The sequence below is a fragment of the Amblyraja radiata genome, chromosome 28, assembly GCF_010909765.2.
Source record: "Amblyraja radiata isolate CabotCenter1 chromosome 28, sAmbRad1.1.pri, whole genome shotgun sequence".
In the NCBI taxonomy this organism is placed as follows: Eukaryota; Metazoa; Chordata; class Chondrichthyes; order Rajiformes; family Rajidae; genus Amblyraja; species Amblyraja radiata.
In genome coordinates, this window is record NC_045983.1 from 5,665,754 (window position 1) to 5,737,842 (window position 72,089).

Here is a 72,089-nt window from a genome sequence, read left to right on the forward strand (position 1 = left end):
TTCCCCATATCCCCTGACTCCGCTATTTTTAAGCCCTATCTAGCTCTCTCTTGAAAGCATCCAGAGAACCTGCCTCCACCCCCCTCTGAGGCAGAGAATTCCACAGACTCACCACTCTCTGTGAGAAAAAGTGTTTCCTCGTCTCCGTTCTAAATGGCTTACTCTTTATTCTTAAACTGTGGCCCCTGGTTCTGGACTCCCCCAACATCGGGAACATGTTTCCTGCCTCTAGCGTGTCCAAGCCCTTAACAATCTTATATGTTTCAATAAGATTACCTCTCATCCTTCTAATCTCCAGAGTGTACAAGCCCAGCTGCTCCATTCTCTCAGCATATGACAGTCCAGCCATCCTGGGAATTAACCTTGTAAACCAACGCTGCACTCCCTCAATAGCAAGAATGTCCTTCCTCAAATTAGGGAACCAAAACTGCACACAATACTCCAGGTGTGGTCTCACCAGGACGTTGTACATGATGAGGTGGGTTTAAGATGGTTGGACAAAGGCCAGAGATGAAAAGACAGAAGGTTTGAGACAAGTGGATTGAAGAGTTGCGAATTGTGAATCTGGAGAAAGGAATGGAGGTGAGAGGGAAGGGGAGGGGAGAAATAGGTGTAAGTCGAGGTGGAGTGCAGGAGAGACAGGGGAGGTGGAGGGGGATGGTCTAGGGGATGAATGCGGAGGGGGGGAATTTTGTAGTCACTTAAAAATGGAGAATTGAATGTTCATACCGTTGGGTTGTCAGCTACCCAAGCAGAATATGAGGCGCATTCACTCCAATTTGTGTGTGGCCTCACTCTGGCAATGGAGGGGGGCCAGGACACAAACGTCAGTGTGGGAATGGGAAGAGGAGTTAAAACGATGAGCAGCCGGGAGATCCAGCAGGTGTTCGGCGAAACGGTCGCAGAGTTAACGCTCTGTCTCGTCGGTGTACAGGAGGCCACATCGGGAACACCGGATGCAGTAGATGAGCTTAGAGGAGGTGCACATGAATCTGATCTGCTGCTGCTTGATCTGCTGAATTAGAATTAGAATGCCTTTGTTGTCGTTCGTTCCCTGCAGTCATAACAGCAACAAGAAACAAAACACACAATTAACACAATTCCACACAAACATCCATCACAGTGAATCTCCAAACACCTCCTCACTGTGATGGAAGGCAAAAGTCTTATCTCTACCCTGTTCTTCTCCCGCGGTCAGGCAGTCAAACTGCTGCGTTGAGGTGATCAGGGCTCTTGGTGTTAACGTGCCAACATGTTAATTTGCAAGTCAAATCTGCAGTAAGAAAGGCAAATTCAATGCTAGCATTTATATCAAGAGAACTGGAATGCAATAACAGGGATGTAATACTGAGGCTCTATAAGGCGCTGGTCAGGCCGCATTTGGAGGTCTGAGCAGATTTGGGCCCCAGATCTGAGGAAGGATGTGATGCCTCTGGAGAAGGTCCAGAGGAGGTTTACAAGAATGATTCCAGGAATGAGTGGGTTTGCATATGATGAGCGTTTGACAGCACTGGGCCTCTACTCGCTGGAGTTTAGAAGGTTGAGAGGGGACCTCATTGAAACTTACAGAATAATGAAAGGCATAGACAGAGTGGATGTGGAAAGGATGTTTCCACTGGTGGGAGAGTCTAGGACCAGAGGTCATAGCCTCAGAATTAAAGGGCGCTCTTTCAGAAAGGAGGTGAGGAGGAACTTCTTTAGTCAGAGGGTGGTTAATCTGTGGAACTCATTGCCATGGAGGGCTGTGGAGGCCAAGTCAGTGGATATTTTTAAGGCAGAGATAGACAGATTCTTGATTAGAACGGGTGACAAGGATTATGGGGAGAAGGCAGGAAAATGGGATTAGGGGGCAGAGATCAGCCATGATTGGCGGAGTAGCCTCGATGGGCGGAATGGCCTGATTCTACTGCTCTAACTTGTGAACCTGTGATCCCCGCACACTAACACTATCCTACACGCACTAGGGACAATTAACATTTATACCAAACCTACTGACCTGTACGTCTTTGGAGTGTGGGAGGGAACCAAAGATCTCGGAGAAAACCCACACAGGTTACAGAGAGAACGTACAAACTCCGTACAGACAGCACCCATAGTCAGGATCGAACTTGGGTCTCTGGCGCTGTGAGATAGCAACTCTACCGCTGCGTTATCGTGCCGCCCGTTTGAAACTTGATGTATACAAGATGATGCCGGAAATGTGGTGACTATCTAATATTCTTACACTCAAATCATTGCACCCTTGTAATTAAGTATGATGGTGCTTATGTATGGTAACATTTTACTGAATTGTACACAAAAGAAAAGAAAATTCTATATCTAGCTACATGTGATAATAAAGTATAATTGAACCATTGATTATGTGGCTGGAGTAATTAAGTTTCTGGTCCAGGGAAGTTGATAGTGAGAGTCTTCCCAACCCTTTTAGTCCACATTGCATTTATCACCAAAGTATAGGCAGGGATTGTCAACAGTGCTAACAAGAGGTAATTAATCATCAAACATAGGGCAGCACAGAGTCGCTGAGACCCGGGTTCGATCCTGACCTCGGGTGCTGTCTGTGTGGAGTTTGCACGTTCTCCCCTGTGACCTCATGGGTTTCCTCCGGGTGCTCCGGTTCCCTCCCACATCCCAAAGACGTGCGTGTTTGTAGGTTAATTGGCCCTCTGTAAATTGCCCCCTAGTGTGTAGGGAGTGGATGAGAAAGCAGGATGACATCGAACCAGTGTGAACGGGTCTATTCACAAAACGTCACCTATCCCATTTCTCCAGAGATGCTGCCTGACCCGCTGAGTTACTCCGGCACTTTGTGTCTATGAACGAGTGCTCGATAGTCGACATTGACCCGATGGGCTGAAGAGCCTGTTTCCATGCTGTATCTTTAGACTATCAATGTTGTTTTGATGGTTACTTGCTGTCAACATCATTCCAGTCTGGGATCAATCATGGTCCAAAGAGCTGAATTCTAGGTTTGATGCATCTGCCTTTATTATCAAAACTGCATTTGAATAAATGTGGCAGCTGGATCCCCTGATATTTGGGAAATAAATCCCTAGTGAGAGCTTCATCTATAATGGAAGAGGGGAACCCCCATTCCATAAACAATGAAGACATCTCCAATGACCTGGTACGGAAAACCTCATCCTGGGCACAGATGCTGCGTAGACTTGGGAGTAGGGGATAGAGTCTTTACAGGAAGCAGGGTGGGAAGAAGTGTATTCTAGATAGCTATGGGAGTCAGTGGGTTTGTAATTGATGTCAGTCGATAGCCTGGCTCCTGTGATGGAGACGGTGAGATCTCCTGTAGAAACGGTTGGGAGATGTCGGAGATGGTCCAAGTGAATTTGAGTGCAAGATGGAAATTGATAAAGTCAGTGAGTTCTGCATGGGTGCAGGAGGCAGCACCGATGCAGTCGTCAATGTAGCGGAGGTAGAGTTCGGGGATAGGGCCAGTGTACGCTTGGAACAGGGATTGTTCGACGTACCCTACAAAGAGGCAGGCACAGCTGGGGTCCATGCACGTGCCCATAGCTACGCCATGGATTTGGAGTAGGAGGAGTCAAATGAGAAGTTGTTGAGGGTAAGGACCAGCTCCGCTAGGCTGGGGAAAGTGTTAGTAGACGGAAATTGGCTGGTTCTGCGATCGAGGAAGAAACGGAGGGCTTTAAGACCTTCCTGGTGGGGGACGGAGGTGCAGAGTGACTGGACATCCATAGTAAAAATGAGGTAGTGGAGGCCTGGAAAACGGAAGTCATTGAAGAGACGAAGAGCATGTGAGATGTCTTGGACATGGGTAGTGAGGGACTGCACCAGGGGGGAATAGGATGGAGTCGATGTATGTGGAAATTAATTCAGTGGGACATGAACAAGCAGAACCAATGGGTCTGTCAGGACAGTTATGTTTGTGGATTTCGGGGAGAAAGTAAATCTACGCCGTGCGGGGCTGGGGAACGATAAGGTTGGAGGCTTTGGAGGGCAGAGAGCCGGCAGTAGTAAAGTCAGAAATGGAATGTGATATAAAAGCCTGGTGCTTGTCTGTGGGATCATGGTCCAAGGATAAGTAGGAGGAGGTGTCTAAGAGTTGTTGACTGGCCTCAGCCCAGTAGAGGTCAGCGCCCCAGACTTCCATGGCACCTCCCTTGTTGGCGGATTTGATCATATTGTCAGGGTTGCTGCAGAGTGAACGGAAGGCTGTACGTTCAGAGGGGTTGAGGTTAGAGTAGATAAGGGGAGTGGAAAAGTTGAGACAGTTCATGGCCCGCCGACAGGTGGAAATAAAAAGGTCTAGAGAGGGTAGAGGGTGGGGGTTGGGGTCAGAGGAGGGCAGGTGAGTAGATGGAGGCCGAGGCGATGTCTGGTGGGGGGATGGTGGGTGTTCAGAGAGGAGGGGGGCATGAGGACTATTGAATGGGTGGGGATTAAGTGGGGCCACCTGGTTAAAGGGGAAAGGGGTAGAAGTAAGGCGTTCAATAAGGTGCCGCATGGTAGACTGGTCTGGAAGGTTAGATCGCATGGGATCCAAGGAGAGATAGCTGAATGGATGGCAAATTGGCTCCATGGAAGGAAGCAGAGGGAGATGGTGGAAGGTTGCTTATCAGACTGGAGTCCTGTGACAGAAGGTGTGCTTCAGGGTTTGGTGATTTGGATGAGAACATACTGGGCAAGATTAGCAAGTTTGCTGATGATACAAAAGTTAGTGGTGCAGATAGTGAAGATGGTTGTGAAAGATTGCAGCAGGATCTGGATCGATCGGCCAGGTGGGCAGAGGAATGGTTGATGGAATTTAATACAGAAAAGTGTGAGGTGTTGTATTTTGGGACATCGAACAAGGGCAGGACCTACACAGTAAATGGTAGGCCTCTGGGTAGTGTTGTCGAGCAGAAGGATCGAGGAGTATAAGTGCATGGTTTCTTGAAGGTCGTCGCTGGTAGATAAGGTGGTCAAAAAGGCTTTTGGCACTTTGGCCTTCATCGGTCAGAGTATTGAGTATAGAAGTTGGGATGTCATGTCGCAGCTGTAAAAGATGTTGGTGAGACCGCATTTAGAATATTGTGTTCATTTCTGGGCACCGTGTTATAGGAAAGATATTGTCAAGCTTGAAAGGGTTCAGAAAAGATTTACGAGGATGTTGCCAGGACTACAGGGTGTGAGCTCTCTAGGAGGATGAGGGGAGATCTTATAGAGGTATACAAAATCATGAGAGGAATAGATCGGGTGGATGCACAGGGTCTCTTGCCTAGAGTAGGGGGATCGAGGACCAGAAGACATAGGTTCCAGGTGAAGGGAAAAAGATTTGTTAGGAATCCGAGGAGTAACCTTTTCACACAAAGGGTGGTGGGTGTCTGGAACAAGCTGCCAGAGGAGGTAGTTAAGGCCGAGACTATCCCATCGTTTAAGAAACAATTAGACAGGTAAATGGATAGGACAGGTTTATGGGGATATAGACCAAGTGCAGGCAAGTGGGACTAGTTTAGCTGGGACATTGTTGGCCGGTGTGGGCTGGCTGGGCCGAAGGGCCTGTTTCCACACTGTAGCACTCAATGTCTCTAACCAGAGGGACCCCTAATGCTGTTCCCTGTAGGAGGGGGGGGGGGGGGGGGGGGGGGGGGAGCAGTAGGACCCAGCAGAGTCAGACCACATGCTGTTGGATTCTGCATCGTGGAGACTGTAGGCCCAGTGCTGAGCCTGGGACTCGGGTAAGGTGACAGCTGCGGCCTGCTGGTGGGCGGTGGAGCGGTGAGGGTCGATGGAGTTGCTGGTGGAGGCCCGCTGGGGGGGCTGGAGTCCGGGTCAGCGGACAAAGCGTGGGTTAGCCCCGGTCAGTGGATGGCCGGGGAGGCGGCGAGGGTTCCCGCCTACTCACCTGCCCTCCTCCGACCCCAGCCCCCACCCTGGTCTTGTCATCACCATCCCCCCTGACCTCCCCCTTTTTGATACGGAACGTCTGCCCTCAGCAGAGGCCTCACCTTTGATCCCCTCCGCCCCCACCTCACGAGTTCTGGGTCCGTCACGACCTAGAGCTTTTCTTCCATCTCCAGGTCGTTCAACCCTTTAACTTCCCCCTTCCCATTCCCAATCTGACCTTTCTTTCCTGGGCCTCCTACGTTGTCAGAGTGAGGCCCAGCGCATATTTGAGGAGCAGCACCTCATATATCGCTTGGGCAGCTTACACTCCAGGCCTTGTCTCTCCATCCCCTGCCCCCTTCCCAGTTCTCCACCAGTCTTACTGTCTCCGACTACATTTTACCTAGCACCCCCCACTCCCTGACATCAGTCTGAAGAAGGGTCTCGTCCCGAATGGCCTACTCCTGCACCTAATTTCTATGTTTCTATTGTTTCTATGAAACGTCTCCCATTCCTTCTCTCCAGAGATGCTGCCTGTCCCGCTGAGTTACACCAGCATTTTGTGTCTACCTTCGATTTAAATCAGTATCTGCAGTTCTTTCCTATTATTGTTCTAAATCTCTCCACATCACCATCTATATATCTCGTTTCCCTTTACCCTGACTCTCAGTCTGAAGAAGGGTCTCGACCTATTCCTTTTCACCAGAGATGCCCCCTGAAACGCTGAGTTACTCCAGCTTTTTGCGTCCATCTTCCAAATAACGAGGAAGATGACTGTGATTGTTGGAGGCATCGGAGTCACTGCAGACAGGACACTATTGTGGAATGAGTCAGCGACTTCCCTTCGTCATGTGTTAGAAGAACAGATGTGTGCTGCTGCTGCTTGTTCTGCTTTTGGCTTTACTCCCAATTCCTAGGACAATAAAGTAACTATGCTGCATAACAACTAATAAAAATAATAAGATCAGTCTGAAGAAGGGTTCTCGACCCGAAACGTCGCCCATTCCTTCTTTCCAAAGATGCTGCCTCACCCGCTGAGTTACTCCAGCATTTTATATCTACAGTAATAACAACATTCAAGTTCAGACTTACATGTGTCAAGAGGCAAGTTAAAAGGCTTACAAGTCCCAACCATTGATCTTCTCAAGTAAGAGAGAGAGTCAAAAGTTAGGCGGCACAGTGGCGCAGTGGTACAGTTGCTGCCGATAGGGCCTGTCCCACTTAGGTGACGTTTTAGGCGACTGCAGGAGACTACGCAGTCACCACATGGTTCGCGGGGTGTCACCTTCATGGTCGTGAGGAGTTCCCGCATTCTGGGAACTAGTCGCGGCCTCTTTATGGTCGCCGAGAATTTTTCAACATGTTGAAAATAAGCAGCGACTAGACTGAAGCCGCCATGGAGAGTAACGAGAATGCTCAAGCCGTGGGTGGGTCGCCAGGAGGTCCTAGTGAGTTGCCAGGAGGTCGAAGGTTCTCGTACGTTCTCGTAGGTTGTAGCTGGTGCTGACCGGTGAATTTCATTGGCTCATTGGGAAAAAAGAGGTAAGTAGTAGTTTTCAGAATTAAGGATAACCGACTGGTAATGTTAAATGTCCGCAAGCGGGGGGAGCGCTGTCTAAAATAATCCACACGGGCTGGTGAAGGAAGGTGTGTGGTGTATGTTTGTGTGTGTGTGTGTGTGTGTGTGTGTGTGTGTGTGTGTGTGTGTGTGTGCGCATGTGCGTGTGCGTGTGTGTGTGTTCCACTCTGACAGTCGCCGTTCCATCTCCCGATTTTTCAGGTGACTGCCGGCAACTTGACAGTCACCAGCAGTCCGCTGAAAAATCGCCTAAGTGGGACAGGCCCATTACAGCTCCAGAGAGCCGGGTTCAATCCTGACTACGGGTGCTATCTGTACGTTCTCCCCGTGACCACGTGGATTTTCTCCAAGATCTTTGGTTTCCTCCCCACAGTCCAAAGACGGACAGGTTTGTAGGTTAATTGGTTTGGTAGAAATGTAAAACTGTTCCTAGTGTGTGTAGGGTAGTGTTAATGTGCGGGGATCATTGTCGGCGCGGACTCGGTGGGCCTAAAGGCCTGTTTCCAAGCTGCATCTGTAACTAATTTTTTTTTTTAAATCGAAGCAAGGGATCTGCAGATGCTGGTTATTCGCTGGAGTTTAAAGAGATGGGAGATCTCATTGAAATATACCGTATAGTGAAAGGCCTGGATAGAGTGGATGTGGAGAGGATGTTTCCACTAGTGGCAGAGCTTAGGACAAGAGGACCATACTCTCAGAATCTCCTGAGAAAGGAGACGAGGAGGAATTTCTGTGTAGTCCAAGTCATTAAGTATTTTTAAAGCAGAGATTGACAGTTTCTTGATTCGTATGGGTGTCAAAGGTTACGGGATGAAGGCGCGACAATGGGGTTGAGAGTGAAAAGTGGTGTCAGCCATGATTGAATGGTGGAGCAGACTAGATGGGCCAAATGGCCTAATTCTGCACCTGTGATCTATGAAAGTACCATTGAAAGATTGAAACTACTAAAACCTGGTACCAAGACTTGTATCCACATTCAGTAGACAGAGATGACAATCAGTTTCCCTCTCCCCTGACTCTCAGTCTGAAGAAGGGTCTTGACCCGAAACATCACCTATCCATTTTCTCCAGAGATGTTGCCTGACCCACTGAGTTACTCCATCTATTCGTGTCTGTCTTCAGTGTAAACTGGCATCCGCAGTTCCATCCCACCTTATCATTCCTCAGCCCCGCCCCGCACGGCCCGATTTTACCTTCACCCCAAAATATACAAACTGAACTGACCTGGCAGACCCATTGTTTCTGCTTGTTCATGTCCCACTGAATTAATTTCCACATACCTCGACTCCATCCTATTCCCCTCTGCTCCAATCCCTCACTACCTATGTCCAAGACATCTCACACGCTCTTCGTCTCTTCAATGACTTACGTTTTCCAGGCCCCCACTACCTCATCTTTACTATGGACGTTCACTCTGCACCTCCATCCACCGCCAGGAAGGTCTTAAAGCCCTCCGTTTCTTCCTCGACCGCAGAAACAGCCAATTTCCATCTACTAACACTCTCCTCCGCCTAGCCGAGCTGGTCCTCACCCGTAACAACTTCTCCTTGGACTCCTCCCATTTCCTCCAGATCCAAGGCGTAGCTACGGCCACGCGCAAGGGCCCCAGCTATGCCTGCCTCTTTGTAGGGTACGTCGTACAAAAAACTTATACATGACTATTCTCAGCGGTACATTTTAGCCCGTTATTCCAAAAATACGAGTGGATAAATCAATCTTTGGTATTAACGGAACAAGCTAGTTGCCATTCTTACAATACGATCGCACTCTTCTACTTAGGTGTGATTATCTTAGAGTCACACGATGGAAACAGGCTCTTCAGCCCTACCCAAGATGCCACTCGCCCACATTTGGCCCATATCCCTCTAAACATTTTCTATCCATGTACCTGTCCAAGCGTCTTTTAAATGTTTTTATTGTACCTGCCTCAATTACCTCTTTAGTTTCGTTTAATTTAGCATATTTTAGTTTAGTTTAGTTTAGTTTAGAGATACAGCATGGAAATCTGTCCTTTGGCCCACCGAGTGCACGCCGACCATCGATCACCTGTTCACAAAAATGCTGGAGAAACTCAGCGGGTGCGGCAGCATCTATGGAGCGAAGGAAATAGGCGACGTTTCGGGCCGAAACCCTTCTTCAGACCTGATCACTTATTCACACCAGTTCAATGCTATTTCACTTTTGATCCACTTCCTACACACTAGGGGCAATTTACAGAGGCCTACTAACCTACATATGCACATGTGACGAGGCATGTCTCTGGCAGCTCGTTCCATACACCCACCACCCTCTGAGTGAAAATGTTGCTATTTAGGTTCCTATTAAATCTTTCTTCTCTCACCTTATACCTATGTCCTCTGGTTCTTGATTCCCCTCAGAGGAAAGGATACTGTGTATTCACCTTGTCTATTCCCCTGTTTGAGAAAGAACTGCAGATGCTGGAAAATTCGAAAGTAGATAAAAATGCTGGAGGAACTCAGCGGGTGAGGCGGCATCTATGGAAAGAAGGAATAGGCGACGTTTCGGGTCGAGACCCTTCTTCAGACTGATTCCTCTCAAGATTTTATATACCTCTATAAAATCATCTCTTAATCTCCTGTACTCCATTCATTCATCATCGTTGAAAACATTCGCGACACAGTGGTGCCGGTTTCCAACGGGAACGGTGACGGACGCACCACACACCCCTGTCCTCCAGTTCCTGCGGACTTCCGCAGCTGGAAGTATAGGATGTTGGTGTGTGTGCTTTATCATCATTCCTTACAATGCCGTGTACGACAGTGATCGCAACGTCTACTGAAGTGTGGGTGGCCGTTGGCTCACAAGAAGCTCACCCGCCCTTTGACAGGTCTTGTTCTTGGTCCTGCTGGGGGTCCACAGCCCCTTCCTCACCTGGCAAACCAGGTGGGGGAGACGGTTTAGTCGCCGACTATCCGACCATGCCTCAACGACCTCCTCCATCAGTTCGTTCCATACACCTACCATCCTTTGTGTGGAAAAAGTTACCCCTCAAATTCCTATTAAATGTTCCCTTCCTGATAGTCGGCGACTAAACCGTCTCCCCCACCTGGTTTGCCAGGTGAGGAAGGGGCTGTGGACCCCCAGCAGGACCAAGAACAAGACCTGTCAAAGGGCGGGTGAGCTTCTTGTGAGCCAACGGCCACCCACACTCATATGTCCTCTGGTTCTCCATTCCCCTACTCTGGGCAATGGGATGAGAGAGTGGTTGTTAATTTAAAAGAAGTAAACTCAGTTAGGCAGAGGCAGGGAACTTAATTACGGAGGGGGGGGGGGGGGCATCTGCCTGTAAACAGAAAGGCCCCTCTACACAAGGATTCTCCCCCTCCACATCCGGGACCTTGGGTGGAGGGTACTGCATCGAGGTGTTCCCTGCAACCTGTTTCTCTCGCGGTTCAGACTCGCCAGCCGCCTGCCACTTTTGCGTGCTGGAAGAGTCTGTGTACCACGTGTACATGGAGTGCGTGAGGCTGCAGCCACTGTTTGAATATCTAAAGGGGCTGCTCCTTGCCTTCTGGCTGCACTTCACACCCACCATCCTCATCTTTGGACACCCTGTGCGTAGGGAAGAGGGCAGGGTTGAAGATGTCCTGGTCGGGTTGCTCCTGGGCCTGGCCAAGCTGGCCATCGGCGCCAGGCAAAAGAGGGCTCTGCCCGAGCCGGCTGCCTGCCCCTTTTCCGGGGTTATGTCCGCGCCCGGGTGGTACTAGAGAGGGACTACGCCCTGTCCACGGGCACCCTGGGGGAGTTCCGGGAGCGCTGGGCACCGCGGAGGGGTGGAATGTATCCTTAATAAGGATGGGGACGAATAGTTGTTGAATAGTATATTTGACATTTTTAAATATTTGTTTGATTTGTACAATGGGGGTGGGTTTTCATTTGAAATATTTAGTGTTGTAAATACTTGAATAAATCTAATTTTGAAAAAAAAACAGAAACTTACTCCAGCACTTGGTGTGTTTTTTAACCAGGGAGTTATTTGTACCAGCGAGTAAGGCTAGGCGGCCTATTCATTATTCATTACCAGGGCGTGTTTAGTAACGCCCATATGTTTAATAAAGATGGTCCTGTCAGGAACAGCCGTCCCCTGACTGAGTTGGCGTTTACACGTCTTGGGGAAGTTCAACTCAATCGACAAACGAGTGGAGTTTCACTTTGGTCCCAAGTTTATTTTGTGTGTCTGAAAGTTTCCTGGCTGCTGAAAGTTGTTTTCTGTCTGTAGTGTGTTTGCCACCAGACATGGCCTCGGTTGGAGCTGCCTGCCTGCCGGCTGTGCGGAGGATCGCTGTGTTCGGGGGCACCCACGGCAATGAGCTGTCGGGGGTATTTTTGGTCAGGCACTGGCTCCGGGACAGGTCGGAGATCCAGAGAGCGACGTGCGAGGTCCACCCTTTCCTCACCAACCCTGCCGCCGTGCAGCGGTGCACCCGCTACGTGGACTGTGATTTGAACCGAGCCTTCACCGCGGAAAACCTGAGGTGAGTCCTAGAACACCGAACTAACTGTAGGTGGGCAGGGAGATCCAGAATAGTGGACACCACGGGGACAGGGAGATCTAGAACTGTGCCTGTGCAGGGAGCACTAGAACAGTGGGTAACAATGGACATGGAGATCTAGAACACTGTGCGTGGTCATGGAGATCTAGAACAGTGAACTGTACATGGCCATTGAGATCTAGAATAGTGAACTGCACTTGGACAGGGAGATCTAGAACAGTGGGCAGCACCGGGGAGATCTAGAATACTGTGCGTGGGCAGGGAGATCTAGAACAGTGAACTGTACATGGCCATTGATATCTAGAACAGTGAACCTGCGTTTGGCCGGAGAGATCTAGTAGAACACTGTGTCTGTGCAGGGAGATCTAGAACAGTGGACAGCATGGGACATGGAGATCTAGAACAGTGGACAGCACGTGAATATCTAGAACACTGCATGGCCATGGAGATCTAGAACAGTGAACTGACTGTATGTGGACCTGGGATCTAGAACGGTGAACTGCACTTGTACCGGGGGCTCTAGAACAGTGGACTGCACATGGGCAGGGAGATCTAGAACACTGTGCATGGGCAGGGAGATCTGAAACTGAACTGTACGTGGCCATGGAGATCTAGAACAGTGAATTAACTGTACATGGGCCTGGGGATCTAGAACAGTGGGCTGCACCTGGACAGAAAGATCTAGAACACTGGACGCACAAGGGACAGGAGATCCAGAACACTGAACAGTACCGGAACAGGAATGTTAGAACTATCCTAGAACATTGAATGGTACAGGAATGGGAGATCTAGCACACTGCATGGTACAGGGACAGGGATTCGAGAACACTCAACAGTACAGGAACGGGTGATCTAGAACAAAGGGTGGTGGGTCTATGGAACAAGCTGACAGAGGAGTTTGTTGAGGCAGGGATTATCCCAACGTGTAAGAAACAGTTAGACAGGTACATGGATAGGACGGGTCTGGGGGGGATATGGACCAAACACGGGCAGGTGGGACCAGTGTAGCTGGGACATGTTGGCCGTTGTGGGCCAGTTTAGCTAAAGGGCCTGTTTCCACGCTGTATGACTATGACTCTACAAGACTGAACAGTACAGGAATATGAGTCCTAGAACACAGGGAGAAGGCAGGTGAATGGGGTTAGGAGGAAGAGATAGATCAGCCATGATTGAATGGCGGTGCAGACTTGATGGGCCGAATGGTCTAATTCTGCTCCTAGAACCTATGAACAGTGAACTGAACAGGAACAGGAGTCCTGGAACAGTGAACAGGCCTTTCGGTCCACATTGCTGATATTAAGACCTATCTTGCCTAATTAACAGATAGTATGTGTTTATCTTAGTTTAGTTTCATGTTTAGTTTATTGTCACGTGTACCGAGGTACAGTGAAAAGCTTTTTTGTTGCACGCTATCCAGTCAGCGGAAAGACTATACATGATTACAATCGAGCCGCCCACAGTGTACAGATACAGGATAAAGAGAATAATGTTTAGTGCAAGATAAAGTCCAGTAAGGTCCGATTACAGAAGTCTGAGGGTCTCCAATGACATTGATGTTAGTAGGTTGGGACCCATCTCTAGTTGTGGTAGGATGGTTCAGTTGCCTGATAACATCTGGGGAGAAACTGTCCCTGAATCTGGTGGTGTGCACTTTACATGCACTTTTGCACCTCTTCCCTGATGGGAGAGGGGAGAAGAGGGAGTGACCGGGGTAGACGGGTCCGTGATTATGCTGCTGGCCTTGCCGAGGCAGCGTCAAGTGTAGAGGGAGTCAATGGAAAGGAGGCTGGTTTGCGTGATGGTCTGGGCTGCGTCCACAATTCCCTGCGATTTCTTGCGGTCTTGGACTGTGCTGTTCCCAAGCCTTCTCCAAGCAGCCGTCTCATCTTAAGACAGGGATGAGAAGTAATTTTATCTCTGGTGTTATACGTCCTTGGACTAACCCATTTTGTAAGCTCAAGGCTGATAACGATACACTTCTGGTCACAGGACAGTCAACAATTGTGAGGGTCAGTTAAGAAAATGAGAGTGAACCCCAAGACGTGATCAGTGATGATTATATTGAACAATGCAACAGGTTAGAGGGGCTGTAGTAACAAGGAACTGCAGGTGTCGGTTTACCAAAGAAAGACACAAAGTGCTGGAGGAACTCAGCAGGTCAGGCAGCATCTCGGGACAACATGGATAGGTGACGTTTGCGGTCGGGACCCTTCTGCACACCTGAGGGGCTGAACGGACTTTTCCAGCTCCTGTTTCAGATGACACGGTAGAGCTGCTGCCTCACAGCGCCAGAGACCCGGGTTCGATCCTGGCCTCGGGTGGTGTCAGTGGGTCAGGCAGCAACTCTGGAAAACATGGGTAGGTGACGTTTCGGGTCTTTCATTCCCGAAATGTCACAGGCCCTGCTTACAGCGGCTAACACAGTGGCGCAGCGGATACAGCGGGTTGCTGCCTCACAGCGCCGGAGACCCCAGTTCGATCCTGACCTCGGGTGCTGCCTGTGTCTGTGTACGGTTTGCACGTTCTCCCTGTGACCATGTGAGTTTCCTCCTGGTGCTCCGGCTTCCTCTCACAATACAAAGACGTGCGGGTTTGTAGGTCAATTGGCCTCTGTAAATTCCCCCTAGTGTGTAGGGAGTGGATGAGAAAGTGGGATAACACAGAACCAGTGAACGGGTGATCGATGGTCAGCCTGAACTCGGAGGGCCGAAGGGCCTATTTCCATTCTGCATATCTAAACTAAACTAAACGTTCTACACAAGAAGTGGATCTTGCCGATGTTTACAGTGAATAAACAGGAGTGCCACAGGAATGGAGTTGTGCTTGAAGCAACTGAATCCCTTCAGGGACACTGGTCTGAATGTTGTCAGCTGCCTGGGATTGTTTCTACAAATGAGGGGAGCCTGGTGATGGTCCATCATGGGTACTGACCTCGCCAGGAGGTGCTGCCTCAAATAGGCAGCCAATATCATTACACCCACCTTGGCTTGTTCTCTTTTCACTCCTATCATCGGGAAGAAGGTACAGGAGTCTGAAAACTGGGACTACTAGGTTGACGAATAACTCCTTGACCACCAGATGGAGTCAAGGAAAGAGCGTTCACGTCGCGGCCCTGTTTCCACCAATGTTTCCACCACCACGCACAAGAAGTGACAAGACAGACACCATTGTATGTCATGGATTGTCTTTGGTCGTACTAAGTCTTTTGGACTGGTATTTTTACTTTAGTTTAGAGATGCAGCGTGGAAACAGGCCTTTCCGCATCGACCAGCGATCCCCGCACATTAACACTATCCTACACACATGAGGGACAATTTTACATTTACACCAAGCCAATTAGCCTACATCTTCAGAGTGTGGCAGGAAACCGAAGATCCCGGACGAAAACCCACACGGTCACAGGGAGAACGTACAAACTCCGTACAGACAGCACCTGCAGTCAGGATCGAACCCGGGTCACTGGCGCTGTGAGGCAGCGACTCAACCGCTGCGCCACCCTGCTGCCCTCTCTGCCTCTGGGTTGGAAGGAACACACAGGAAATGACGGGCTTATTTTCACCTCTTTAGATACCTCTAGAACGTCAGAGTTTGTGGGGAAACCTGATAGAAGAATATAAAGTATAAAATGATGAGAGATCGGCCAAACAGTTGAAACCTTTGTCCCAGGGTGGAAACATCTAACACTAGAGGGCATTGGTTTCAGGCAAGAGGGATATAGTCTCAAGGAGATATGTGGGGCAAGTCTTGTACGGAGTGGGTGGTGGGTGCCTGGAACGCACTGCCTGGTGCCCGGGGTGGTGGTGGAGGCAGATACAATAGTGGCGTTTACGAGACTCTTGGATAGGTGTATGCAAACGGAGGGATGTGGATTACGTGCAAGCAGATGAGAGTTGATCTTGCATCATGCTCGGCGTGGACCTTGTGTTGTTGTACAGTATCATTCTAAGTTCTATGTTCGCTTTTCACACATGGAGATGTATTGAAGAAATAACTCAATCATATTCTGGTGAGATACATGAATACAGTGAACCCTCGTTATAACGGACCATGTGGGGGGGGGGGGGGGGGGGGGGGGGGGGTGGTGTCCGTTATTGTCCGCTATAACCAAGTGTAATATACGGCATTTCATACAGCCATAAGTGATAGGAGTAGAATTAGGCCATTCAGCCCATCGTCTACTCCACCATTCAATCATGGCTGATCTATCTCTCCCTCCTAACCCCATTCTCCTGCCTTCTCCCCATAACCCCTAATCAAGAATCCATCTATCTCTGCCTTAAAAATATCCATTGACTTGGCCTCTACAGCCGTCTGTGGCAATGAATTCCACAGATTCACCACCCTCTGACTAAAGAAATTCCTCCTCATCCCCTTCTTCAAAGAACGAGCTTTAATTCTGATGCTATGACCCCTGGTCCTAGACTCTCCCACTAGTGGAAACATCCTCTCCACATCCAATCTATCCAAGCCTTTCACTATTCTGTACGTTTCAATGAGATCCCCACTCATTCTTCTAAACTCCAGCGAGTACAGGCCCAGTGCCGTTAAAATGCTCATCGTATGTTAACCTATTGCACTATTCGGTAAGTTTCATGTGCAATATCTGGCATTTCATTTGCAGAGACCCAACAATAAAACTTAGGCTGAGTAAGAAGTGCACTGACAGAGGTGCCTTTTCACAGCTGACACATTAAAGCAAAGCTCCAAGGTCGCAATGCAGCAATACAGATGGCAGTGGTGATAGGCTAGGCAATGAAGGGGCCGGGGGGGGGGGGGGCAGTACGGGCCAGGGGTGGCGTCGGCAGCCCGGATTGGCGGTAAACATTGGTAGGTCGGTCCGCTATAACCCAATTTCCGTAATAACGAGGGTTCACTGTACAAAAGCTTGAAAGATCACCAGATTCCACAACACATATCGCCAGATGCAACAACTGTTGGTTCCCACTGCCATCATGCTCTTGAACAAACATCCCATACGCAAAGGACAAATCCCCAATCTGCCTCACTGCTGCTTTCGTCTTCGTTTAGTTTAGAGATACAGCACGTAAACAGGCACTTTGGCCCACCGAGTCCGCACTATCCTACACACACTGGGGACAATTTTACTAATTTACCAAAACCAATGAACCAACAAACGTCTTTGGAGTGTGGGAGGAAACCGAAGCTCCTGGAGAAAACCCAGGCAGGTCACTGGGAGAACGTACAGACAGCACCCGTAGTCAGGATCGAACTTGGGTCTCTGACGCTGTAAGTCAGCCACTCTACTGCTGCGCCACCGTGCTACGGATGAGCCTGTACCCGTGCTGTATGACGGGATAGAAGAATATAATAAGACGGGCGTCAGGGATTATGGGGACAAGGCTGGAGAATGGGGTTAGGAGGGAGAGATAGATCAGTCATAATTGAATGGCGGAGTGGACTTGATGGGCCGAATGGCCTAATTCTGCCCCTATCACTTACGAACTTATGAGTCCATGACCCTGTATCTCTGTGGCTACCCAGTACCCCTGAGTGGGACATGGGGCCTCTGCTCTTTGAGCTGCTGCTGGGTATTGTTTGAGCCCAGTGATGGAATTAGAATGATTAGAGTGAAGATACAGAGGACAGCGTCCTCTAGAGTGGCAGCACAAAGTGCCAGAGTAACTCAGCGGGTCAGGCAGCATCTCTGGAGAGAAGGAATAGGTGACGCTTCGCTTCGAGACCCTTCATCAGACTGAGAGTCAGGGAGGGGAAACCCTGACACCCCCACCCCCCCTCCCCCCCACCCTGACTCTCAGTCTGATGAAGGGTCTCAACCCGAAACGTCATCCATTCCTTCTCTCCAGAGATGCTGCCTGACCCGCTGCGTTACTCCAGCATTTTGTGTTTATACTTTAGGTGCAGTTCCTTCTTACTTACACGTCCTCTGGAGTAATATTGTGACGGGGAACTGAAGTGACGGGCGACAGGAAACCTAGGATTGCCGTGTTGGTATGAACACAGATGCTCGACAAAGGGTCACCGAGTCTGCATTGGGTTTCCCCAGAGTGTGTGATTGATCACACTCTGATCACCCTGTGCAAAAGGACTCACTGGGAGGAAGCGCAAGGGAATCACTGCTCCACCCAAAATGATTATTTGGTTGTCTGGACAGTGAAACGGGGAGAGGTAAAATGACAGACTCCATAGTTGGCTCCATGGTGGTGCTGGCTCGAAGGGCCGAATGGCCTACACCTGCACCTATTGTCTATTGTCTATTTAGAGATACAGCGCGGAACCAGGCCTGAAGAAGGGTTTCGGCCAGAAACGTTGCCTATTTCCTTTGCTCCATAGATGCTGCTGCACCTGCTGAGTTTCTCCAGCACTTTTGTCTACCAGACTCCATAGCTGTGGGGTAGGTGCCACAGAAAGGGAAATGGTCTGTGGCCATTCGTTTACTTTAGTTTATAGATACAATGTAGAAACAGGCCCTTCGGCCCACCGAGTCCGTGCCGACCAGCGATTCCCACACATTAACACTATCCTACACACACTAGGGACAATTTACTTTTATACCGAGCCAATTAACCTACAAACCTGTACGTCTTTGGAGTGTGGGAGGAAACCGAAGATCTCGGAGCAAACCCATGCAGAACGTACAAACTCCGTACAGACAGCACCCGTAGTCAGGATCGAACCCAGGTCTCTGGCGTTGTGAAGCAGCAACTCTACCGCTGAGCCACCGTGCTGCCCATAGCTGTAGGGCAAAGTGCCACAGAAGGGGAAGTGGTCTGTGGAGATGGAAGACTAGGGAATTACAATGGGTATGGTCCTTCATTTTCTCACATTTCTTTTCCAATGAAACACCAATGGTGGTTTCTCTCTCCACTGATGTTGCCTGCAATAAACCCGTGTTTTAACGACCTCTTTATAACGGATTTTGGTTATAGCGGACAGACCAACCGAACTTCACCGACTTTAACAACGAGACCATGCAACAACACTGTATTGCAGGAGAAATGCGACAATGCACATTAGACTTGCTGCAGGTGTAGTGTGTAGTGAGGGTCTTCGTATGTGGGTGGACATACACATTAGCAGAGGGGGCGGCACAGTGGCGCAGCGGTAGAGTTGCTGCCTTACGGCGCCAGAGACCCAGGTTCAATACTGGACTAGGGTAGTGCTAGTATTACGGGGAGGTCGCTGGTCGGTGTGGACTCGATGGGCCAAAGGGCCTGGTTCCGCGCTGCATCTCTAAATAGACAATAGACAATAGGTGCAGGAGTAGGCCATTCGGCCCTTCGAGCCAGCACCGCCATTCAATGTGATCATGGCTGATCATCCCCAATTTGTACCCCGTTCCTGCCTTCTCCCCATATCCCCTGACTCCGCTATCTTTAAGAGCCCTATCTAGCTCTCTCTTAAAAGTATCCAGCGGACCGGCCTCCACCGCCCTCTGAGGCAGAGAATTCCAAAGTAAAGTGAATCAAGTCCATCAATTGCAAAGAGTTGTAGATGTAACCCAGTCCATCACACAGACCGGAATATCCACCACGGACTCCATCTACACTTCATGCTGCCTCGGAAAAGCAGCCGACATAATCACAGACTGATCCCAGGTCATTCCGTGTTCCCACTCCCATCCAGCAGAAGGTACAGATGCTTGAAAGTGCACACCACCAGACTCAGGAACAGGTTCTTCCCCTCTATTATCAGGCTTCTGAATGGTCCTTCCATAAGCTAGGGTACTGTCCCATTCACCTCTACCCCATTACGGACATTGGACTTTGTCTGTGGAACTGGTGCGCTACAATGCTGAGAACTATATTCTGCACTCTGTATCTTCCCCTTTGCTCTACCTAGTTTCATTGTGTTTGGCTTGATTGTATCTGAATTGATTGGATAGCATGCAAAACAAAGATTTCACTTTACTTGGGTACTTGTAACAATATTAAACCTCAGCCTAAAGCTCCCTGTACTAAAGTAAGTAAGTAAATAAGTAAGTAAGTTTTATTTATATAGCACGTTTTAAGTCAACTCGCATTGACACCAAAGTGAAGGCATCAGCTTCTGTTGTAAGACCTGCCAACACTTCCTTGCCCTGGCACATGTGGGTTGAAAATGGAGTGGATTCCACCAGAAGTTGGCTGTTTGTCAGGCAGCTCTGTGTGTCTCTGTCTGTTGGGAGATTGTGTTGAGCTTGCCACCAAATACCTGCGTTCAGTCCAACAAGACCTGCTGGATCTGCACGGTGGCGCAGCAGTAGAGTCGCTGCCTTACGGCGCCAGAGACCCGGGTTCAATCCTGACCACGGGCGCTGTCTGTACGGAATTTGTACATTTTCCCTGGGATTGCGTGGGTTTCCTCCCACACTCCAAAGACGTACAGGTTTGTAAGTTACTTGGCCTTGATAACAATTGTAAATTGTCCTTCATATGTAGGATAGGGTTAGTGTATGGGGGTGACCGCTGGTTGGCACAAACTCGGTGGGCCGAAGGGCCTTTTTCCATGCTGTATCTCGAAAGTCTGAAGTAAAGTAAACTAAACTAAAGTCTAAGATAAAATCTCCCAGTTGCTAACCATTTATGACTGAGGTGAGAAAAAAACGTTTTCACCCAGAGAGTTGTGAATTTGTGGAATTCCCTGCCACAGAGGGCAGTGGAGGCCAAATCACTGGATGGATTTAAGAGAGAGTTAGATAGAGCTCTAGGGGCTAGTGGAATCAAGGGATATGGGGAGAAGGCAGGCACGGGTTATTGATTGGGGACGATCAGCCATGATCACAATGAATGGCGGTGCTGGCTCAAAGGGCCGAATGGCCTCCTCCTGCACCTATTTTCTATGTTTCTATGTTTCCCATTCCCATACTGACCTTTCAGTCCTGGGCCTCCTCCATTGCCGGAGTGAGGCTACACACAAACTGGAGGAACAGCACCTCATATTCCACAACCCAGCAGTATGGACATTGAATTCTCTAATTTTAGGTACCTAATCCACAAACACCCCCTCTCCTTCCCTTCCCTCCACCCCTCGCTTCCCTGTGTCCCACCTGGGCACAAATTTCTCCCAAAATCCCGCCAACTCCTCACACCTATATTCCTTCCTCTTGCTTCACTTCTCATCTCACACTTTTTGTCTTTTCATCTCTGGCCTTTGTCCACCCAATCACCTGTATCCACCTATAACTTGTTTGGCTTTCTCACGCACCTGCCTCTCTTTCAGCCCCCCCCCCTCCGCCCCCATATTGCAATCACTGTGAGGAAGGGTCCCGACCCAAAACGTTATGTCCTCCAGAGATGCTGCCTGAGCCGCTGAGTTACTCCAGCACTTTGTGTCCTTTTTATAATAATAATAATAATGGATGGGATTTATATAGCGCCTTTCTAATACTCAAGGCGCTTTACATCGCATTATTCATTCACTCCTCAGTCACACTCGGTGGTGGTAAGCTACTTCTGTAGCCACAGCTGCCCTGGGGCAGACTGACGGAAGCGTGGCTGCCAATCTGCACCTACTGCCCCTCCGACCACCACCAATCACTCACACACATTCACACACAGGCAAAGGTGGGTGAAGTGTCTTGCCCAAGGACACAACGACAGTATGCACTCCAAGCGGGATTCGAACCGGCTACCTTCCGGTCGCCAGCCGAACACTTAGCCCATTGTGCCATCTGTCGTCCCATTTTATGGGAAAGAGGTGTTTAATTGAGAGGTAGAAACAAGGAACTGCAGATGCTGGTTTACAGAAGACAACACAAAGTGCTGGAGTAACTCAGCCGGTCAGGCAGCATCTCAAGAGAACATGGATATGCATCGTTTCGGGTCAGGACCCTTTTATAGACTGATTTCAGGGTTTTATTTGTCAAGGCTGAGCAGACGAGCAAATCATCAATAATTCTGATGTAAGCAAAACGCGTGTATTGAGTATTTAAAGCATCACAGTCGGCGAAGGTAAGATTCTGAATATGAGGATGAAATTGTTAAATATTAATCTTGCTGATCAACTTTTTTGTTCCTGCCGCCAAAGTCCTGGAAGGGGCTGGAATTTGTTTGGTGTGGGAGCTGAACCACATTTATGAAAGGGACGCGTGCAGGAAGGAACTGCAGATGCTGGTTTAAACTAAAGATAGACTCAAAATACTGGTGTAACTCAGCGGGACAGGCAGCGTCTCTGGAGAGAAGGAATGGGTGACGTTTCGGGTCGAGACTGTTTTTCAGACTAGTCGCGGGCAAGGGAAATGAGAGATATAGACGATGATGTCGGGAGTTAAAGAACAATGAATAAAAGATGTACAAAAAAGTTACGATGATAAAGGAAACAGGCCATTGTTAGCTGTTTGTCGGGATATAGGATAACATTCTCAGGGTACTGGATGCCATCATGAGGCCTGTCCCACTTGGGCGATTTTTCAGCAGACTGCCGGTGACTGCCAAGTTCGCAGCACTCGCTGAAAAACCGGGAACTGGAATGGCGATTGTCAGAGTGGAACACACACACACACACACACACGCACACGCACATGCACACACACACAGCAAAGGCGGGGGGCCAGGGAAAGCGGGGGAGCGCTGTCTGAAATTCACACGGTGCAAAGCCAAGGTGATACAGACACACACCGCGATGAACAGGAAGGTTAAGACGGCCAGCACAGTGTACATTAAGTCCTTTAAAAGTGGGAGGTAGGGGGGTAGGGGAGAAGGGGGGAGAAGGAGTGGAGACACTTTTAAGAAGCCAGCCAACTTTGAATAAGCCAGAGATGGGGGGCGGTGGGGGCGCTGCAAGCCGGCGCCCTGTCAGCAGCGTGTCCGTTTTTTTCAACTTTTTTTGTTTTTTTAGTACGTTTTAAAGTGTGTTTTTTGTGTTTCTTTGTGTGTTTTGTGTGGGGGGGTGAGGGGGAAACCGCTTCGGTCGCCTCCTCCATGGAGAGGCGACTTTTTCCAGGTCGCCTCCCCCGTGGCCTAACAGCAAGGATCGGCGCGACCTTTCCCGGAGACGCGCCCGGGGCTTCAGCGGCGGGCGCAGTGTGGACTCTCAGCGTGGAGCGGGCGAGCCCTCGCTGGGGCTCGCTGGAGGGGAGCGCTCCGTTTTGCTGGCCCGCGGCAGCCGGCAGCCTGAAGCCGCGGTCTACAGAGCTCCAGCTGGCGCGGCGTCTACAGCCCGAGATCTCACGTTGGGGACCCGGGGAGTAGAAGAAGCTTCCACCGTCGGCCCGCGTCCAACTTCTACCGTGGACCCGGCGTGGACTTACCATCACCCCTGGAGGGGGAGCTTCGACCGCCCTCTCTGCAGTCTGCGGTGCTTCTGGCTGCGGCGCGGCGGGGACTTTAAATCTTCGACCGCCGGCCTGCGGCCTACACCACCCTGAAGCCGCGGTCTCCGGTGGGGAAGAGCCGACTATGGACTGGCTCTGGACTCTGGTCCCGACCACGGGGGGAAATGGAGGAGGACTGGACAATTTTTGTGCCTTCCACCACAGTGATGAATGCTGTGGTGGATGTTTGTGTTAAATTTTTATTGTGTATTGTGTGTTCTTTCTCATTGTATCGCTGCTGACATATTCATTTCACTTGCACTTTATGTGCAATGTGACGAATAAACCCGTATTGTATTGTAGATACACAGCTGTGAAGTTCGGCGGACATTTAACATTACCAGTCGGTTATCCTTGGTTCTGAAAACTCGTGCTTACATTTTTTTTCCGCAATGAGCCAATGAAAATGCCCTGTCAGCAAAGGCGATTAACTAAAACTACCTACGACTACCTCGACTACCCATAACTACATGGCGACCCCACTACAACTACACCTACGGCTACAGGATTATCGATTTTCTGCATGGTGACCAATTCTTGGTCGCAGAAAATGTTTCAACATGTTGAAAAATTTGTGGCCACTATACTGGGGCGGCGACTAGTTCCCAGAATGCGGGAACTCCTCGCGACCATGAAGGAAACTCACAAGAGACCACCAGCGAACATGTGACGACCATGTGGCGATCATGAGGCGAGCGCAGAGTCACCTGCACTCGCCTAAAAAGTCGCCTAAGTGGGACAGGCCCATTAGACTTCAGAGATACAGAGTGGAAACAGCGATCACACCGTATCACTATCATTATCCTACACACACACACTCGGGACAATTTGCAATTTAACCAAGCCAATAACCTACAAACCCATACGTCTTTGGAGCGTGGGACGAAACCGCATCACCCGGAGAAAACCAACGCCGGTCAGAGGGGGAACGTACAAACTCCGTATATCCAGCACCAATAGTCAGGATCGCATCCGGGTCTCTGGCGCCGTGAGGCAGCAACTCTACCGCCGTGCCACCGTGCTGCTACATTTTAATCTCGGATGAAGATGGAACTATCTGACAATACTTTTAAGGACAGGAGGAGTTTGTGCGGCACGGTGGCGCAGCGGTAGAGTTGCTGCCTTACAGCGAATGCAGCGCCGGAGACCCGGGTTTGATCCTGACTGCGGGTGTTGTATGTACAGAGTTTGTACGTTCTCGCCGTGACCGCGTGGGTTTTTTCTCCGAGACCTTCGGTTCCCTCCCACACTCCAAAGACGCACAGGTATGTAGGTAAATTGGCTTGGTAAATGTTAAAAAAATGTTCCCTGTCTGAGTAGGATAGTGTTGATGTGTGGGGATCGCTGGTCGGTGCGGACTCAGTGGGCCGAAGGGCCTGTTTCCGCGCTGTATCTCTAAACTAAAAAAACGAAGTTGCTAATTGCATTACAAGCCACTGATGAAAGGAGGGGTAAGAAGATAGCTTTAAAAGTAATTGAAAAAGTGCTCAGCTGAAGAGTACTGTCAGTTGGTAGAGGCATTAAGTGGACTCCTTTGGGAGTTGCAGTTGCGTTTCATTGACATTAGTGCCCTGGACCTGAGGCCTTTGCTGATGGTATCGCGATAGCAAGAACAGAAGAGACAGTGCATGCAATTAAAGATTCATCACAGGATAGAGATCTAAAGTGCAGCATCTAGCTCATTTAATGGTCCAATTTCAAGTCAAGAATATTTAATTGTCATATTTCATTAAACAGAACAATGAAACTCTTCCTTACTGCAGCACGACAGATATGTATGGAAACAGATATAGCTTAGTACTCTGTAAACAATATAATAAATAACAATGGGACGACAGATGGCACAATAGGCTAAGTGTTCGGCTGGCAATCGGAAGGTAGCTGGTTCGAATCCCGCTTGGAGTGCATACTGTCGTTGTGTCCTTGGGCAAGACACTTCACCCACCTTTGCCTGTGTGTGTCCTTGGGCAAGACACTTCACCCACCTTTGCCTGTCTGTATGGAAGTAATTGTGTGAAGCACTTTGGGGTCAATGCAAGTTGACTAAAAATGTGCTATATAAATAAAGACATTATTATTATTATAATATCAGTCTGAAGAAGGGTTTCGGCCCGAAACGTCGCCTATTTCCTTCGCTCCATAGATGCTGCTGCACCCGCTGAGTTTCCCCAGCAATTTTGTGTACCTATAATAAATAACAACATCGTTTGGTGTATATATTTCTCTTCATTTCTCCCTCTCCCTCCCCTCCCCCTCAACCTCCTCCTCAACCTCCCCCTCCCTCTCCCTCTCCATCTCCCCCTCCATCTCCCCCGCCCTCTCTCCCGCCCTCTCTCCCGCCCTCTCACCCTCCCTCTCTCCTTCTCCCCCAATATAATATAGATGAGAGATATTATAGATATATATCCACATATAATATACACACACCTGCGTGGGTTTTCCCCGGGTGCTCCGGTTTCCTCCCACACTCCAAAGACGTGCAGGTGTGTAGGTTAGTTGGCTTGGTAAAATTGCAAATTGTCCCTAGTGTGTGTAGGATAGCAGTAGTGTGCGGGGATCGCTGGTCGGTGCGGACATGGCGGGCCGAAGGGCCTGTTTCCACGCTGCATCTCTAAACCGAACTGAACTAATAACGGAACAAGTCTTTGCTACAACATGTTGTTAACCCAGCCCTTAATTCTTAACGGCAAACTCCTGAATGAAGCAGAAGGGGCCTGAGCTTACAAACTTACAAACGTAATTCCATTCCTCTGGTCACACCGGCATCCCTAACATGGAGCGCAGCTGTTTCATATTGACTTACTGAGCCTGGGATCCCAGCCACTCCTTGCAGACCGCGGCACTTGATCCGGGTAGACGTGGAAACTGGGAATTGCAAAAGCCGCCCCTCGGGTCAAGTTGCCACAAGGCACAAGAGTGTGCATTTGACCAGAATAGATATATAGGTCACCAATGGTGAGTTCGGCAGCGCAATGGAGAGACACGGGGAACTGCAGGTGCCGGTTTGCAGAAAAATAGACACAAAGAGCTGGAGTAACTCGGTGGGTCAGGCAGCATCTCTGGAGAACGTGGACAGGTGATGTTTCGGTTCAGGATCTTTCTTAAGACTGATAGATAGGTGATGATTTATGTCAGGACCCTTCTTCAGACTAAAGAAAGGTCCCATCCCATGAATAGGCAACGTTTCGATCTCAGTTTAGTTTAGAGATACAGCGTGGAAACAGGTCCTTCGGCCCGCCAGGTCCGCGCCAACCATTGATCACTCATTCATTAGTTCTATGTTATCCCACTTTCACATCTGCTCCCTACACACCAAGGGCGATTTACAGAGGGCCAGTTAATCTACAGACCCTCAGGTCTTTGGGATGTGGGATGAAACCGGAGCACCAGGAGGAAACCCACGCAGTCACAGGAAGAACGTACAAACTCCGTACAGACAGCACCTGAAGACAGGATCAAACCCGGGTGTCTGGCGTGTGAGGCAGGGACTCTACCGCTGTGCCACCATGCTGCACTTCAGTCTTCTTCAGCATCCGTGTTCTCCAGAGATGCTGCCTGACCCACTGAGTCCCTCCAGCACTTTGTGTCTTTTTCTTTTGTCAGTTCAGCAGCGCTGGATTTGTTAACGATGCAAGCTACCTAAATTCCAGCACGGCCTTCGAGAAAAAATAATAATGTCTGTTTTTACTAATAGTGGTAGTTTGCAAACGTCACCCGGCATATTTGTTTCTGGAGCAGGATAAACTGCTGAGACATTTGCATTTGCATCTTGCCCTTGAATTGACTGGGTGGAGTGTTTCACCATGGTAATTATTGGGTTTATTCAGCACAAGTTCCCCTGCAGTTCACCAAGTTAACAGGGAAAGATACAAAGTGCTGGACTAACCCAGCGGGTCAGGCAGCATCGCTGGAGAACATGGATAGGTGACTTTTCCGGTCGAGACCCTTCATCAGACATTTTGTAGTGGGGGGAGGTGGGTGGGGAGAAAGATAGGTGGAAGGGGCAGGAGAGATGGGGCAGGACAAAGCGTGACAGGTAATAGGTGAACACATCGAGGGGGTGGTGGGTTGTTGAGAGGTAGATGGTTGTACAAAGGCCAGAGATGCTAAAACAGAGGGTTTAGTTTGGTTTTAGTATAGAGATTCAGCAAGGAAAAGGCCCTTCAGCCCACTGGGTCCGTGCTGACCAGCGATCCCTGTGCACTAATACTATCCTACACACACTCGGACAACTAAAGGGCCTGTCCCACTTTCACGACCTAATTCACGACCTCTGCCGTGTTTGCCATTGCCAGTCACATCTGTGGAGTCTTTTAAGTTCCTGGGAACCATCATCTCCAAGGACGTTAAGTGGGGGGCTACCATCGACAACACAGTCAAAAAGGCACAACAGAGGATGTACTTCCTGCGGCAGCTGAGGAAGCACAATCTGCCACAGGCAATGATGGTCCAATTCTACACGGCCATCGTAGAGTCTGTTCTCACCTTCTCCATCATGGTCTGGTTTGGCTCAGCCACCAAGCACGACACCTGGAGGCTGCAGCGAATCGTCCGATCAGCTGAGAAGGTTATTGTCTTCCCTCCATTGATGAACTGTACACTGCAAGGGCCAGGAAGCGAGCGGGCAAGATCATCTCTGACCCCTCTCACCCTGGCCACAAACTCTTTGAATCACTTCCCTCTGGAAGGTGACTCCGGATTGTCAAAGCTGCCACAGCCAGACATAAAAACAGTTTTTTTTCCACAAGTAGTTGCTCTACTCAACAGCCAAAAATCTGTAGCCTCCTTTTGCTCTGGTATTTTATTTAATTCACATGTTTAATCAACAATGTTTTATTATTAATATTTTATGTGTCATTCTTAACTGTCACTGTATGTCATGTTGTCACTTGCGGGCGGAGCACCAAGGCAAATTCCTTGTATGTGAATACTTGGCCAATAAACTTTTTCATTCATTCATACATTTATTCATTCAAACCCGGCACAGGTCACAGGGAGAAGGTACAAACTCCTTACAGACAAGCCTCCGTAGTCAGGGGGGGGGGCAAGGGAGGAGGACATGAAAAAGAGGTGCAAGGCAGAATCCCTGGAGAGCGTGGGTAGGTGACATTTTGGGTCGGGACCTTTCTGCAGACTGATCAAATTAACCGGTCATTTGTCGAGTGCGATCCAGCTAACTGAACGTGCTTGTTACAGGTTTAACAAAAAACATTCTTACAAGTGAGAAATCTTTGTGCACTACAGCTTGTCACAATGTGACTCCATGCTTCACGAGGTGAGGATCGCACAGCAGATCAACCAGATGTTCGGGCCAAAAGGCAGCGACTCTGCCTACGACCTTGCCCTTGATCTTCACAACACCACGTCCAACATGGGCAACTGCCTGATCCTGAAGACATCCAACGATGATTTCACCATCCAGCTGATTCATTATATCAAGGTGGGTGCCCTCAATGCGCGCGTGTCGCGGGGTGACGCCTGTATGGTGGTGGGTAGTCGCCCAAAGAGTCGTACCTTTTTCTGGTCGCCGCTGGATTTTTAACATGTTGAAAATTTTCGGCGACCCGCTGCGATTATGACGGGTGCCAGCAGTCGCCGAAAAAATCCCGTAAGTGAGACAGGCCCTTGTCCTTCATTTATAACTAGTGCTTGTAAGTTAATTGGCCGCTAGACATCGCCGCAAGTGTGGGTACATGGTGAAAGGCTCACGGTGGGTTTTAGTTTTAGCTACGTCTAGTTTAGCGATACAGCGCGGAAACAGGCCCTTTGACCCACCAGGTCCGCGCCCACCAGCAATCCCCACACATTAACACTACCCTACACACACTAGGGATTTTTTTAAACATTTACCAAGCCAGTTTACCGACAAACCTGCACGTCTTTGGAGTGTGGGAGGAAACCGAACATCTTGGAGAAAACCCACGCAGCTTTTTTCCACGAGTAGTTGCTCTACTCAATAACCAAAACTCACGCGGAGAACGTACAAACTCCGTACAGACAACGCCCGCAGTCAGGATCGAACCCGGGTCTCTGGTGCTGCAAGCGCTGTAAGGCAGCAACTTTACCGCTGCGCCACCGTGCCGCTAATGGTTGATGAGCCTTTAAGAGAGAATAGATTGTCGAGCTTCCGGGGAGAAAATGATTTAACCATTGTCATCTCCAGGATGATTCGACACTGCGATATACTTTGGTGGTGAGAAAACAAGAAGTGTTTCTCCAGATTCGGGGACAGTTTCTTCCCAGCTGTTATGAGGCAACTGAACCATCCCACCACAACCAGAGAGCAGTCCTGCGCTACTATCCACCTCTTTGCAGACCTTCGGACTATCTTTGATACGGGTGTATGGAGAGAAGGGTTGGAGAATAAGGTTAGGAGAGATAGATCAGCCATGATTAAATGGCACAGTAGACGATGGGCCAAATGGCCCAATACTGCTCCTATCACGTATGACTTTACTGGCTTTATCTTGCACTAAACGTTATTCATGTTATTTCCATTATCATGTATCTATACATTGTGGACGGCTCGATTGTAATCATGTATTGTCTATTGTATTGACTGGTTAGCACGCATCAAAAGCTTTTCGCTGTACCTCGGTACACGTGGCAATAAACTAAACTCAAAAAACAAGAGAGAAAATGGGATTGCAATGCAGTCATGAACACTGTGTCATAAAATGGAAGAAGTGACACTTTTCTACTTTATTTTCTTGAGTTTAGTTTATTGTCACATGCTGCCTGCTGACCAGTCAGCGGAAAAACGATATATGATCACAATCCAGCTGTCCACATGAAAAAGTTCACTTAGAAACAGACAAAGACAAATACTTAAGACCATTCATAGCTTTAATTTTAACGTCCGACGGGTGTGGTTCTAGGGACCCAGAGGCAGCAGCAAAGATCCTATAGCGGAGCAAGATAGACCACTCCTTCTAAATGCAATGGGCTGACGTGTAGTACGCAACGGAACGGAACGTGGGTCTTTTTTCCATCCATTTCGGTAACCGCACCTGATCCGACTCACAGTGTAATCATCATTGCAGGGGAACAGTTTGTGTTAATAAATTATAATTCTGAAAATGAGGAGAAGATTTTTCCCAAATAACTTTTTACGAGGATGTTTCCGTAACCGGCTTCCGTCTCCGCACTAGTATCTTTGCTAGTTTATCTATGGGATCTTTGGTGCGGAGACGGAAGCCGGTTACGGAAATGGGGCCGAAAATTAACCATGAATCTGACCATGACCGAACTACGTCTTTTTGGTCGAGTGATCTATCTTGCTCGCTATAGGATCTTTGGGCAACAGTCTATGTTCTTCTCCCGCGGTCAGGCAGTCAAACCTGCTGCGTCGATGTGATCGATGTTAACCCCCCCCACCACGGGCGATGGTAATTACTGTTGGATGCTCACCTGAACACAAAACCGACTTAAAACATCGATAAGCAAAACAATCTACATGTTTGCCTCTCTCCTCTGTCTAAGAGTCAATATAAAATAAAGAATGAACATTTTAATTCTCCTAGACAACGACCAAAGAAAAAAGCTGTGGACAAAGGTACTGGAGAAACTCAGCGAGTGCAGCAGCATCTATGGAGCGAAGGAAATCCTTCGCTCCATAGATGCTGCTGCACCTGCTGAGTTTCTCCAGCACTTTTGTCTACCTTCGATTTTCCAGCATCTGCAGTTGCTTCTTAGTGAAAAAGATAGGTATGGCTTGGCCCCCAAACTCTTGCAGTTTGACTGCCGGACCGCAAGAGAAGAACAGGGAAGAGATAAGACTTTTGCCTTCCATCACAGTGAGGAGGTGTTTGGAGATTCACTGTGATGGATGTTTGTGTGAAACTGTTAATTGTGTGTTGTGAGAACTCAGACATAGACTGTTGCCTCTGGGTCCCTAGAACCACACCCGTCGAACGTTAAAGTTACAGCTTTGAAGTAAGTAAGTAAGTTAGTTTATTGGCCAAGTATTCATATACAAGGAATTTTCCTTGGTGCTCCGCCCACAAGTAACAACATAACATACAATGACAGTTACGAATGACTCAGAAAACACTAAACATTAATAATAATAAAACGTTAATGATAAAACACCATTGATCAAGCATGTGAACCAACAAAATACCAGATCAAAGGGAGGCTACAGATTTTGGCTGTTGAGTAGAGCAACTACTGGTGGATAAAAGCTGTTTTTAAGTCTGGCTGTGGCAGCTTTGACAATCCGGAGTCGCCTTCCAGAGGGAAGTGATTCAAAGAGTTTGTGGCCATGGTGAGAGGGGTCAGAGATGATCTTGCCCGCTTGCTTCCTGGCCCTTACAGTGTACAGTTCATCAATGGAGGGAAGGCAATAACCTTCTCAGCTGATCGGACGATTCGCTGCAGCCTCCAGGTGTCGTGCTTGGTGGCTGAGCCAAACCAGACCTTGATGGAGAAGGTAAGGACAGACTCTACGATGGCCGTGTAGAATTGGATCATCATTGCCTGTGGCAGATTGTGCTTCCTCAGCTGCCGCAGGTCTTAAGTATTTGTCTTTATCTGTTTCTAAGTGAACTTTTTCACACAGTGAGTAGATACATGGTAACGGGAACAACGTCTAGTGCAAGACAATGTCCAGTGAAGTCCGATTAAAGATAGTCTGTTTTATAACCTCAGTTCCTTTTTAATACATCACCTATCCATGTTCTCCAGAGAGATACAAACTGACCCAATGAGTTACTCCAGCACATTGTGCCTTTTTTAAGTGATAGGTGGATACCGGTGATTAGTTGATGGGTGGGTAAAGGCCAGAGATTAAAATGATATGAGATAAGGAGTGAAGAGGGGAGACAATGATTTCCCAGGGGCAATTGGAATGAATCTCATGTCTAATGAATGTGCTCTTTCCTCTCTAGAATACGTTGGCGTTTAGTAATTGTAACGTGCTGCTGCTTGAAAACGCAGCGGTTCAATACGGTGCGATAAGAATGGTTGCCAAGCACTCTGTGGGTAAGCAATGACGTGAGGTGTACGCGGACATTTCCGCAAGAAAGATCATGATTTACTGTTTGGGAAAACTGCCCTCTGCCTAAGAACAGAAATCCTTTACACTTTAGAGATACTGTACGGAAATAGACCCTTCGGCCCACCGAGCCCACACCCACCAGCGATCACCCCGTACACTAGCACTGTCCTACACACTAGGGACAATTTACAATTTTATCAAAGCCAATTAGCCTACAAACCTTTACGTCTTTGGCGTGTGGGAGGAAACCGGAGCTCCCGGAGAAAACTCCACGCGGTCACAGGGAGAACGTACAAACTCCGTGCAGACAGCGCCCGCGGTCAGGATCAAACCCGGGTTTCTGGCGCTGTAAGTCAGTAACTCTTCCGCTGCAACACTATGCTGCCTATAATTCTCTTGCCTAGTCAGGAGTACTGCACAATAGCAGGCACACATTTCACCCTGGCCTGCTAAATTTCACTGGCACGTCAATGGAGTGGATTTGGGACCCAGCATTTAATGCACAGATTAACAATTGTAGAACGTTTAGTACATGGGCACTGTGACGTCCGCCTACAGTCCCGACCAGGGCAACTGCACAACAGATTTGAATGAAAACAAAGGCTGTTTTGACTCAGTATCTTCCACATCCACATTTTGGAACGTGTCACCTCCCCTCCACGCTCACATTTCATTCCTACCATCGGGAAGAAGGTGCAGGAGTCTGAAAACTGTGACCAGCAGGTTCAAGAACAGCTTCTTCCCAACAGCCATCAAGCTCTTGAACACTACAAAACAGTCAGCCTACCCCACGACAGAAGGGGGAAGAGTTGTACAGTTTGATAGCCACAGGGAAAAAGGATCTCCCTGTGGTGTCCTGTACGTCTCCCCGTGACCGCGTGGGTTTTCTCTGAGATCTTCGGTTTCCTCCCACACTCCAAAGACGTACAGGTTTATAGGTTAATTGGCTTGGTGTAAATTGTAAATTGTCCCTGGTGTCTGTAGGGTGGTGTTAATGTGCGGGGATCGCTGGTCGGCGCGGACTCGGTGGGCCGAAGGGCCTGTTTCCACCTTGTATCTCTAAACTAAACTTAAAAAAAACTAAAAGTGTCGCCTGTGCTGCTTATAAACCAAGCGGGAACGCTGGGGAGTGGGTGCAGCGAGAATGGATTTACAGCCGGCACGGAGTAATGTTTGTGGCTGACACCAGAGCAAAGTTCATTCCGAACGCACTGGCGAATAGACTTGGAACTTGATGCTTCCCTGCATTGATTTCAGTGCAAATTTATCTTGTGCAAAAGTACACACTTCACAAAGCTCGCTCTGTGACTTGGCTCTGACCTTTGGTGTAGACTTTGCGGTGAATTAGATGGCTGAACTCTGAAAATTTCCAACGCAGTGGCGCAGTTGGAAGAGCTGCCGCCTCACAGCGTCAGAAACCCGGGTTTGATCCTGACTACGGGTGCTGTCTGTACGTGGGCTTTCTCCGGGTGCTTCAGTTTCCTCCCACATTCCAACGACATGCGGGTTTGTAGGCGAATTGGCTTCTGTAAATTGCCACAAAGGTGTAGGATGCCAAACTGGGATTACTTAGAACTACGCTACTGGTGATCGATGGTCAGCGTAGACTCGGTGGTTTCCATGTGCTGTCTCCAAATCTCCTTCCCTTCCTGGAGCAGGATTAGGTTTTATCCGCTCCCTCTTTGGAGTGTGGGAGGAAACCGCTGCACCTGGAGAAAACCCACATGGTTACAGAGAGAACGTACAAACTCCATACAGACAGCACCCATAGTCAGGATGGAACCCGGATCTCTGGTGCTGTAAGGCAGCAACTCTACCGCTGCGCCACTGTGCTGCCCCTAATCCATTATTTTTCATTACCCTCGTAGACCAGCCAATGCATTTTGGAGTCGATTCAAAGTACCAAAGTATTATAAGTGGACGAGGGCTCTTTGTGTAGAAAGGACCTGCAGATGCTGGTACATACTGAAGATAGACGCAAACATAGAAACATAGAGAATAGGTGCAGGAATAGGCCATTCGGCCCTTCGAGCCTGCACCGCCATTCGATATGATCATGGCTGATCATCCTACTCAATATCCCATCCCTGCCTTCTCTCCATACCCCCTGATCCCTTTAGCCACAAAGGCCACATCTAACTCCCTCTTAAATATAGCCAATGAACTGGCCTCAACTACCTTCTGTGGCAGAGAAGTCCACAGATTCACCACTCTCTGTGTAAAAAATAATTTCTCATCTCTGTCCTAAAAGACTTCCCTCTTATCCTTAAACTGTGACCCTAGTTCTGGACTTCCCCAACATCGGGAATAATCTTCCTGCATCTAGCCTGTCCAACCCCTTAAGAATTTTGTAAGTTTCTATAAGATTCCCCCTCAATCTTCTAAATTCTAGCGTGTACAAGCCGAGTCTATCCAGTCTTTCTTCATATGAAAGTCCTGCCATCCCAGGAATCAGTCTGGTGAACCTTCTCTGTACTCCCTCTATGGCAAGAATGTCTTTCCTCAGATTAGGAGACCAAAACTGTACGCAATACTCCAGGTGTGGTCTCACCAAGACCCTGTACAACTGCAGGAGAACCTCCCTGCTCTTATACTCAAATCCTTTTGCTATGAATGCTAACATACCATTTGCTTTCTTCACTGCCTGCTGCACCTGCATTCCTACTTTCAATGACTGGTGTACCATGACACCCAGGTCTCGTTGCATCTCCCCTTTTCCTAATCGGCCACCATTCAGATAATAGTCTACTTTCCGGTTTTTGCCACCAAAGTGGATAACCTCACATTTATCCACATTATACTGCATCTGCCATGCATTTGCCCACTCACCCAACCTATCCAGGTCACCTTACAGCCTCCTAGCATCCTCCTCACAGCTAACACTGAGAAAAAGGATGGGTGATGTTTCGGGTCGGGACCCTTCTTCAGACTGAAAGTAGAGGGGAGATAACTGGAGGAGAGGGCTCTTTGACTGGGCAGGGTACCTGGAGCATGGAAGTCATGAGATCCGAGCAGCTAGAATGCATCAGCCAAGTGAGGCAAACCCCAAATCCACCTAATGCTCTGCTTTCTGATGTAGTGAAGAGGGGCTTGCAAGGTCTAACGCAGGGGTCGGCAACCTACGGCCCCCGGGCCGAATGCGGCCCGTAACCCGAAATCATCCGGCCCACAGGCGTATTTTTTTCCCGTAATCATCCGGCCTGCCGAGCGCGGCGCGCTGTACCGCATCCTTACAAACGTACAAACTCCGTACAGACAGCACCCGAGGTCAGGATCGAACCCGGGTCTCTGGCGCTGCAAGGCAGCAACTCTATCGCTGTACCACCCTGTGAAATGTATTTTCTCTCTGCCTTCCACAGGTCTGGAAGTGGGACCCCAGCCACAAGGTGTGGTGAGGGCAAACATTTTGGAGAACATGAGGAAGCTGGTCAATAGTGCGTTGGACTTCACACAATTCTACAATGAAGGTGAGACTGAGCCTTGCCATTGTTTGTTCAGAGCGGCACGGTGGCACAGCTGGTAGAGCCGCTGCCTCGCAGTACCGGAGACCCGGGTTCGATCCTGACCACGGATGCTATCTGTGTGGAGTTTGCATGTTCTATCATTGATCACCTGGGTTACCTCCTCTTTCCAAAGACGTGCGGGTTTGTAGGTTAATGGGCCCTCTGTAAAATTGCCCCTCGTGTGTCGGGAGTGGATGAGAAAATAGGATGACATGGAGCTACTGGGCTGCCATACAACGGCAGTGTATAAACGGTGGCACAGTGGTGTAGCGGTAGAGCTGCTGCCTCACAGCGCCAGAGACCCAGGTTCGATCCTGACCTCGGGCGCTGTCCATGTGGAGTTTGCACGTTCACCCTGTGACCACGTGTGTTTTCTCCTGTTTCCTCTCACATTCCAAAGGTTTTTAGGTTAATCGGCCTCTGTAAATTGTCACTAGTGTACGGATGATCGGTGGTCGGCACGGACATGGTGGGCTGAAGGGCCTGTTTCATCACTGTATGTCTAAAGAGTGGCACAATGGCGTAATGAGGGCGGTAGAGTGGCGCAGCGGTAGAGTTGCTGCCTTATAGCGCTGGACCTGGGTTCAATCCTGACCTCATCTGCTGTCTGTGTGGAGTTTGCACGTTCTCCCTGCGACCGCATGGGTTTTCTCCAGGTGCTCCAGTTTCATCCCGCACTCCAAAGACGTGCAGGTCTGCAGATCAATTGGCTTTGGTAAAATCGTAAATTGTCCGTAGTGCGTGGGATAGCGCGAGTGTACGGGGTGATCGCTGGTCGGCGAGGACGCGGTGTGGCAAAGGGCCTGTTTCTGTGCTGTATCTCTTAGGTCCAAAGTCTTAAAAGCAAAACTAAAACTAAATGGGAGCTTTCCCTTTAAGTCCTTGAGCCTGTCAATACTGTTGGTAATGTGTGACCACACTCCAAACATCTCCTTTCTCCTGTAGCTTTGAATAGTTTTGGGTTAGCAATAAGATAGCAACATCAGATTTTCAGTTACTCATTAACCTAGTATCTATTACAATATGCAGTCGAGAGTAGCATTTCCTACCACTCTCTGCTTGGTGAATTTTTAGACTCTGTCCCCTCATCCTGAATTCCCCAACCGGCCCTATCTAGTTCATCTTGTTTCCTCTATATATTGATAACCTCAATCCAATCAACCTTTACCCTTCCAAATACACAGCCAGTACAATTCCAGTTTCAATCATCTCTCCTCTTTATGCTTCTCTGGATGCTTTCAAGAGAGAGCTAGATAGGGCTCTTAAAAATAGCGGAGTCAGGGGATATGGGGAGAAGGCAGGAACGGGGTACTGATTGGGGATGATCAGCCATGATCACATTGAATGGTGGTGCTGGCTCGAAGGGCGAAATGACCAACTCCTGCACCTATTGTCTATTGTCTATTGTCTATTTAACTCTTGCCATCCAGATGTCATTCTGTTAACAAGGAAAAGACACAAAAAGCTGGAGTAACTCAGCGGGTCAGGCAGCATCTCTGGAGAAAAGGAATGGGTGACATTTAGGGTCGACACCCTTCTTCAGACAGAGAGTCAGGGGAGAGGGAAACGAGAGATATGGATGGTCATATAGAGAGGTATAGAGCAAATGAATGAAAGATATGAGAAAAAGGTTTTCCACCCAGAGAGTTGTGAATTTGTGGAATTCCCTGCCACAGAGGGCAGTGGAGGCCAATTCACTGGATGGATTTAAGAGAGAGTTAGATAGTGTTCTGGGGGCTGGTGGAATCAAGGGATATGGGGAGAAGGCAGGCACGGGTTATTGATTGGGGACGATCAGCCATGATCACAATGAATGGCGGTGCTGGCTCGAAGGGCCGAATGGCCTCCTCCTGCACCTATTTTCTATGTTTCTATATGCAAGATAGTAATTATGATAAAGAAAACAGGCCATTGTTAGCTGTGGGCCGGGTGAAAACGAGACAATGAAACTCACCAGGACGACAGTGAAACTAGTACAATGACTAGGGTGGGGGAGGGGCGGAGAGAGAGGGGATGCAAGGATTACTTGAAGTTAGAGAAAACAATATTCATACCACTGGGGTAAGCTGCCCAAGTGAAATATGAGGTGCTGTTCCTCCAATTTGCGTGTGGTCTCACACTGACAATGGTGGAGGTTCAGGACAGAAAGGTCAGTGTGGGAATGGGAAGGGGAATTAAAGCATCTCTGGAGAACATGGATAGGTGACATTTTGGGTCGGGACCCTTCTTCAGACTGATTGCAGTCGGGGAGAGAAAGCTGGAAGAGAGGTAGAGGTGGGACAAAGCCTGCCGGGTGATAGGTGGATACAGGTGGGGAGGGGGGGGGGTGGGGTGGGGTGCTTGGCAGGTGGGTGGACAAATACTAGATATAAAAGGTCAAAAGGCTGTGAGATAAGGAGCTAAAGAGAGAAGAGGCGTGAAATGTGGTCAGAGGAAGGGATCTAGGTGGAAGGGGACAGGAGGAAGGGGATGAGATCGTGGGAGAAATGGGTGCCTATCCATGTTCTCCAGAGGTACTGCCTGACCCGCTTAATTACACCTGCACTGTGTCTTTTTTTTGTAAAGCAGCATCTGCAGTTCTTTGTGTCGTCATTCTAAGAACCTATTAGAAACATAGAAAATAGTTGCAGGAGGAGGCTATTTGGCCCTTTGAGCCAGCACCGCCATTCATTGTGATCATGGCTGATCATCCACAATCTGTAACCCGTGCCTGCCTTCTCCCCATATCCCTTGATTCTGCTAGCCTCCGGAACTCTCTTTTAAATTCATCCAGTGAAATGACCTCCACTTTATTCTTAGACTGTGGCTCCTGGTTCTGGACTCCCCCAACATTGGGAACATTGTTCCTGTATCCAGCTTGTCCATTCCTTTTATAATTTAGAATAAAGGGGAGGCCATTTAAGACTGAGGTGAGAAAAAAACTTTTTCACCCAGAGAGTTGTGGATTTGTGGAATTCCCTGCCACAGAGGGCAGTGGAGGCCAAATCACTGGATGGATTTAAGTGAGAGTTAGATAGAGCTCTAGGGGCTAGTGGGATCAAGGGATATGGGGAGAAGGCAGGCACAGGTTATTGATTGGGGACGATCAGCCATGATCACAATGAATGGCGGTGCTGGCTCGAAGGGCCAAATGGCTTCCTTCTGCACCTATTTTCAATGTTTCTATGTTTCTAATTTTATATGTTTCTATAAGATCCTATTGGCATAGAATAAGATAAGATCTTATTGGCATAGAATATCTATTGGCATGGATAGAAGATGGGATGGCTATTGGGAAATGGAGAGTGGACTTAGATGGGTATTTAACGTTGGCAGGATGTTTTGAGTGTCATCGAGTCATACAACTTCAAAACAGGCCATTCGGCCCAACCTTCCCATGCTGACCGAGATGACATTAGTCCCACCTGCCAGCATTTGGCCCACATCCCTCTAAATCTTTCCTATCCATGTACCTGTCTTTTATTGGGAGTGGTGCACCAATGAAGTTCTGGATGTGCCAGTGATCCAGAGAGACACAGGAGAGTAAGTCATGGAGATGACCCAAGGAAGCTACAGAGTCATAGAGTCACACAGCATGGAAACAGGTCCTCCGGCCCAACTTGCCCATACCGACCAACATATCCCATCTACACTAATCCCACCAGCCTGCCTTTGGCCCATATCCCTCTAAATCTGTCCTATCGTTGTACTGTTTAAATGTTTCTTAAACATTGCAATAGTCCCGGCCTCAACTATCTCTTCCAGCAGCTCGTTCCATACACCCAACACCCTTTGTGTGAAATAGTTCCTATTAAATCTTTCCCTCCTCACCTTAAACCTAGAGTATGTCCTCTGGTTGTCGATTCCCCTACTCTGGGCAAGAGACTCTGTGCATTTACCTGATCCATGGTGACCTCCATGAGGAGCCGGGGATGAGCAGGGCCGGGTTCAGAGGCAGCTTCTTCCCTCGGTAGGCCGCAGTCTAATGGAGTTCGGCTGTGCGGCCCGCTGGTCTAAACCACTGGTCTGAATCCTTCTGTGATTCACCCTGTGATGGACCGGCATGGTGGCGCAATGGTAGAGTTGCTGCCTCACAGCGCCAGAGTCCCGGGTCCCCGGTTCGATCCTGACTCCGGGTGCCGTCTGTACGGAGTTTGTACGTTCTCCCCGTGACCTGCGTGGGTTTTCACCGAGATCTTCGATTTACCCCCTCACTCCAAAGAGGTACAGGTTAATTAGGTTAATTGGCTTGGTAAATGTAAATTGTCCTTAGTGTGTGTAGATAGCGTTAATGTGCGGGGATCGCAGGTCGGTGCGGACTCGGAGGGCCGAAGGGCCTGTTTTTGCGCTGTATCTCTAAACTAAACTAAACTAAATTCAACTCATGGAACCAATATTTATATCCATGTAGGCAAGGAATTCCCACCATGTACGCTTGACGTTTACAAGGCATTTGAGAAGGTCAACTACCCCAGGGATGAGGAAGGACAGATTATTGGCATCATTCACCCTCAGCTGCAGGTATGTGTGAAATGTATATTCCTCATCGCTGTCTCCCTCTCTCTCGCCTTCCTTCCAAGAAATCTGGCCTTCGTTGTGAGGGCTCCAATCACATGAACGCATGTAGAGAATGCTGAAGAGATTTATCCAAATGATCAAAAGACACCGAGTGCTGGAGTAACTCAGCGGGTCAGGCAGCATCTCTGGAGAACGTGGATAGGCTACTTCTTACTCCTCCACTGCGCCATCTCCTCAACCTATCCACCTTCTCCAGAGATGCTGCCTGACCCGCTGAGGTAGAACGTAGAGCAGTACAGCACAAGAACAGGCCCTTCGGCCCGCAATGTCTGCGTTGAACATGATGCCAAGACCAACTCTTATCTGCCCACGCATAATCAATAGACAATAGACAATAGGTGCAGGAGTAGGCCTTTCGGCCCTTCAAGCCAGCACCGCCATTCAATATGATCATGGCTGATCATCCCCAATCAGTACCCCGTTCCTGCCTTCTCCCCATATCCCCTGACTCTGCTATTTTTTAGAGCCCTATCTAGCTCTCTCTTGAAAGCATCCAGAGAACCTGCCTCCACCGCCCTCTGAGGCAGAGTCACCATTCTCTGTGAGAAAAAGTGTTTCCTCGTCTCCGTTCTAAATGGCTTACTCCTTATTCTTAAACTGTGGCCCCTGGTCTGGTCTCCCAAACATCGGGAACATGTTTCCTACCTCTAGCGTGTCCAAACCCTTAACAATCTTATATGTTCAATGAGATGCCCTCTCATCCTTCTGAACTCCAGAGTGTACAAGCCCAGCCGCTCCATTCTCTCAGCATATGACAGTCCCGCCATCCCGGGAATTAACCTTTTAAACCAACGCTGCACTCCCTCAATAGCAAGAATGTCCTTTCTCAAATTAGGGGACCAAAACTGCACACAATACTCCAGGTGTGGTCTCACTAGGGCTCTGTACAACTGCAGAAGGACCTCCATAGATAATCCATATCCCTCTATTACCTACATATCCACATGCCGATCCAACAGTCTCTTAAACACCACTGGTGTATCTGTCTCAACCACTGCCCCCAGCAGTGTGTTCCAGGCACTCACCACCCTCTGTGTGAATAGAGATTGCCCTGCATATTTCCTTTCAACTTTGCCCCTCTCACCTTAAAGCTATGCCCTCTAGTATTTAATGAGTTACTCCTCCAGCACTTTGTGTTTTTGTTCAGGATTGCAGCATCTGCGGTTCCTTGCGCTTACTCTTTATCTGAGCGATGCCATAGATGAGGGTCATCTGTTGTGTGGATGGTGCGGGGAAGTTGCTGCTATTGTCCTTGGGTCAGGGGAGCGGATCTAATGAGGATCTAATCCGAGGGAAACGTCAACTATTCTTTTTCATCAGTTCATAAGTGATAGGTGCAGAATTAGGCCATTCGGCCCTTCGAGCCTGCACCGCCATTCAATATGATCATGGCTGATCATCCAACTCAGTGTCCCATACCTTCCCTCTCTCCATACCCCCTGATCCCTTTAGCCACAAGGGCCACATCTAACTCCCTCTTAAATATAGCCAATTAACTGGCCTCAACTACTTTCTGAGGCAGAGAATTCCACAGATTCACTACTCTGTGTGTGAAAAAAAAATTATCATCTCGGTCCTAAAAGACTTCCCCCTTATCCTTAAACTGTGACCCCTTGTTCTGGACTTCCCCAACATCGGGAACAATCATCTTGCATCTAGCCTGTCCAACCCCTTAAAAATGTTGTAAGTTTCTATAAGATAGAAAGATAAGATAGCCTTCTGTGGCAATGAATTCCACAGATTCACCACCCACTGACTAAAGAAATTCGTCCTCATCTCCTTCCTAAAGGAACGACCTTTAATTCTGAGGCTGTGACCCCTGGTCCTAGATTCCCCCATAAGTGGAAACATCCTCTCCACATTCACTCCATCCAGGCCTTTCACTATTTGGTGTGTTTCAATGAGGGGCCCCCTCGTCCTTCTAAACTCCAACGAGTACAGGCCCCAGTGCCGTCAAACGCTCATCATATGTTACCCACTCATTCCTGGGAGCATTCTCCAGAGATGTTACCTGGCCCACTGAGTTACTCCAGCACTTGGTGTCTATCTTCCACCATTACCCTTTGCTTTCTACCATGAAGCCTATTTTCTATTCAGTCAGCTAGCTCTCCCTGGATCCCATGTGATCTAACCTTCCAGAGCAGCCTACCATGCGGAACCGTATCACATGCCTTGCTGAAGTCCATATGGACAATGTCCATGGCTTTAACCTCGTCAACAGAGGAACATGATGTTTGAATGTAGGGTTTGATAAATGTTTGATAAATGTACAAGACCTCGCCCCGGTTAGCATAACAGCACGGCTTTGTGAATGAACTTGTTCCATAAGGTCAGAAGACCAAATCTTTTGAGTCGTGGGGCTACCTATTACTTAATTCCTTGGTCAGATGTTGTGTGTTTTCTGAGTCAGATTAGTTACTTAATTGTTACATTGGGCCAACTGATGTGTAAATTGCACAACCACAGTCTAAGTTGTGTGCGTGAGTGCACCATAGGTTGCAAGATTCATTGATTTTAACCCAACATAAGTTACCAATTTAGTTTTGTTTAGTTTATGATTGTCACGTGTACCGAGGTACGGTGAAAAGCTTTTTGCTGCGTGCTAACCAGTCAGCTGAACGACTGTACATAGCAGCGATCATGCTGTCCACAGTATAGGGAGGTTTCACGGCAGTCGGGTCACGAACCATGACCCGTACTGTTGCTACGCTACTCCAAGTGGAGTACACGCGATGAACTGCAGGTAGGCACTTACCATTGTTTCCAGCGTAGCGGGCCCGTTAAAACCCGCTGAAATTGTCCATTTTTGCGCTGTAAATAATTATGGAAATCGGGATAAGCGTGTGAGACATTTAGCCTACTTCAGAATTCCAAAAGTGAGGAGAAATGACGGTAGATAGAAGCGAGAGCTGAAGGGACAACAACAGCCAGAGTGCTTGGCGAACATTGGCCATTTGCTCACTGCATTTCATCAACTAAGGCATTATTTGTGTTTTTTCTTAATTCCTTTGGCATCTAAAAAGTTTCAGAAGTGATAAATCTGGCTGTAATTTTTTTAAATCGCCCATGGTTCTCAAGTGGGTTTTTACATACAAAATGAAAACGCATCTGAAGAAAAATTTACAGCCAGATTTATCACTTCTGAGAATTTTTAGATACCAAAGAAATCAAGAAAAAACACAAATAATGCCTTACTTGATGAAATGCAGTGAGCAAACGCGATCATTCCCAGTATTTTCATTTTCGATATCTGCACAGCCAATGTTTACCAAGCACTTTAGCTGCTGTTGTCCCTTCAGTTCTCGCTTCTCTATACCTTCATTTCGCTTCACGTTTGGAATTCTGAAGTTGGGTACATGTCTCTCACACTTACCCCGACTCCCACAATTTTTTACAGCGCAAAAATTCAACATTTTGGTGGTTTTTAACAGGTAGGAAAGTACGCGTTTCTAGCATTAATAACATATACCGGACGTGACGGATGTCCTCCAGATGGATTGAGTGGCTCCGTGCGTCAAGCCCTATTACCCAGTGACCTTACCTGCAACCCCCCTATAGGCACTGGATAAAGGATGCAGCTCCACCATTGTTTTTCCGGCACCCTTGGTTCCAGAGCCTTCCTGGATTATCTGTTTTGCCGGACCAACAGAGGTCACGGCCTTGTGGGGGGGGGGGCTGAGATACCGGCCCACAAAGACGGCCGCGGAAGTCGGCTATGGGAACGGATCTGCCGGCTCTGGCCAGGCTGGAGTTCCGGAATCCTGGCCGCAGGGGGCAAATTCGACCCACCGATCGGTCGTGGAAGTCTAGGTGAGGTTGAGATCGGTCGCCTCACCTGACCTAGGCACCACATTTTCAGGGGGACTTAGACAATAGACAATAGGTGCAGGAGTAGGCCATTCAGCCCTTCGAACCAGCACCGCCATTCAATGTGATCATGGCTGATCATCCCAAATCAGTACCCCGTTCCTGCCTTCTCCCCATCACAGGAGCTGGACGTTTGAATGTCGGACTTCTGGGGGAAGGGGGGAATTCTGTCCAGATTAAAGGCGAGGGGCTCAGGGAATCCAGTTGCTGGAAAATCAGGGGCGGACCTGTATAATGTTTAGTGAAGTTAAATGTAAAGTTAAATTAAAGATGGTTCGAAGGACTCCAATGAGATCGATGGTAGGTCAGGACCGCTCTCTAATTGGCGAGAGGACGGGTCATTTGCCTGATTACAGAAACTGTCCCTGAATCTGGAGGTGTGCGTTTTCACACTTCTATACAATACAATACAATACAATTCAATTTATTGTCATTTGGACCCCTTGAGGTCCAAACGAAATGTCGTTTCTGCAGCCATACATTACAAACAAATAGACCCAAGACACAACATAATTTACATAAACATCCATCACATTGCTGTGATGGAAGGCCAAAAAACTTATCTCTCCACTGCACTCACCCCCCCATGTCAGAGTCAAAGTCAAAGCCCCCGGCGGGCGATGGCGAATTGTCCCGCGGCCATTAAAGCCACGCCGGGTGATGCAAGGTCGCACACCGGGTTCTTGATGTTAGAGCCCCCGGCGTGCGCTCGCAGAGTCCCGCAGCCATTCCAAGCCGCGCGGGGCGATGATGTAGGCCCCGCTCCAGGAGATCTTCAACCCCGCAACTCGGGCGGGAGAAGTCGCCGTTGCGGGAGCCCTGAAAAGCGGTCACCCAGCAGGGACCCGTGGGCTCCCGGTGCCGCCGTCCGCCAGACCCGCAGTTGCAGCCACCGAATCTCCGGGGGTCGGGCCGCAGCAGCGTCCACCACAGCTCCACCCGCTCTGGACTCGGCCAGCTCCGCGACGGTGAGGTGAGTAGTCGGCACCAGAGCCCCCGGTCTTCCTGTTGGAGGCCGCTCCTCGTTGCAGCCCCAACGACAAGGGAGACCCGACAAAGAAAAGGTCGGGTCTCCCGTGCAGGGAGAGATTTAAAAGTTACCCCCTCCCTCCCCACACCACCCCCACCCCCCCACACACATACCCCAACAAAAAATAACAAAAACTACATAAAAACATAGACATAAAATAATAAAAACGCAGACGGACTGCAGAGGCCGCTGCTGACGAAAGTCGCGTACCGCGAAAGTACCTCTTGCCTGACGGGAGAGGGGAGAAGAGGGAATGACCGGGGTGAGACTGGTCCTTGATTATGCTGGAATTCATTGCCACAAGAGGCTGTGGAGGCCAAGTCAATGGATATTTCACATGTGGAGATTGACAGGTTCTTGGTTAGTACGGGTATCAGGGGTTATGGGGAGAAGACGGGAGAATGGGGTCAAGAGGGAAATAAACTATAAACACACCTGGTTCATTTATGTTCTTGAGGGAATTTTGTATTCGTTACTGATAAATGTGGTTGATTCTGAACTGCCTTCTTTGACCTGGAATGATATCTGGGTTAGGGGGTATTAACCACAGGGAGAGGTTGGACAGACATGGATTGTTTTCTCTGGAACACCAGAGGTTGTGGGGAGACCTGATAGAAGTGTATAAAATGATGAGAGGCATAGACAGGGTAGACAGTCAGAACCTTTTTCCTAGGATGGAAACATCAAATACGAGGGGGCATAGCTTTAAAGTGAGAGGAGCTAAGTTTAAACTGGATGTGGGGGGCAAGTTTTTAACACAGAGGTCGGTGAGTGCCTGGGTTGCACTGCTGGGGCAGATACAATAGTGGTTTTTAAGAGACTTTTGGATAGGCAGGGAATGGAGGGATATGGATCATGTACAGGCAGATATGAGTTGATCCTGACAGAAGGGTCTCGACCCAAAACGTCGCCAATTCCTTCTCTCCATAGATGTTGCCTCACCCGCTGAGTATATACTATATATACATATATTCATAAGTTGTAATAGCAGAATTAGCTCATCAAGTCTTCTTTGCCATTCAATCATGGCTGATCTATCTTTCAGTCATAACACACAGAGGCACACATATATATACATATACATCTATACACACACACACACACACACACACACACACATACATATATATGTATGTATATGTGTGTGTGTGTATGTGTATATATATATATATACATATATATATATATATGTGTGTGCGTGTGTATATATATATATGTGTGTGTGTATTTATATATATATATGTATATATATATATAAAAGAGATACCGTATTTATAATGTATTCAGCACAGACAGTGTGGGCTGAAGGGCCTGTTCCTGTGCTGCACTGTTCTATGTTTGGGGGCAAGTTAGGGTGGTCAATAAGTGCAGATGCTGCCACTAGTGTCCACGTTCGGTGATTAAACAAACACCTTTTTGTTTCTTTGTCAGGACAGTGACTGGAAAGAACTGAATCCGGGTGACCCCTCGTTCCTGACCTTGGACGGCAAGACCATTACTTACAGCGGCAGCAGTGCTGTGTACCCGGTGTTTGTGAACGAAGCGGCTTATTATGAGAAGGATTCGGCCTTTCTGTTAACTCAGAAAGTCACGCTGACGGCAAACAGTGTGAAGGTGTCTAAACATTAACCCAAGGAATCCTCCTCAAAGTCTTAAATGATGTCAGACCAAAGATGGGTCCCGACAGTAGCACGTACAATGGATGGGAAACCTGGTGGTTACTCTTATATATATACATATATATGTTTAAGAAAGAACTGCAGATGCCGGTAAAATTGAAGGTAGACACAAAATGCTGGAGAAACTCAACGGGTGAGGCAGCATCTGTGGAGAGAAGGAATTGGCGACGTTTCGGATCGAGACAGAAGAGTCTCGACCTGAAACGTCGCCAATTTCTTCTCTCCATAGATGTTGGCTCACCCGCAGAGTATATGTGTATATATATATATATATATAATACATATGTTCATAAGTTGGATTAGCAGAATTAGCCCATCAAGTCTACTTCGCCATTCAATCATGGCTGATCTATCTTTCAGTCATAACACACAGACACACACTTATATATCTATAGACACACACATATATATATATATATATATATATACTGTATATACCCACACCCACATATGTATATATGTATGTGTATATATATATATATATATATATATATGTGTGTGCGTGTGATTTTCCCCAGACAATGTGAGAGAGGGAGAGCATAGTTGCCACATGATATGTCCACTCACCTTGATTGATTGATTCAACGGCACAGCATTGATACAGGCCCTTCAGCCCACCGATTCCACACCGACCATCGTTCATCCGTTCACACTTTCTCATCCACACTAGGGGGCAATTTACAGGCTAATTAACCTACAAACCCGCACGAGTTTTGGGATGTGGGAAGAAACCGGAGCACCAAGAGGAAACCCACGAGGTCACAGGGAGAACGTGCAAACTCCACACACAGACAGCACCCGAGGTCAGGGTCGAACCCGGGTCTCTGGTGCTGTGAGGCAGCAACTCTACCAGCTGCGCCACCGTGCCGCCGTTAAAATGAGAAAATCATCTTCCTTGATCCATTGCCCACAACTTCCTGGACACGAGACCAGTTGCATTGGAACGCTGCTGACTAAAGATTACATCAGTCGAGTATTATTTTCGATTGAAATTAAATTAATTTACCAATCAGTAATTAATTTAGATTATTTGCACATTGTGATTTGCAGCATTACGGGAGATTTATTTAGTTCTGATTTTCTATGCAGCACTTTGATAAACAGTTACATAAATGTAAAGTTGTTCCTAAAAAAAACTCTGAATAAATGGATATGAATCTTTGCTAATACAGGTGAGGTATTTTAGAGTCACAGAGTCATCCAGCATGGAAACAGGCCCTTCAGCCCATCTTGCCCATGCCGACCATTTACACTAGTCCCACCTGTCTGCGTTTGGCCCATATCCCTCTAAACCTGTCCTATCCATGTACCTGTCTAAATGTTTCTTAAACATTGTGATAGTACCTGCCTCAACCACCTCCTCAGGCACCTTGTTCCAAACACCCACCACCCTATGCATGAAAAAATGTTGCCCCTCAGGTTCCTATTAAATCTTTGCCCTCTCACCTTAAACCCATGTCCTCTGGTTCTTGATTCCCCTAATTTAGTTAAACGACTCGGTGCATTCACCCTCTCTATTCCTCTCATGATTTTGTACACCTCTATAAGATCACCCCTCATCCTCTTGCGCTCCAAGGAATAGAGTCCTAGCCTGCCCAACCTCTCCCTGTAGCTCAGGCCCTCGAGTCCTGGCAACGTCCTTGCAACATCTTGTTTTGCGATTTATTAAGAAGCAATAATTTCTCCATCTTAAATATCTGTAGGCGCGCCCTATAACGTTATGAAGGTGATGTGAAGCGGGAATATCAATGGAGTAAAACTCCCGAATATTTTCATGATCTATTCCCTATCAAATGTGCAGTAGAATCTAAATCAGTATTAATATAGTTTAGAGATACAGCATGGAAACAGGCCCTTCGGCCCGCAGAGTCCAAGCCGACCATTGATCGCCCGTACACACTAAAGGGCCTGTCCTACTTTCACGACCTAATTCACGAACTCTGCCGAGTTTGCCTTTGACTCATACTCGCAGCATGGTCGTCATGAGGTCGTAGGAGGTCGTAGGTAGGTCGTGATGCTAGTCGTAGGTAATCGTGGCATCAAGCAGGTCGGGGCGTTTTTCTAGCCTGATGAAAAATGTCCACGTGTAAAAAAGGTCGTGAAAGTGGGACAGGTCCTTTAATCATCGCATCCCTTGTACATTGGAATAATCTCTTTTGAATTTTCTTAACATCATCCCCTTAAAGGTGCATAAATCCTAACTGCCCTGTAAGGCTGTGGGAGGAGAGGCAAGGTTCTGATCTGCTCAAAGACTTTGAAGTTTGATTTAAGGAATATGAACTGCCATAATTGGAAAGCCCACCGATCATGATGAGCTGTGAAAATTATGTTGCTATCATGAAGTATTTTATCTCCTACTAGATCTATGCTCGCTAGTTTCCTTAGCGTCATACAGTGTAGAAACAGGCCCTTCGGCCCAACTTGTCCACACTGACCAACCTGCCCCATCTACACTAGTCCCACCTTCCTGCATTTGGCCCATATCCTTCTATACCTGTCCTATCCATGCATCTGTCTAATTGCTTCTTAAATGATGCGATAGTCCCTGCCTCAACTACCTCCTCCGGCAACTCGTTCCATGCACCTCTTACCCTTTGTGTGAAAGGTTTACCCCTCTGATTCCTATAAAATATTCCCCCCTTCACCTTAAACCTGTACCCTCTGGTTCTTGATTAGATTGCAGCAGACTTGTGCGCGGACTGTTGTCAATGCTACTTGCAGTTGTATTTCAGCAGAGATCTGGTGCTTTGCGTTTGTAGGGGACAGCTCACTGTGTTATAGAAGCCAGCCACCCTTGGGTGAACTGAGAACTACTAAGAACTACTCAGAGGTGGCACGGAGGCGCAGCGGTAGATTTGCTGCCTCACAGCGCCAGAGACCCTGGTTCGATCCTGACCACAGGTGCTCTCTGTAAAGAGTTTGTACAATCTCCCTGGGTTTCCTCCCACACCCCAAAGACGTACCTGTTTGTAGGTTTATTGGCTTCGGTAAAATTGTAAATAGTCCCTAGTGTGTAGGGTAGTGCTAGTGTACAGGGTGATCGCTGGTCTGCGTGGGCATGGTGGACCGAAGGGCCTGTTTCTGCACTGTATCTCTAAAGTAAAGTCTAAAAGTTAAGTAAGACTCGAGATTGGACTGAAAATAGTAAGGAGATCAACAAGTACAGACGTATAAAGCTTAGAGGTGGAATACCCAATGACCCTTTAGTTTCTACACTCAAAATTTAGAATCATACAGTCATCGAGTGATACAGTGTGGAAACAGACCCTTCGGTCCAACTTGCCCACAACATGTCCCAGCTACACTAGTCCCACCTGCCCACTTTGGTCCATATCCATCCAAACCTGTCCTATCCATGTACCTGCACAACTCTTTCTTAAACATTGGGATAGTCCCTGCCTCAACTATTCTCTTTGATCTAACAAAGTTATCCATTTGTAATTTGAGATGTAACTTTTGTTAGAAAAGCTAATTTTTGAAGGTATGTGGTGTTTTTATCTCACCTAATATCTAAACTACCAAATAACTTTTTACTTAATTCTAACTCATTGATAAGTTCTTCAAATGTAATAATTTCAGAAAATGACAGTTTTGGGATATTTATTTTACAAGTGAGTTCATTATGTTTTAACGACACTCAGGGCAAATTTGAACTATTTTAACTGAAAGGAAATTAATTTTCTAGGGTATTTTTTAAACTAATTTTTTCTTGCAAAATATGATGAGATTTTTCACTAATTTTACCTGTTCAGGCGTTATTATCATTGGAGATGTCTACAAATTCAATATGTTTTAAAAATAGATCTACTTTGTGTGTTTGTTTTAGAGGTTTAGTGGTAGTTATTGATGTATCATTGGTTAACTATGCAAACTATATAATTACTGGAGGAGTCCTTCCCAGTAAAGGTGCAGTCAGTTTTTCAACATCGAGGTTCTTTATGAAATCTAGCCATAATAATTGACAGAAAGATTTATTTTACTTAATAATTTCTTCAATTTTGATTGTTCGAACTGCCATTATGTTTTCTGGACATGTTTTAACAGTATTAAAATGATTTCAAATAAAATGTATTAAGTGCTAATAAAAATGTGATTGTCTTAATGTTCATGTTATAGGATTTGAATTAGGCCATTCGGCCCATTAAGTCTACTTCGCTATTCAATCATGGCTGATCTATCTTTGCCTCTCAACCCCATTCTCCTGCCTTCTCCCCATAACCCCTGGCTCCCTAATCAAAAATCTGTCAATAGCCGCCTTAAAAATATCCATTGGCTTGGTAATGAATTCCACAGATTCACCACCCTCTGACAAATAAAATCCTCTTCACCTCCTTTCTAAAGGTAGTTAATTTTATTCATGTGTCTCTGGCCTCATCGACACTCATCGACCCTCCCACTAGTGGAATACATCCTCTCCACATTCACTCTATCCATGCCTTTCACTATTTGGTATGTTTCAATGCGGTCTCGCCTCATTCTTCTAAACTCCAGCGAGTACAGGCCCAGTGCCGTCAAATGCTCGTCATATGTTAACCCACTGATTCCTGGGATCATTCTCGTAAACCTCCTCTGGACCCTCTCCAACGCCAGCACATCCTTCCTCAGATATGGGGCCCAAAGCTACTCACAATACTCCAAATAAACCTCAATGTTGTTCCTTTGTTTTTGTTTCAGTTTAAACAGTGAAATATTTTAGTTTAAATTTCATTGGGAAGTAGTATGTTATTTTGGTGAAATCTAGCAATGAATACGGCAGCACGATGGTGCAGCGGTAGAGTTGCTGCCTTACAGCGCCAGAGACCCGGATTCGATCCTGACCACGGGTGCTGGTTGTACGGAGTTTGCACGTTCTCCCCTTGACCTGCGTGGGTTTTTATCGGGGTACTCCGGTTTCCTCCCACTTTCCAAAGACGTGCAGCTTTGTAGGTGAATTGGCTTTGGTAAAATTGTAAATTGTCCCTAGTGTGTGTAGGATTGGGCTAGTCTACGGAAATCGTTGGACGGCACGGACTCGATGGGCCGAAGGGCCTGTATCCGAGCTGTATCTCTAAAGTAAAGACTGATTTATTCTCCAAGACAGCTTGTCAGAAATCCTAGTCACTTGCCTTTGAAGTGAATTCAGCTGTTCTACATGTTGACTCCCAGAAGTCTCTCAGACTTCAGTCTAAAATTTGAATTCAAAAGAACAAAGATATTTGAATTTTAAAAAAAGATACAAAGGCGGGACAAGACTGCTCTTGAATTTTTACTCTGTTCCCTACGGTGTATCATTAGCCTAGCTTGCGCCGATGTACATGAATCACAAGTGATGCACGGTGGCGCAGCGGTAGAGTTGCTGCCTTACAGCGAATGCAGCTTCGGAGGCCCGGGTTAGCTCCCGACTACGGGTGCTGTCTGTACAGAGTTTTACGTTCTCCCCGTGACCATATGGGTTTTCTCCGAGATCTTCGGCTTCCTCCCGCACTCCAAAGACGTGCAGGTTTGTAGGTTAATTGTCTATCTTCAGGTTTGTAGGCTAATTGGCTTGGTTAATGTAACAAATTGTCCCTAGTGTGTAGCATGCCGTTAATATGCAGGGATCGCTGGTCGGCGCGGACCCGGTGGGCCGAATGGCCTATTTCGCTAAACTAAAAAAAAGAAGTTGGCAAGTGCAAATCGGTCAGTTATCTAGATATAGACACAAGGACACACAGACACCATGTGTAGGAAGGAACTGCAGATGCTGATTTACACCGAAGATAGATACAAAGTGTTGGAGTAATTCTTTGGGCAGGCAGCATCTCTGGAGAACATGGAAAGGTGACATTTCAGGTCAGGACCCTTCTAAACTAAACTAAAGTTGGGTCACCTATCCATTTTCTCCAGAGATGCTGCCCAACTCTCTGAGTAACTCCAGCATTTTGTGTCAACAGGAATTGCAGATGCTGGCTTCTTTTTTTTAAAAGACAGAAAATGCTGAGTCACAGTGATGTGTCCAAAATATTTTCAGTATTTTGCTGTCTTCCTCTCAGCTGGGACTTTTCTGAAATGCAAAGTCCAATAACTATATATTTAAGCAATATTATTCTATTAAATGTGATCTTGAGAGTACATAATATTCTCTGTTGTATTCATAACACAACAATAATAAAAATATCTTTGTTTTGATTGCATCTACAAACATGTATACATTATTATATTACAGTTAATATGTACCGAGGGCAATTTTTTGTTCCAATGCTCCCCATTCCCAATTACTTTTACATTGAAGTGATTGAAATCCAAGTGAAGTTTAAATGGCATCAGAAAAATAAAACCTCCGGAATGGATGATATTCATTACGTGATCGGTTGGAGTCAGTATCAGCACAATTACTATATGAAACTTTGAATTTTCAGATGTCCTTGTTCAAGCTAAAACTAAAAGCAAATAATAACCTCCTCACACATTCTCCTCTAAGTATCTCTGTCACTCCTTTAAAATATGCCCCTTCTTTGAAGAAGCTCTTAAACATCGCATCTGAATCAGTTTCCATCTGATTACACTCCTTGAGGATGCTCATCTACGTGTTCAATTAATAAAACAACAAGATTGGGGACATTTCTATTCAACCTGTCAAAGGAATTTGGGGGAGGGGGGGGGTGTTAGAAATAGTCAGTGAGGTAAACAAACATAATAGTTGAGTGGCAAATGACAATAGTGCTACCTTCCAAATATTTAACTGAAGGAAATAATGGGTTATCGGGGCTGTATGTTGTGACAGACAGCCTGACACCTTGCATGTCATTTCAATATTACACTTATCCCATCCCCCTAGATATTCCAGATTAATAAATTGAGGTTTTGTCAACTAATTACAAATCAGGCTAATTACAAATCAATAACATTAGCCAACTCCGAAACACGAAGCGCTGAGTATTGAGATCCAGACATCACGGACAACTGGCCTCAGTTCCCCGCTCACATCGGGCAGTGTTCTCTGTCTGAACCAGGGGCCGCGGAGCGTTTTTGAATGTGGGGAGGCTGAGCGATCACTGATCACTGGCCTTGGGAGTACCCGGCGAGGGAGTGGAGCAATCGAGTGGGGATAGAGGGTGTGGAAGTAGGGTGTCCCCCCTCCCAGGGTAGGGACTTTTTGAAATTTGATGTATTAAAATCATGTTTTGTTTGAAGTATTTTTAAGAGGTAACATTTTAAGGGGTAACTTTTTCCACACAAAGGGTGGTGGGTGTATGGAACAAGCTGCCAGAGGAGGTAGGTAAGGCAGGGACTATCCCAACATTTAAGAAACAGTTAGACTGATACATGGATAGGACAGGTTTGGAGGGATATGGACCAAAAGCAGGTAGTGTAGCTGGGACATGTAGGCGGGTGTGGGCAAGTTGCACCGAAGGGCATGTTTTCACACTGTATCACTCTATGACTACTTTATACCTCCACCATGCATGAATGCTTCAAAATCAAGTGGTCGAGTTTTATTGCCATATACTCAAGCATAGAAACATAGACAATAGGTGCAGGAATAGGCCCTTCGGCCCTTCGAGCCAGCACTGCCATTCAATATAATCATGGCTGTTCATCTAAAATCAGTACCTCTTTCCTGTTTTTTTCCCCTAATCCCTTGATGTCGTTAACCGCAAGAACTAAATGTAACTCTCTCCTGAAAACATCCAGTGAATTGGCCACTGCCTTCTGTGGCAGAGAATTCCACAGATTCACAACTCTCTGCGTGAAGAAAGTTTGTCCTCATCTCAGTCCTAACTGGCCTACCCTTTATTCTTAAACTGTGACCCTTGGTTCTGAACTCCCCCAACATCGGGAACATTTTTCCTGCAGTTACAGTAAGTGAAAATCTAGCAGGCAAGCAGGATGCTTTCTCCAACCACCCCCATTTGAAGTCCACTATCTTCCACCGTTTCTACCCAGTGCTTGGTACTTACTTCCAGCAGCCTGATCCATGCTGGTCACCTGGGCGAATTCGGCACAGAGACTCTCACGGCAATGGCGCAACGCTTCCGACGGCCCGGGACTCTTGCAATGAGGGTGCCCCATGGCCGGAGCTGCAGCGAGTGACCCGCCAGCCCGGCAAACACTCGCCAGCCCGGCAAACACTCGCGGCCCGGTAAACACTCGCCAGCCCCGGCTCCCCGTCCGCATCTGTCCCCGCCGCTGCTTCTGCTTCCATCCCTCCCTGAGCCCCGGCTCACCAACACCCATGCAGTTGATATGAGTTTTGAAATTTTCGTTGATCACAGAATTTCTCACAACAGAGAGTGAGAAATTTGTGATCAGCGTGAGAGCGTGAGAATTTAGCGAAATGCGTGATTCTCACTCTCAATGTTGGCAGCCTTTGTCACCCACTTCCTACACACTGGGGGCAATTTTACAGAGGGCCATTTAACCGACAACCCTGCACGTCTTTGGGATGTGGAAGGAAACAGGGGCATCCGGAGGAAACCCACGCATTCACACGGAGAACGTGCAAACTCCACACGGACAGCAACCGAGGTCAGGATCGGACCCGGGCCTCTGGCGCAGGGAGCCAGCAGCTTCACCCACTGCGCCACTGTGTGTCACTTTTTACCTTTTACCTTTTAACCACTAGTTACAAGTATCTTCACATGGTATCTGACGACTCTTCAAATCCTCTTGCAACAAAATGAATCACTTCCAATGAAGAAGCAGCTCCCTGATAAAGGAGAACTCCACTGGTGCTGGACGTTAGCACTGGGCCAGAGTTTGTGCCAGGAACTAAACGAGACCATGAATAGGGGAAAAGTTCAGCCAAACAATCCTCTCAGCTTCCATTAACATCAGGTGAGCAGCCAGAAAGAGATCTTACCCGGGACTTCCGGTGGCGCTATGGAGGCTTGAGTCCAGCGCCAACTAGCTCCGTGCCGAAGAAATTTAAAACGGGAGAAAATCGGGTCTTACCTGCAGCGATCGCGATCTGAACGGCTGCCTGCGTGACGTCATCAGGCGCGCGACTTTAAGATATGTCGTCGGTACAACATACCCCCCCCCGTGGGACACAAAAAAAAGCCGGTAAAGGGAGACCGCAGAAGGAAGAGGAAGGCCTTACAGAGGCCTCGACCTCAGTTACAACAACGGCCCAGGAAGACCCTTCGAAGAAAACGAAACCGAAAAAGTCTGAAATGGAGGAGCTTAAAATTTTTCTCTCTGCCGAAATGAAAACCTTTGGAGAGAAGTTTGGAGAGAAGTTTAAAGAGGAACTTGACTCTTTTAAGGTAGATTTTAAAGCAGAAATGCTTTCTACCGTTAAACAAATGCTGGAAATCTGGAAGAAGACGAGGGAGGAAGAGATCAAGGATCAGATGGAAGTGCTGGAAACCAGGCTTGTTTCGGTGGAAACGAAGGTGGACCCCATTTATCACATACTTGATCAGCATAGAGCAGTGATAACCGAACTTGAGAATTCGGTGACGACAAGTGTGGAAACTGTAAGTCGACTCCTTATTGAAAACCAACGCCTCTCCGATATGGTGATCAAATTAAATGATAAGTGTATTGATTTGGAGGGGCGTCAAAGACGTAAGAATCTAAGAATTGTAGGGGTGAAAGAAGGAAGTGAGAAGGAAATGGGTACGCGGGATTTTGTGGCAGACCTATTACAAAAAGCCTTAAAATTGGATCACAAACCTTCACTCGGTCGAGCTTATAGAGCGCAGGGACGTCGTATACAAGATGATGCCCATCCAAGACAAATTATCGTAAAGGTACAATTGGATCAAGAATTTGATGATTTAATGAAGAAAATTGTTCGAGGTGGACAGCTCCTTTTTGAAGGTGCGAGATTCAGTATTTATCGAGATTATCCGGCAGAAGTCTTCAAGAAAAGAGCGCTGTTCACTGAGACAAAGAGAATACTGAAGGATGTACCTGATCTGAAATACAGTTTGTTTTACCCCGCAAGACTAAGAGTCCTCTACAAGTCCAAGGAGCACTTTTTTACAGACCATGAAAAAGCACTGGAATATGCCAAAAAAGTCAATAACATGACCATAGACGGAAGAATTCTCATTACTCCTTAGGAGTCAGGCCAGATCTAAAAGGACCTTTAAAGTTCTTTTAAGAGCTTTAAGGACATTCGGAAACCGAAATGGACGGAGGACATTGGATAAAACCGTGATCTTTGTATTTTGGTTTATTAATCAATATTATTATCTGTATATTCATGCCTAACTATATATGTAACAACTAATACTTATTAAATATCTATATTACTACTAAAATTATTAACATTAACATTTCTCATAAAAATTTAATACTGTATATGATTGATAACAATGATTAATAATTAATAGTCTTCGATTAACGTAGAAATGAATTACATACTTATATTATATAGGAAGATATGCAAGAGGTAAATTAGATTACGTCATTAAAAAAGTTTAACGGTTTTTCTCTTTATTTTTCGATTTAAAATTAAATTTATAGATTTAGCGAAAAAATTAATATGATATGTGAGAATAATAACGTTGGGAATTTTTGCGGTTTTTGAATTTTTCTGCAGGGTCACGTGTTTATGTATGGATACATGTGGGTATATATGTATATATATGTATGTGTATATATATATATATATATATGTGTGCATATCGTGTGTGTGTACGTATGGATATGTAAATAAGTTTGTTACTCCCAAAGAAGTTATTTGAATGTTAGAAATAATCTTTTTTTTCTTCGGGCACGGAGCTGGAAATTTTTTTTTTTTTTACAAAGGCTACGGAAGTCTTTAGAATTCTAGCCACGTTAGTGTGGCTATCACTAACTACACTAATTGTAGATGTAGTTCTTTTTCTTTCACCCTATACTAACCAACTCTATCACTTTTTTCACTTTAAATATTTTTATAATTTAATGTTTGAATGGAAAAATAAGACTAATACAAGGAGATGTGCTCGGAAGAGCGATGTATATGATTTTAAATTCATCTATTTGAGGTTCGGGAGCAGGGTCAGGTTCTATGTGTTGTACCTTCTGCTCGGTTATAGACCACCTTAGAAACAATATGCAAGATGTTAATATGATAAGAGGGGGTCAGGGAATAACATTTTGTAGTTGGAATGTCAAGGGAATTAATGAACCAATTAAGAGAGGTAAAGTTTTGGCACATCTAAATTTAATCAAAACAGATATAATATTTCTACAAGAAACACACCTTAAAAAGGAATCTCAACATAGACTTAAAGCTAAGTGGATCGCTGAATCATATCATTCCTCCTTTTCCCATAAGTCCAGAGGAGTTGCAATACTAATTCGTAAGGAATACCTTTTAAGAACTCTTCAACAATAGTGGATATTGATGGTAGATATATTATATTAGTTGGAGAGTTAAATGGAGAAAAAGTGATTCTTCTTAATGTTTATGGGCCTAATTTTGATAACCCCAAGTTTTTTAATAAAACATTTAATAAAATTCCTGAATTTACACAATATAAATTAATAATTGGAGGAGACTTCAATTGTACATTAGATCCATACTTAGACAGATCATCAAGGCAAAAAAAAGTAAAATCTCAATCAAGTGTATTTCTAAATTCATTTATTAATACCACTAATATTAAGGATATCTGGAGAATAGAAAACCCAACGGGACGGGAATATTCATTTTACTCACCAGTACACAAAACATACTCAAGAATAGATTATTTTTTAGTTGACTCTACGTTTATCCCATTTATTTATAATTCAAAATACCATAACATTATAATCTCAGATCACGCACCTGTAACATTCATGATTAAATTAAATGGAATGTCCGAGAAACAAGCATATTGGAGATTTAACCCACAAATTTTGAACGAAAGATCATGCCAGGAATATATTATTAAACAGATTCAAATATTTTTTGAGGTAAATGACAACCCTGACACACCTACTTCTCTTATGTGGGAAACGTTTAAAGCGTATGTTCGAGGTACATTAATTTCTGCTCAAGCATTTTATAATAAAGAGAACAGGATTAAGCAACAAACATTGGAAATTGAAATCAAGCAACTAGATATAGAAAATGCGAGAATGCCATCTACTTTAAAACATAATAAAATTGCTGTATTGAAATATAAATTAAATAAAATGTATTCAGAACAAGTAATAAAACTTTATCAAAAAACCAAACAATTACATTTTGAATTTGGGGACAAACCACAAAAATTATTAGCACGTCAGTTACGAAAAATGGAAGGGGAAAAAACAATTCATAAAATTAGAACAGAGACAGGAGAATTATTAAAAATGCCCAAGGATATAAATGATAGATTTCTCCAATACTATCATAACCTTTATTCAACTAAAACCGTAGCACAATCAGAAGGAATAGCAGATTTTTTAATAAAATGTAATTTAAAAGGTTTAGATTCAAACGATAGAGAATTATTAGAAAGGGAGATTACGATAAAGGATATTGAGGAGTCTATTGGCTCTTTAAAAAATGGTAAAGCAGTAGGACCAGATGGTTTAGGTTCCGAATTTTATAAAAAATTTTATGATTTGCTTAGCCCACGTTTACAAAGACTGTATGAGTATATATATACTCAACAGAAACTTCCAGACACTTTAAATGAATCAATAATAACACTTATTCCTAAAGCTGATAAAGATCTGGAAGACCCGGGATCATACAGAGCAATTGCACTTTTAAATACAGATCAGAAAATTTTAACTAAAATACTAGCGCATAGATTAAGTACAGTGATGAATAAATTAATACACCCTGACCAAACAGGCTTTATTCAGAAACGGTACTCATATTATAATCTAAGAAGATTATTTAATATTATATATTCTAAGAGAATTATTAATGAAGATCTAGCAATAATTTCACTTGACGCTGAAAAAGCATTTGATCAGGTCGAATGGCCTTATTTATTTTCGGTGATGGAAAATATGCAGCTAGGGGAGAAATTCTGTACATGGATAAAACTGTTATATACAAATCCCACGGCTAGAATATTTACAAACCAAAGGTTGTCACCTAAATTTAGCCTATCTAGAGGTTGTAGACAAGGATGCCCATTATCTCCATTATTATTTGCGCTTGCTATTGAGCCACTGGCAGAAAGAGTTAGGGGGCATCCGGAAATACATGGGTATAACACAAAGGACACAGTGAATAAAATTTCTCTATACGCAGATGATGTATTAATTTACATTACAAAACCAGAAATTAGTATTCCAAACTTATTAAAGCTAATAACCCAATTTGGTTCACTTTCAGGATACAGAATAAATTGGAATAAAAGTGAAATTATGCCAATAAGGGAACATAACAAACAGACAATACAACAATTTCCATTTAAAATAGTAAATGAAAAATTTAAATATCTAGGTATTTATGTAACTAAGATATATACATCATTATTTAAAGCAAATTTCCCCCCATTACTGAACAAACTACATAAGAATATTCAATACTGGAAAACACTTCCTATCTCAATGGTAGGCAAAATCAATGCCATAAAAATGATTTTTTTACCGCAAATATGATATCTTTTTCAGACAATTCCGATATATCTGGCAAAAAACTTTTTTAAAAAATTGGACTCTATTGTTAATGATTTTATCTGGGATTATAAGAATCATAGGATAAACAAAAGACACTTGTGTAAATCAAAAATAAATGGAGGCTTGGTTTTACCAAATTTTTTGTTTTATTTCTGGGCAGTTAACATTAAAAATATGAATTTCTGGTTGGAAGATATAGATCATCAACCAGACTGGTTAAAAATGGAAAAGGAAGATTGTTTACCTTTTGATATCGGTTCGATATTATTTGCTACGTCTAAATTAAACAAAAAAATTTATAGGGAAAACCCTATAATATTTAGTGCTATACGAATCTGGAAACAATTAAAAAAGACATTAAAATTAGATAATTTATCACTTTTTCTTCCAATTGTGAATAATCCTTTGTTTAAGCCTTCATGGTTGGACGGGGGTTTTACACAATGGAAGAATTATGGAATTAAAAATATGGGACAACTTTACAAGGAAGGCACTTTTCTGACATTTCAGGAATTGCAACAGACTTATGGACTTCGAGGAAATGATTATTTCAGATATCTTCAATTTAGAGATTATGTAAAATCGAACTCCCAAAATTTTCGAATTAGAAATTCAGAAATTCTTGATGAATGTTGGAACAAACATCCTAATACAGAAAAATTAATATCTTATATATACAATATCTTATTAGACAGTGACATTCCCTCGACGGACTTACACAGACAAACATGGGAAAAAGAATTAAATCAAGTAATAACGAAAGATACTTGGGAAGAAAGTTTGCAACACATACATCAGTGTTCACTAAACGCCAGACATTCTCTAATACAATTTAAAGTAATACATAGGTTACATTATTCCAAAACAAAACTACATAAAATTTTTCAACATATCTCACCTATATGTGATAAATGTCAACATTTAGAAGCTACATTATCTCATATGTTTGCAAACTGTATAAAAATTAAAAAATTCTGGGTAAATATTTTTAGTATAATATCTAAAGTAACCAGCACACAATTGGACCCAGATCCAAAATTAATAATACTCGGAATATTAGAATTAAATCAAACACTTAGAACAACACAAAGAAACTTTATTGATTATAGTTTAATAACAGGAAAAAAATTAATTCTAAAATTTTGGAAAGGCCCTACGGCCCCCACAATCAAAATGTGGATTATAGAAATGACGGAGACCTTAAACGTGGAAAGAATCAGATTTTCCCTGTTGGACAAACAGGAATTATTCGTTGGAACATGGTCTCCTTTTATTGATTACTTAAAGGGTCAGAATGGTTCAGCACAGGAACCTGACTAGCACGCGGGCTAAAGAATGGATGAAATACTATACTCTGAAATGTACGAATATATCTCGAATGAAGTCTTTTTTATTTTAACAAATTTTTCCATTCTTCTTTAACTACCTTTTTTTTTTTTTTTTTTTTTTTTTTTTTTTTTTTTTTTTTTTTTTTTTTTTTTCTCTTTCTTTTCTTTCTTTACTTCATCTATCTCTTTAGTTCTATCTAGTTTAAAAAAAAAAAAAAAGGCAAAAAGTATTGGAGACAATGTAATAATAATTGACAATATTATCAATTTAAAAATGTAAGACTGTAATGATGTATTTTGGTTATGTACCTATATCCAATAAAAAATATTTTCAAAAAAAAAAAAAAAGAAAGAGATCTTACCCTTTATATGATGGAGACTATTTCATCTTTCTCACACACACATACACGTATGCCCACGCACATACACACTCATGCACGCACGGACACACACAGGCACACACATACGCATGCACACACACATGCACATACATAGGCACAAACATACACAAGCACGCACAAACAAACACGTATACACACATACACTCAGGTGCACACATACATGCACACACACACCCATACACAGACACGCATATCCACAAGCACACACAAACATACAAATATGAACACACCTACATACACACACGTACGCCCACCTGCATACATATACACATGCACACACACATGCACGCAAGCACGCGCCCACATGAACACACACGAGCACATGCACACACACATGTACGCAGGCACGCACACACTCACGCACGCACACTTAAACACCCACAGAATACGGACTCCCATTTGTGTGGACTCAAGGAACTGCAAGTGCTGGTTTACAAACAAAAGACACAAAGCGCTGGAGAAACTCAGTGGGTCAGGCAGCATCTCTGGAGAACGTGGATAGTTGACTTTTCGGGTAAGGACTATTCCTCAGAATAAGAGTGGTGGGGGTAAGTGAGGGGAAAGCTGGAAGAGAGGTGGGGGCAGGACAATGTCTGGCAAGTGATGGGTGGATACAGTTGTGGGGGGGGGGGGGGTGATAGGCGGATGGTTGGACAAAGGCCAGAGATGAAAAGACAATGAGTGTGAGATACAGATAGGAGACACGTGGATTCTGGAGCCGGAGGAAGGAATATAGGGGGGGGGGGGGGGGGGAGGGGAGAAATGGGCCATGACCCTGGCAAATGTTGTCCCTTTATCCATTGGATTTCAGTGGTACATTTTCTCATCTGAAAGAAAAACACAAATACATTCTCGAGTAAAATTTTGAATATAAATACCTCATATAACTGCGGCCATGGCCCCCGAACTGCACAAATGAGTTTAGGAAGTGTCCCGAATTGAAACATCGCCTACCCATGTTCTCCAGAGATGCTGCCTGGCCCGCTGCGTTACTCCAGCATTTTGTGTCTTTTTTGTAAACCAGCATCTGCAGTTCCTTGCGCCTAAGATCACGTACAAAATTATGAGAGGAATAGATCTGGTAGTGTCTCTTGCCCAGAGTAGGGGAATCGAGAACCAGAGGCCACAGGTTTAAGGTGAAGGGGGAAAGATTTAAAAGGAACCTGTGCGGCAGTTTTTTCACACAAAGGGTGGTGGGTGTATGGAACAAGCTGCAAGAGGAGGTAGTTGAGGCAGGGACAATCGCAACGTTGAAGAAACATTTAGACAGGTAAATGGAAAGGACAGATTTAGAGGGATATGGGCCAAACGCAGGCAGGTGGGACTAGTGTAGATGGGATATGTTGGCTGGCATGGGCAAGTTGGGCCGAAGGGCCTGTTTCCACACTGTACGACTCTATGACTCTATAAAGTTATTTTTAACTACTTTCTTATTCTGTGCATTTATTGCAATCAACACAAAGCTTTGGTAGGGTTTTCCAAGCAATTAGGACCATGTATAATAATTAGTATGATGATAATATTAAATGTGATTCTGTGGAATTCACTGCCACCGAAGGCTGTGGAGGGCAAGTCAATTGATATTTTTAAGGCAGAGAGTGCCAGATTCTTGATTTGTACGAGTGTCAGATGTTATGGGGCGAAGGCGGGAGAATGGGGTTTAGAGTGAGAGATAGATCAGCAGTGATTGAATGGCAGAGTTGACTTGATGGGCCGAATGGCCTAATACTGTGCCTAGAACTTATGAACATGAACTGAGAAGCTAGTTTTGCAGTGTTATAGATTGTATTATTCATTCTGCCAGCATGTCAGCCAGAGAACATTGTATCATGTCTCCTGGAGAGGGTGCTCTCTCCACTGAACTCTCAGCTGTATTGTACACAGAATCCAAGATGCAGACATGTCACAGACAGATGGGGAAGAGCTTCACATGCAACCCTTCTGACCCAGATGGAGGTTAAACTCCAATGGCGGCATGGTGACGCAGCGGGTAGAGCTGCTGCCTCACAGCGCCAGAGACCCGGGTTCCATCCTGACCTCTGGTGCTGTCTGTGTGGAGTTTGCACGTTCGCCTTGTTACCGCGTGGATTTCATCCGGGTGCTCCGGTTTCCTCCCACGTCCCTTTACGAATACTCAGGCACTTCAGTTTAGTTTTAGAGACACATGCATAGAAACAGGCCCTTCAGCCTGCCGATTCCATGCCGACCAGCAACCACCTGTTCACACTGGTTCCTAGTTTCTCATCCACTCCCTACAGACTCGGGGCAATTTTACAGAGGGCCAATCAACTTACAGCACGTCTTTGAAACGTGAGAGGAAACGCTTAACACCCAAATCAAGAATGTGGCAATCTCCACCTTAAAAATACCCAATGACTTGGCCTCCGCAGCTGTCTTTGGCAATGAATTCCGCAGATTCACCACCCTCTGGCTAAAAAAATTCCTCCTCATCTACTTTCTAAAAGTACGTCCTTTTAATCTGATGCTCTGCCCTCTGATCTTAGACTCTCCCATTAGTGGAAACATCCTCTCCACATCCACTCTATTCACTATTTAGTAAATTTCAATGATGTCCCCTCTTCATCTTTCTAAACTCCAGCGAGTACAGGCCCAGTGCCGTCAAACGCTCATCATACATTAACCCGCTCATCCCTGGGATCATTCTCGTGAACCTCCTCTGGGCCCTCTCCAATACCAGCGCGTCCTTCCTCAGATACAGGGCCCATAGACGTGTTGAAGAAAGTTTAAGAGGGGCACATGGATAGGCAGTGAATGGAGGGATATGGATCATGTGCAGGTAGATAAGAGTTGGTCTTGGCATTGTGTTCGGCACGGACATTGTGGGCCGAAGGGCCTGTTCTTGTGTTGTACTGTTCAATGTTCTGTATTCTCTAACATTGGGACCAGGCAGGATTTCTCCCCCTTGTTTGACTATATTGAATTTTGTCATTTTAGTACATCAACGTTTCTATTTCCAAATTCCAGCATCTGCAGTATTTTTCTGAAATACTGGGGTGGCACGGTGGTGCAACGGTAGAGCTGCTGCCTTACAGCGCCGGAGACCTGGGTTTGACCCCAAGTACTGGGGTGCTGTCTGTACGGTGTTTGTACGTTCTCCCCGTGACCGTGTGGGATTTCTCCGTGATCTTCGGTTTCCTCCCACACTCCAAAGACGTGCAGGTTTGTAGGTTAATTGACTTGGGTTTGTATACTTGGTATCATTGTAAATTCTCTCCAGTGTGCGTAGGCTTGTGTTAATGTGCAGGGATCGCTGGTCGGTGCGGACTCGGTGGGCCAAAGGGCCTGTTTCCGCGCTGTATCTCTTGAGCTAATTTAAACTAGACTGGATCACTGGTCTGGCTCACTGCCCGCTGAGGAACCGTGAACCCGCCCAGAGTGGGAAGCTTTTCACTGTACCTCGGTACACGTGACAATAAACTAAACTGAAGTAAACAACCAGGAACCCACCCAGAGAGGGAAGAGAGAGAAGTTGGGCCGGCCCAACAACAGGCCTGGCGATCACTGGACAAATGGTCAGTTCCACAAACCGGGGGGGGGGGGGTCCTTACTTTCCGCGCCCTCAAGGTCAGCTGCAGGAGGCACCCCACCCCCCAAGAGAACAAGGACTGAAAAGGACATCGGATCGCGGGACGACTGGAATGGAGGTGATGGCTGTGACAGGCCTTTGTGGCCAGCTGTAAAATGGTGCCTCTTGCATTTGGACACAGTGGGCCGCTACATACGATCTGGCCTAACCAGGGGATTGTGTATATATGTTGTGATAGTCTTGCTGAGCTAAATGCAAAAAAAGTACTTTGTGGTACCCTGGACAGGTGATAATAAAGAAGCCATTGAAACATCAACATCATAGGTGTAACGTGCAGCTTACTGTCCCAGCTGAAGAAGCGTCTCGACCCGAAACGTCACCCATTTCTTCTCTCCAGAGATGCTGCCTGTCCTGCTGAGTTACTCCAGCTTTTGTGTCTATCTAGCAGAAGGCAGAGTTGTCAATAATGATCAATTTTACTCGGCCATCACTTTGTGTACATGTTTCCAGGATCCCGTTTGCATTATTTAGCCGTGGACACTGGCAGTTCAAGTGTAGACTTGCAAATTATTTCTTACTTTCCTGAATATATTGCAGAACAAGGTCGTAGGAAAGACACAAAGTGTTGGAGTAACTGAGCGGGTCAGGCAGCACCTCTGGAGAACATGGATGGGCGACGTTTTGGGTCGGGATCCTTCTTCAGACTGATTGTGGGGGAGGAGGGTGCGGGGATCTGGAAGTGAGAACAAAACCAGGGACAAATTGGGCCGTCAACAGATGACCTGGGCAAGGAGGTTCCCTGAAAGGCCAATTAATGGCTGGGGACAGTGTGATCCCAAAAGGACTGTGGAACTGGTTAATGGACTTTTAGTGGAGGGAAAGGGGGGGGAAAGTTTGGGAATGGGAGGGATGTATTTGTAGACATTAACTAAAATTGGAGAATTCAACGTTCATACGGCTGGGGTGTAAGTTGCCCAAGCAATATATGAGGTGCAGTTCCTCCAGTTTGTGTGTGTGGCCTCACTCTGGCAATGGAGGATGCCCAGGACAGAAAGGTCAGTGTGGGAATTGGAAGGGGAGTTAAAATGGTTGGCAACTGGGAGATCCAACGGGCCTTGGTGAACTGAGCGTAAGTGTTCAGCGTAACGGCCACCGAGTCTATGCATGGTCTCGCCAATGTACAGGAAGCCACATCGGGAACACTGTATACAGTAGATGAGGTTAGAGGAAGTGCGTGTGACCCTCGGCATCACCTGGAAGGACTGCCGGGGGTCCCTGGATAGAGGCGAGGGAGGAGGTACAGGGATGGGAGTTACATCTCCTGTGGTTGCAGGGGAGAGTATCCGGGGAGGGAGTGGTTTGGGTGGGAAGGGATGAGTGAACCAAGGAGTTGCAGAGGGAGCGGTCTACAGGGGCGGAAACCGCTATCAAAAACATGGGGGGGACATAATCTCTTGGCGGCCGCGCACGTATGCGCACACACACACACGGGAGACTTCGGAGGCTTTGGCCGTGGGCCCTGTGGAAGGTAACATCGGGAACTGACCTGGTTCGTGACCGACTCCCAATGCCAGCAACAGCAGCTTCGTCCGCCCCGAATCGTGGGGCTTCAATCGGCCCGTTCACAGGGCCTTTCATCGCCCGGCACGGCTTAAAACTGGCTGCGGGATCTCCCATCGCACGTTGGAGGCTTCAACATCGGGAGCCTTGATTGCCTCGATGCAGCAATTTGAACACAAGGCGATGGAAGATCCCGCGGCCGATTTTAAGCCGCGCCGGGCGATGAAAGGCCCCGCGAACGGGCCGATTCAAGCTCCGCTCTATGATCTTTGCTCCACCAGGACGTCTCCCTCCTCCAATCACCGCGCTCTATCTTCAGTCCCACCCCTCTACTTCCGCCTTTGACCAACACCTCCCTCCTCCAATCATCGCGCTGAATCATCATGGTCTCCACCACTGCCTGCTGACCGATGTCTCTCTCGTCCAATCGGCGCCCTCGATTATCAGCCCCATCCCCCACTGTCTTGCGGAAAGCGGAGATTTTTAATAGATTTTTTTTTCACCGAATTTAAAAATCCAGATTACAAAACATGGAGGGGGTATTGTCCCCCACCTCTCAAAACATGGAGGGGACGTGTCCCCCCTGTCCCCCCCCCCCCCCCCGTGATTTACGCCCATGGGCCGGTCTCTGCAGAAGATGGAAATGAGTGGGGATGGGAAGATGTGTTTAGCGGTGGGATCCCGTTGGAGGTGATGGAAATGTCGGAGGATGTGGAGGCTCGGAATGAAGAGGGTAATTAGGCCGATCATCAAAGGCAGGGCATGGAAAATCAGAGAAGCACAGGAGGTGGGATTGGGGAGCTACAGATCTGATGGAGGTTGCAGAGAGACCCCTCTGGGAATTGAATGCCTGAGAATTTGGAGTTGTAAACACAAAGCAACTTCTGTGGGGTCATTCAATATTTAAAAAAAAATTCCTTTATTTTATTCAAAACTATTATTATTGTTTAACTGCTATTTAAACTGTTTTGTTAATAATTAATGTCTTTCAATTGTGCGATTAAGCACATTTTAATGTTTTTTTTGTAATAATGCCAATATGTTCACAGACCCAACATATAAATCTTTCTTCCTCTAAATTTCACTTACATGACAAGCTGTTCAAAGTCCATTTATTTTCTTACCTATTTTGTATTGTTGATGTATTTAAAATGTTGCTTTCCAAGCCGCAGGTGATTATTTTATGGGTTGTAAGTTATCAATTAGAGTTGAATACATTTTGCACGCAAGTTGCAAGGTAGAAAGGAAATTGCTGAGAAAATAAATCTCTTCCACTGCTTGTTCTGTTCTCTGCTGCATCGAATCTAGAGGTGAACAAATAGATGGTACATGGATAGGAAAGGTTTCGAGGGATATCGGCCAAACGAGGGCAAAGGGACCAGCGAAGATCGGGGGCATCTTGGTCAGCACGGATGAGCTGCGCCGAAGAGCCTGTTTCTGTGCTGTATGACTCCATTTTATTTTAGCGAATGCAAAGTCCTTTAGCCAAGCAGTTGCCTCTTGATCTGCTGTTTGAAGGGTGACAAGTCCTCCTTTGAGTCTTTGTTGAGGGCATGCTTCAATGATGTGTTGCAATATCCTACTGTCTCCGCTTCCTTTCTTTTTCCCGCCTCCCCCCCAACATCAGTCTGAAGAAGGGTCTTGACCCAAAATGTCGCCTACTCCTTGCCTCCATAGATGCTGCCTCACCCGCTGAGCTTCCCCAGTATTTTTTTGCCTGCTTTCGATTTTTCCAGCATCTGCAGTTCCTTCTTAAAGAGTTTCTCTACATTGTAATCCCTAAACTGAGGATTTCAATGAAAAAAAGATTTTCGATTTCAATACCATCTTTAAGAGTTGTCTAGGGTTATGGGGACAAGGCAGGAGACTGGGGTTGAGAGGGAAAGATAGATCAGCCATTATTTAATGGTGAAGAAGGCCTGATGGGCCGAATGGCCTAATTCTGCACCTATCACTGATGAACGTATGAACTTAATACCATTGTAAACATAAAGCGAATGGTACTTTGCACTTTAACATTCTGTATGATTATGCCTTTTGGAACTTAATAGTTTATATATTAAATGCTAGGTTGTCTTAACAGATTTAGACACTGCACTTAACACTGCATAGTTATAATATAATTGTCACTTGCTGAGGATGTACATAGAGGCACAGCTGGTAGAGCTGCTGCCTCACAGAGCCAGAGACCTGGGATCAATCCTGACCCAACTTCTGTACATCGGCGAGACCAAGCGCAGGCTTGGCGATCGTTTCACTGAACACCTCCGCTCAGTCGGCCTAGACCTACCTGATCTCCTGGTTGCTCAGCACTTTAACTCCCCCTCCCATTCCCAATCTGACCTTTCTGTCCTAAGCCTCCTCCATTGTCAGAGTGAGGCCCAGCGCAAATTGGAGGAACAGCACCTCATATTTCACTTGGGTAGCTTACACCCCATCAGTATGAACATTGACTTCTCTAACTTCAAGTAGCCCATACTTTCCCTCTCTCTCCATCCCTCCCACTTTCCAGTTCTCCCACCAGTCTTACTGTCTCCGACTACATTCTATCTCAGTACCGCCCACTCCCCCGACATCAGTCCGAAGAAGGGTCTCGACCCAGAACATCACTCATTCCATCTCTCCAGAGATGCTGCCTGTCCCGCTGAGTTACTCCAACATTCTGTGTCTACCTTTTATATATACATATATAAATATATGAAAAATACACACACGCCCATAGATACATATATATATATTATACATTAAACTTTTTCTATGCCAACCAGTGATTAATGCACACTAACACCGTCTTACACACTCTAGGGACAATTTTATACCAAACCAATTAACCTACGAACCTGTATGTCTTTAGAGTGTGTGAGGAAACCGGAGCACCCGGAGAAAACCCACGCAGTCACAAGAAGAAAGTACAAACTCCATACAGCTGTACGGTGCTGTAAGGCAGCAACTCTACAGTTACGTCAATGTGTCCAAAATTAATAACACTTCCTTATTTGATGAGCAGTGGAAAATAAACAATTCTAGATATATATAACTGCATTGTGAGTGTGTAAAATGACATTAGACACCCATACAGCAGCTGGAACGTCCAGTTCAAAGCAAGAGAAGTGGGAGTGCTGTAAATGAAGATACATAAATATCTTGTTGCTGGGATATGCAATTATTTTACACTGACAATATTCACTCCACATCAAAGTCATTGCCTACAATGTCCAGCTACCTAGAGGTGAGCCTACACTTAATGCAACTAAATGGGGACAGCTGCTCAGTATAGGAGGCCGGTTAGTTCTACCGTATATCACCTGGTATCTTTTCCAAGGACATAATCAGAGTATACGCCATTTGCTGCAGCTTGCAGATCACCGAGGCACAGATTTACTTGAAGTAGTGCACTGTTCTTGCAGCCAATTCCTCTCCCTGAAGCAAAAGCATCCATTTTATATTGGGTACATTCCTGTCTCAGTTATATAATGAAGCTTGCAAGTGTAACAAAACCCATGTGAAAAATGTAGCCCACTGGAATGCAGTCAAGCATTCTAAAATCTGAATGGTCCGATATACAAAGAACTGCAGATGATGCAATATTGTTTCGTGTAGTTTGGATATACATTTCTTGCATGGTGGTGCAGCAGTAGGGTTGCTGCCTTACAGCGCCAGAGACCCGGGGTCGATCCAGACTACGGGTGTTTGTCTGTATGGAGTTTGTACCTTCGCCCCATGACCTGTGTGGGTTTTCTCCGAGATCTTTGATTTCCTCCCACACTCCAAAGACGTATAGTTTTGTAGGTTAATTGGCTTGGTATAAATGTAAAATTGTCCCTAGTGTGTGTAGGATAGTTTTAATGTACAGGGATCGCTGATCGGAGCGGACTCGGTAGGCCAAAGAGCCTATTTCCACACTGTATCTCTAAATTAAACTAAACTAAAACAGGCCCTTCGGCCCACCTAGACTGCGCATAGCACAAACTTCCAGTTTAGTTTATTGTCACGTGTACCGAGGTACAGTGAAAAGCTTTTGTTGCGTGCTCTCCAGTCAGCGGAAAGACAATACATGATTACAACCGAGCCATTTACAGTGTACAGATACATGATAAGGGAATAACGTTCAGTGCAAGGTAAAGCCAGTCCGATCAAGGATAGCCTTAAGGGCTTGTCCCACTTTCACGACCTAATTCACGACCTGTGCCGAGTTTGCCCTTGACTCATACTCGCAGCATGGTCGTCACGAGGTGGTAGGAGGTCATAGGTAGGTCCTAGCAGGCCGTGATGCTAGTCGTAGGTACTCGTGGCATCAAGTAGGTCGGGGCGTTTTTCTAGCATGATGAAAAATGTCCACGAGTAAAAAAGTCATGAAAGTGGGACAGGCCCTTTAGGGTCACCAACCCAAACAGTGCAGAATGCATAGAACAGTCCACTGAATTTATATACAAGTAAAACAGGGATTACTCCATTTCTCTTTGCAGTGGTGAGGCTAAATAGATAAATTGTAGTTCCTCCACTGTAGTCATCCACTGAGCACATCTGATGGTGACTGATGAGATCACTTCACCATGATTACAGGACAGGTCAGTGTGATGGAGTGGATCCTTTCTCCTGTCTGCTCTCTAAAGTCTATTTCAATTTCTGCTCCATTCCAACTGTGTAGAAACATCAAGACATCAAAGCAGCAGAACTCTGTGTCTTGTTCTGAGGTTCTTATTCAAGATGCCACTTTCTAAACAGTCAGGAACCAATAATTGTGTGGGAAGGAACTGCAGATGCTGGTTTACGCCGAAGATAGACACAAAATGCTGGAGTAACTCAGCAGGACAGGCAGCATCTCTGGAAAAAAGGAATTGGTGACGTTTCGGGTCGAAATCCTTCTTCGGACTTGAGAGTAAGAGGGGAGAGAAACTAGAGGC

At 46.3% G+C, this 72,089-nt stretch overlaps 1 protein-coding gene across 1 annotated transcript; it reads left to right on the top strand.

Annotated features, from left to right (window-relative positions):
* Positions 1 to 11,496: 11,496 nt before the first annotated feature.
* Positions 11,497 to 46,975, top strand: aspa (aspartoacylase). Its single transcript, XM_033045646.1, has 6 exons — positions 11,497 to 11,919; positions 28,454 to 28,649; positions 32,098 to 32,191; positions 35,567 to 35,674; positions 40,101 to 40,210; positions 46,596 to 46,975. The coding sequence occupies exons 1-6, from the start codon at positions 11,681 to 11,683 to the stop codon at positions 46,791 to 46,793; spliced, it is 945 nt and encodes a 314-aa protein (XP_032901537.1). The 5' UTR covers positions 11,497 to 11,680; the 3' UTR covers positions 46,794 to 46,975.
* The last annotated feature ends 25,114 nt before the right edge of the window (positions 46,976 to 72,089 follow it).

What these genes read in the sequence shown, in the direction of transcription:
- aspa (XM_033045646.1), top strand. Translation starts at nt 11,681, where the DNA reads ATGGCCTCGGTTGGAGCTGCCTGCCTGCCGGCTGTGCGGAGGATCGCT. An exon ending in GGTTGCCAAGCACTCTGTGG is followed by an intron (nt 32,192 to 35,566) that starts GTAAGCAATGAC and finishes TGCCTTCCACAG; the next exon opens with GTCTGGAAGTGGGACCCCAG. An exon ending in TCATTCACCCTCAGCTGCAG is followed by an intron (nt 40,211 to 46,595) that starts GTATGTGTGAAA and finishes TTTCTTTGTCAG; the next exon opens with GACAGTGACTGGAAAGAACT.